The sequence below is a fragment of the Musa acuminata genome, chromosome BXJ3-4 (assembly GCF_036884655.1).
Source record: "Musa acuminata AAA Group cultivar baxijiao chromosome BXJ3-4, Cavendish_Baxijiao_AAA, whole genome shotgun sequence".
Taxonomy (NCBI): domain Eukaryota; kingdom Viridiplantae; phylum Streptophyta; class Magnoliopsida; order Zingiberales; family Musaceae; genus Musa; species Musa acuminata.
In genome coordinates this window covers 21,782,626-21,854,714 of record NC_088352.1, presented here as the reverse complement: position 1 = coordinate 21,854,714, position 72,089 = coordinate 21,782,626, and positions in this window count along the sequence as shown.

Below are 72,089 nucleotides of genomic sequence, written 5' to 3'. Positions count from 1 at the left end.
ACCGACGTCAACTAGAGGCCTTCCTTCAATAGGCAAAGGCCAACCACCCTTTTATAGTTTCACTCCTTTTGACGGGCTTAGGAGACAACCCTTATAGAAATTTTCTCTCCTCTCTTTACAACTCAAAACTTTGAAGAACAGAGGGAGGAGAACTTTTGGCCTTTACAACAATTTTGAGCTCTAAGAATCACAGAAAGATATCAAGATTTCGAGTGTAAGTTGCTACCTTTCAGTGCTGAATGGGTGGGGTATTTATAGGCCCTAACCCAGTTCAAATTGTTGAATCTCGGATTTTGATGATGAAGTCAATTGTCATTTGTTGTCTAATCTATGTGTTGAGATAAGTGTGCAGGATTAACTACGATGAAAGTTAGACAAGCAGCAGGAGTTGCGCCGGAGTCAAGATCATGATCACGTTGGGAGTTCGAGAGTTCGACGGAAGTTTGGACGGTCGTCGGAGGTTTTGCGAGAACAGATCCGAGAAGTCCAGAAGCTTGCCAAGCGAAGCTCGTCGGAACTCGCCAAGTGGATCGTCGTAAAGTCCAGGAGTTTGCCGGAAGTCCGCAGAAGAATCACCGAGGGTTCATCGGATGATCGACGGAAGTTCGCCGGAAACTCGCCGGAAGAAGCGATTGACGCATCGGAGCAAAGCTGCAGAAATTGTCTTAGATTTAATCGTAGTTAGCACGTTGATTAAGTTGGAAAATGGGAGGTGATCCCATTAGCTTAATCTTGGGGCAATTGGGCCCCTGAAAAGATTGAAATTGGGCCGAATGGAGCTAACCATTCGGACCCTGATTGCACCAGGAGGTGCAACCGCCTAGGCCAGGAGGTGGCACCGCCTGGGCTAAGTCTCCCAACGAGACTGGGTGGTGCAACCGCCCCAGCCAAGAGGTGCAACCGCCTGAGCTCAGTCTTCGAGCTAGACTGGGCGGTGCAACCTCCTTGACAGAGAGGTAGCACCGCCTGAGCTCGGTCTTCGAGCTCTGGCAGGGAGGTGCAACCGCCCCTGACAAAGAGGTGCAACCGCCTGGGCTCAGTCTCCGAGCTCTGCTAGGCAGTGCAACCTCTCCAGTCAGAAGGTGCAACCGCCTGATCCCGGAATTCCGGGATTTGATCGTTTTGAGCTCCAAATTTGAACTGGGTTGGGGCCTATAAATACCCCACCCATTTAGCACAGAAATGACATAGACCTACACCGAAATCTTGATTCTTTCTGTGATTCTAAGAGCTCAAAATTGTTGTAAAGCCTTTAAGTCTCCTCCTTCGGTTCTTTAAGCTTCTGAATTGTAAAAGTGAGGAGAGAAAGGTTCTGTAAGGGTTGTCTCTTGAGCCCATCAAAAGGAGTGAAACTGTAAAAGGGCAGTTGGCCTTCGCCCATTGAAGGAAGGCAGCTAGTTGACATCGGTGACCTCGTCGGAGGAGGAAGCCAAAAGTGGAGTAGGTCAAGACTGATCGAACCACTCTAAATCTCTGGTTTGCTTTTATTTCGAGTACCTTATCATTACTGCAAACCTCCTACAAAACTACTGCTCTCTGCGCCTTTACGAACAAGTTCTAAGTGCTGATCTTTTCGAATCTGCATTCAGACGTAAATCTGTGTTTTTCGTACGATCAGCTTACGTTTGTGTTTTGATTCTGCAAAACTGTCTTCTGTGTTTTTTATGAACTAGCTTCTAAGTTTAGATCTCTTTGAAACTGTTTTAGACGCAAACTACGTTTAGACGTAAAACTGCGTTTAGACGCAAACTGCGTTTAGATATAAAACTGTGTTTAAACGTAAACTACGTAAACTGTGTTTAAACATAAAACTGTGTTTTAGACGTAAACTTCTTTTAAACGTAAAACTACGTTTAGACGTAAAACTGTGTTTAGACGCAAACTGCGTTTAGACGTAAAACTGCGTTTAGACGTAAACTGAGTTTAGACGCAAAACTGTGTTTAGACGCAAACTGCGCAAACTGTGTTTAGACATAAAACTGTGTTTTAGACGTAAACTACTTTTAGACGCAAACTGCGTTTAGACGTAAAACTGCGTTTAGACGTAAACTGAGTTTAGACGCAAAACTGCGTTTAGACGTAAAATTGTGTTTAGACGCAAAACTGCATTTAGACGCAAACTATATTTAGACGCAAACTCAATTTAGACGTAAACTGTGCTTAGACGTAAACTGCGCTTAATCTTAAGTAATCTTAGAATCGGCTTTTACATCGAAATCGTTTTTATCGGATGAAAGCAGCTTTCATTTTTAAATCGCTGAAAGATTTCCGCTGCACTAATTCACCCCCCCCTCTTAGTGCTCTTGATCCTAACAATTGGTATCAGAGCAAGGTTAACTCTCTAACGGATTAAAACCCAAGAGAGATGGCATACGCCGGAAACCAAGAGGGGCATTCTATTACACGTCCACCCATGTTCAGTGGGACGGACTACACCTATTGGAAGACCCGAATGAGGATCTTTCTTATTTCTATGGATTTTGAACTGTGGAACCTTGTTGAAAACGGATTTTCAAAGTCTTCTCTTCCAATGATCGATTGGAATGAATTGGAAAAGAAGGCTTTCGCTCTTAATGCAAAGGCTATGAATGCCTTATTTTGCGCACTTGATAAAAACGAGTTTAATCGTGTTTCAACTTGCGAAACTGCATTTGATATTTGGCACACACTTGAAGTGACCCACGAGGGCACAAGTAGAGTGAAAGAGTCAAAAATCAATCTGTTGTTGCATTCTTTTGAACTTTTCCGAATGAAACCGAGTGAAACCATTGGCGACATGTTTACCCGTTTCACGGATGTCGTCAACGGTCTGAAAGGACTCGGAAAAAGTTTTTCGGATTTTGAACTCGTAAATAAGATACTAAGATCCCTTCCTAAGAGTTGGGATCCTAAAGTCACTGCTATTCAAGAGGCAAAAGATCTACGCAACTTCCCTCTTGAAGAACTAATCGGGTCATTAATGACCTACGAAATGACTTGTAAAGCTCATGAAGAGCAAGAAGACATCCTTCCAAAGAACAGGAAGGATATGGCACTCAAAACTTCTGAATGCCACTTGAGAGAAAACTCAAGTGATGAGGACTGTGATGATGACTTGGCACTTTTAACAAGAAAGTTTAAAAAGTTCTTTAAAAGAAACAAGTTTAAGAATGATGCGAAAAATAAACTTGAACCCAAGAAGGACCAAGTGATCTGCTACGAATGCAAAAAGCCGGGACACTACAAGAGTGATTGTCCCCAAGTCAAAAGAAGAACATCAAAGAAGAAGGCGCTTCAAGCAACATGGGATAACTCGAGCGCGTCCGAAGAAGAGGAGACCAACACCGAGCAAGTTGCTCATTACACCCTAATGGCCATCGAAAACGAGGTAACAAATTCATTAGATACAGATTTATCATTCGATGAATTATTAAATGCTTTCCATAAATTGTTTGATGAGTGTAAGACTATTAGTGGTAAATACAAATTGCTAAAAAAGGAGTATGATAGTCTTATTTACAAGTTTGATAAGTTAAATGCTGAACATAGTGATAGTTTAAACTCATGCATAAAATGCCTTGATCTAGAAACTTTTCAAAAAGAAAACTTGCTACTTAAGGACACCTTGAAGAAATTCGAGGTTGGTAGCAAGTCATTAAACATGATCCTTACAAACAAGGGTCATGTTCCCAAAAGAAGTGGGATTGGATTTGTGAGGAGTCCTCACCAAAATCCAACTACCTTCGTAAAAGGCCCCATCTTACATATTAGACATCAAAGCAAATGCAACTTTTGTTGCAAGTTTAGACACAGGAAGCATTATTGTCCATTCAGGAAAATTAGTCCAAACAAATTGATTTGGGTTCCTAAAGGAACCATGACAAATTCTATGCAACATGATAGAAAATGTAGATCTATTTGTGAGGAACCCAAAAGCAAATGGGTACCTAAACATCATCCTTTCTTGTAGAAAACTAAACCATCGCAAGCTAGGAGCAAGAGATGGTACCTTGATAGTGGATGCTCAAGGCATATGACCGGAGATCTATCCCAATTCTCTAAGCTCACTAGCATAGACGAAGGATATGTCACCTTCGGAGACAACAACAAGGGTAAAATCATTGGCAAAGGAACTATAGGTAACAAATCCAACTTCTCTATTGAAGATGTTTTGCTAGTTGATGGTCTAAAACATAACCTCTTGAGCATTAGTCAATTGTGTGATAAAGGATATATTATCATATTTGAATCTAATGCTTGCATCATTGAAAAACCACACAAAAACATATCTATGATTGCATTAAAACAAAATAACGTATACACTATTGACATCAATGATTTATGTAATGAAATATGTTTTTCTGCTTTAAATGAGAATGCTTGGATATGGCACAGAAGATTAGGTCATGCTAGCATGAAGCTAATCACTCAAATATCATCCAAAGAACTTGTAAGAGGAATTCCTCATATCAAGTTCATCAAAGATAATGTATGTGATGCTTGCCAATTAAGTAAACAAATTAAGAGTAGCTTCAAATCTAAAAATCAAATAAGCACCTCTAGGCCCTTACAATTGATCCATATGGACTTGTTCGGACCCATCTCCACATCAAGCCTAGGAGGTAGCAAATACGCTTTCGTCATCGTGGATGACTATAGTAGATACACATGGACTTACTTCTTAAAACAGAAAAGTGAATGCCTTAGATCTTTTACCAAGTTTTGCAAACTCGTTCAGAATGAGAAAGGTTCTATGATTTCGTCAATTAGAAGTGATCATGGTGGTGAATTTCAAAACCATGATTTCCAGGAATTTTGTGAACTCAATGGATACAACCATAATTTCTCTACTCCTAGAAACCCTCAACAAAATGGAGTTGTAGAAAGAAAAAATTGAAATTTACAAGAAATGGCAAGAACCATGTTGAATGAACACAACCTACCCAAATATTTATGGGCCGAAGCCGTAAATACTGCATGCTACATTTTAAATAGAGTTCTAGTGAGACCTCTACTAACCAAAACTCCCTATGAGTTATGGAACAATAAAAAACCCAACGTTTCATATTTTAAAGTCTTTGGGTGTAAGTGTTTTATCTTGAATGAAAAAGACAACTTAGGAAAATTTGATGCTAAATCCGATGAAGGAATCTTTCTTGGTTATTCTACAGGTTCTAAAGCCTTTCGTATCTTCAATAAAAGAACTCTAATTATTGAAGAATCCATTCATGTTGTTTTCAATGAGATTTCCGAAATCATGAAAAATGATCTTGATGAAGATGTTAATTTTGGTTCCTTGAATTTAAATGAAACCCCTTCTCCAACTAACAACTTGGATGCATCCACTTCCGAAATATCCTTACCCAAGGATTGTAAGTATGTAGATGCTCACCCTAAGGAGCTAATCCTAGGAGACACGTCAAAGGGGGTTCAAACACGATCTTCTCTTAAAACCTTTTGTGCGAATGCCGCCTTTCTCTCCCAAATTGAACCCAAATGCATTGATGAACCCATGAAAGATAATTCATGGATTATCGCAATGCAAGATGAATTAAATCAATTTGAGAGAAATGAAGTGTGGAAGCTTGTTCCTAGGCCAAATGACCATTTAGTTATTGGTACTAAATGGGTCTTTAGAAACAAGCAAAATGAAAATGGTATCGTGGTTAAAAACAAGGCTAGATTAGTGGCCAAAGGTTTCAACCAAGAAGAAGGTATCGATTACGAAGAAACCTTCGCTCCTGTGGCTCGATTGGAAGCCATAAGGATGCTCCTTGCCTACGCTAGCAGTAATAATTTTAAGTTGTTTCAAATGGATGTTAAAAGTGCTTTTCTAAATGGCTTTATCTCCGAAGAAGTTTATGTTGAACAACCTCTTGGTTTTGAAAATGATAGCCTCCCTAATCATGTGTTTAGATTAACTAAAGCTCTCTATGGTTTAAAACAAGCCCCAAGGGCTTGGTATGAGAGACTTAGTTCTTTTCTTATCGAAAATAATTTCACAAAAGGCAAGGTTGATACTACATTATTTATCAAGAATTTTGAAAATAATTTTCTCATTGTTCATATTTCTGTTGATGATATTATCTTTGGCTCTACAAATGAATCTCTCTGTGAATCTTTTGCTAGAACCATGAGTCTTGAATTCGAAATGAGCTTAATGGGAGAATTAACATTCTTCTTAGGTTTACAAATCAAACAATTAAGCAACGGGATCTTTATTAGTCAAACAAAATATGCTATGAATTTATTAAAAAAGTTTAATATGAACAACTCAAAGGCTATTAACACCCTTATGAGCACCTCCACTAAGTTAGAAATTGATGAAAGTGGAGAAAGCTTTAATCAAAAGACTTATAGGGGTATGATAGGAAGTTTACTTTACCTCACTACCACCAGACCAGACATCATGTTCAGTGTAGGACTTTGTGCTAGATTTCAATCAAACCCTAAGATATCTCATCTCAAAGCAGTCAAAAGAATACTTAGATATCTTAATGGAACCACAAATCTAGGATAATGGTACCCAAAATCAGAAAATTTTGAGTTAACAGCTTATGCTGATGCGGACTTCGCTGGCTGTAGACTAGATAGAAAAAGCACATCAGGATCATGTCAATTTTTAGGACATGCCCTTGTATCCTGGCCATCTAAGAAACAAAGCTCGGTTGCTCTATCAACAACCGAAGCTGAATATATTGCAGCAAGTGCATGCTGTGCACAAGTTGTATGGATGAAAAACACTTTAGAAGATTACAAAGTTAATCTTAAAGATATTCCCATTAAATGTGATAACACGAGTGCAATATGCTTAACTAAAAATCCTATACAACACTCAAGAACAAAACATATTGATATTAGACATCACTTTATACGAGATCATGTCACTAATCATGACGTAACCATAGAGTTCATTGATACCAAACATCAACTGGCTGACATTTTTACAAAACTTCTAAGTGAAGAACAATTTGATTTCATTAAAAAAGAATTAGGAATGTTGATGTGTCCGAATAAATAAACTTATTTTTTGGACTATATTGAATGATCAGATCACTTGATTGCCATCTGTAACAAAATCTTGTCCAAATGCATCTTATTTGTTCGAATGCTATAAAACAGATTTATTCGTACACTTTCATAAGTTTCTGAAATAAATCTGATATAGTGATTCCTGTGTATGTATTTCATCCTGTAATATCTTTGCAGGTAAAATGGATTATAACAAAAAGGGGAAGAAGTTTTCAAAGAAATCTATGTAAAATTCCTCTATAAGCTTGCTAATATTGTTTTCCTGGTATCACAATTACCATGCTTTTTGTTGATGACATAGGGGGAGAAACATATGAATTGATAAACACTGCCATGAACATGTCTATGTCATAGTTGCAAATACTTGAGTGATGCTATAAACAATGTTATGGTTATGCCATCCTTGCATCACCAAGAGATATATGAACATGTGCTATAGTTTGCATTATGTCTTGAGTTGATATCCTATCCTGTGAAGTAAATGCAAACTTGCTAGAAAATCTCAAATGTGTGCATCATGTAATAGTCCTTCGCAGCTTTATATGATAATATTCAATTACATGATGAATAGTTACAAACACAATCATACAAACTTGATGATGTATGTCAAGCCTTGACATCATTCTTGAAGAGATACATCATGATGGGTATCATGATGGGAGTATTGATAAGTTTAACTGATCTAACTTATCAATACGTCACTTGAATTCTTAGGTCTTGAATTCAAGGTTGACTTATCTCAACTATGGCATATAGATAGGGGGAGTTAAGGATAACTCCATTATCAATTGATTGTCATCATCAAAAAGGGGGAGATTGTTGAATCTTGGATTTTGATGATGAAGTCAATTGTCATTTGTTGTCTAATCTATGTGTTGAGATAAGTGTACAGGATTAACTACGATGAAAGTTAGACAAGCAGTAGGAGTTGCGCCGGAGTCAAGATCATGATCACGTTGGGAGTTCGAGAGTTCGACGGAAGTTCGGACGGTCGTCGGAGGTTCTGCGAGAACAGATCCGAGAAGTCCAGAAGCTTGCCAAGCGAAGCTCGTCGGAACTCGCCAAGTGGATCGTCGCAAAGTCCAGGAGTTTGCCGGAAGTCCGCAGAAGAATCACCGAGGGTTCATCGGATGATCGACGGAAGTTCGCCGGAAACTCGCCGGAAGAAGCGATTGACGCATCGGAGCAAAGCTGTAGAAATTGTCTTAGATTTAATCGTAGTTAGCACGTTAATTAAGTTGGAAAATGGGAGGTGATCCCATTAGCTTAATCTTGGGGCAATTGGGCCCCTGAAAAGATTGAAATTGGGCCGAATGGAGCTAACCATTCGGACCCTGATTGCACCAGGAGGTGCAACCGCCTAGGCCCGGAGGTGGCACCGCCTGGGCTAAGTCTCCCAGCGAGACTGGGCGATGCAACCACCCCAGCCAGGAGGTGCAACCGCCTGAGCTCAGTCATCGAGCTAGACTGGGCGGTGCAACCTCCCTGACAGAGAGGTAGCACCGCCTGAGCTCGGTCTTCGAGCTCTGGCAGGGAGGTGCAATCGCCCCTGATAGAGAGGTGCAACCGCCTGGGCTCAGTCTCCGAGCTCTGCCAGGCGGTGCAACCTCTCCAATCAGGAGGTGCAACCGCCTGATCCCGGAATTTCGGGATTTGATCGTTTTGAGCTCCAAATTTGAACTGGGTTGGGGCCTATAAATACCCCACCCATTCAGCACAGAAATGACATAGACCTACACCGAAATCTTGATTCTTTCTGTGATTCTAAGAGCTCAAAATTGTTGTAAAGCCTTTAAGTCTCCTCCTTCTGTTCTTTAAGCTTCTGAATTTTAAAAGTGAGGAGAGAAAGGAACTATAAGGGTTGTCTCCTGAGCCCATCAAAAGGAGTGAAACTGTAAAAGGGCAGTTGGCCTTCGCCCATTGAAGGAAGGCAGCTAGTTGACGTCGGTGACCTCGTCGGAGGAGGAAGCCAAAAGTGGAGTAGGTCAAGACTGACCGAACCACTCTAAATCTCTGGTTTGCTTTTATTTCGAGTACCTTATCATTACTGCAAATCTCCTACATAACTACTGCTCTCTGCGCCTTTACGAACAAGTTCTAAGTGCTGAACTTTTCGAATCTGCATTCAGATGTAAATCTGTGTTTTTCGTACGATCAGCTTACGTTTGTGTTTTGATTCTGCAAAACTGTCTTCTGCGTTTTTTATGAACTAGCTTCTAAGTTTAGATCTATTTGAAATTGTTTTAGATGCAAACTACGTTTAGACGTAAAACTGGGTTTAGACGCAAACTGCGTTTAGACGTAAAACTGCGTTTAAATGTAAACTGCGCAAATTGTGTTTAAATATAAAACTGTGTTTTAGACGTAAACTTCTTTTAAACGTAAAACTACGTTTAGACGTAAAACTGCGTTTAGACGCAAACTGCGTTTAGACGTAAAACTGCGTTTAGACGTAAACTGAGTTTAGACGCAAAACTGTTTTTAGACGCAAACTGTGCAAACTGTGTTTAGACATAAAACTATGTTTTAGACGTAAACTACTTTTAGACGCAAACTGCGTTTAGACGTAAAACTGCGTTTAGACGTAAACTGAGTTTAGACGCAAAACTGCGTTTAGACGTAAAACTGTGTTTAGACGCAAAATTACGTTTAGATGCAAACTGTATTTAGACGTAAACTCAGTTTAGACGTAAACTGTGCTTAGACGTAAACTGCACTTAATCTTAAGTAATCTTAGAATCGGCTTTTACATCGAAATCATTTTTATCGGACGAACGCAGCTTTCGTTTTTAAATCGCTGAAAGATTTCCGCTGCACTAATTCACCCCCCCCCCCCCCCCCTCTTATTGCTCTTGATCCTAACACAAATTTGGAGCTCAAAACTGTCAATTCCCGGAATTCCGGGATCAGGCGGTTGCACCTCCTGACTGGGGCTGTTGCACCGCCTGGCAGAGCTCGAAGACTAAGCCTCTGGGCGGTGCCACCTCTGTCAGGGGCGGTTGCACCTCTCTGCCAGAGCTCGAAGACCGAGCTCAGGCGGAGCTACCTCCTGTCAAGAGAGGTTGCACCGCCCAGTCTCACTTGGAGACTGAGCCCACGTGGTTGCACCTCTTGGCTGGGGTGGTTGCACCGCCCAGTCTCCCTGGGAGACTTAGCTCAGTCGGTTGTACCTCCCACAGCAATCAGGGTCCGAATGGGTAGATCCATTCGGCCCAAATTGGGTTTTTCAGGGGCCCAATTGCCCCAAGATTAAGCTAATGGGATCACCTCCCATTTCCAACTTAATCATTGGGCTAACTACGATAAATCCTAAGACGATTTCTACAGCTTGCTCCGGTGCGTCAATCGCTTCTTCCGACAAGTTTCCGGCGAACTTCCGTCGATCATCCGATGAACCCTCGGTGATTCTCCTGTGGACTTCCGGCAAACTCTTGGACTTGCGACGATACACTTGGCGAGTTCCGACGAGCTTCTTTGGCAAGCTTATGGACTTCTCGGATTTGTTCCCGCAGAACCTCCGACGATAGTCCGAACTTCCATCAAGCTCTCGAACTCCCAACGTGATCATTGTCATGACTCCGGCGCAACTCCTGCTGCATGTCTTACTTTCATCATAGTTAATCCTGCACATGTAAACAAAACTTTGATCGAGACAATTAATCCTAAGCAATTAACCAAGTTGTCCGGCATGTCATTGGTCCCTCGACGCTTCGTCCGATTCTTTGGTGCATCATCCTTTCTTGCGGCCTATTGCCCAATCGGCCAGTTGGCTCCGCAACTCCGATATCCTTGGCACAATACCCGCTTTTCTTGGCCCGATGCCCGAGTCCACGGCCGGAAGCCTTCTGTCGATACTGTTGAATCTCGGATTTTGATGATGAAGTCAATTGTCATTTGTTATCTAATCTATGTGTTGAGATAAGTGTGCAGGATTAACTACGATGAGAGTAAGACAAGCAGCAGGTGTTGCGCCGGAGTCAAGATCATGATCACGTTGGGAGTTCGAGAGTTCGACGGAAGTTCGGACGGTCGTCGGAGGTTCAGCGAGAACAGATCCGAGAAGTCCAGAAGCTTGCCAAGCGAAGCTCGTCGGAACTCGCCAAGTGGATCGTCGCTAAGTCCAGGAGTATGCCGGATGTCCGCAGAAGGATCACCGAGGGTTTATCGGATGATCGACGGAAGTTGGCCGGAAACTCGCCGGAAGAAGCGATTGACGCATCGGAGCAGAGCTGCAGAAGTTGTCTTAGAGTTAATCGTAGTTAGCATGATGATTAAGCATGAAAATGGGAGGTGATCCCATTAGCTTAATCTTGGGGCAATTGGGCCCCTGAAAAGATTCAAATTGGGCCGAATGGAGTGAACCATTCGGACCCTGATTGCACCAGGAGGTGCAACCGCCCCAGCCAGGAGGTGCAACCGCCTGGGCTGTGAGGTTGGGAGGTGCAACCGCCCCAGCCAGGAGGTGCAACCGCCAGGGCTGCGAGGCTGGGAGGTGCAACCGCCCCAGCCAAGAGGTGCAACCGCCCAGAGCTCAGTCTTCGAGCTAGACTGGGCGGTGCAACCTCCTCTGCCAAGAGGTAGCACCGCCAGAGCTCAAGTTTCGAGCTCTGCCAGGCGATGCAACCACCGAGCTCAGTCTTCGAGCTCTGGTAGAGAGGAGCATCAGCCTGAGCTCAGTCTCGAGCTCTGCCAGGTGATGCAATCACCGAGCTCAGTCTTCGAGCTCTGGCAGAGAGGTGCATCAGCCTGAGCTCAGTTTCGAGCTCTGGCAGGTGATGCAACCACCGAGCTCAGATTTCGAGCTCTGCCAGGTGATGCAACCACCAAGCTCAGTCTTCGAGCTCTGCCAGGTGATGCAACCATCGAGCTCAGTCTTCGAGCTCAGGCAGAGAGGAGCAATCGCCTGAGCTCAGTCTTCGAGCTCTGCCAGGCGGTGCCACCTCTCCAGTCAAGAGGTGCAACCGCCTGATCCCAGAATTCTGGGATTTGATCGATTTGATCGTTTTGAGCTCAAATTTTGAATTGGGTTGGGGGCCTATAAATACCCCACCCATTCAGCACTGAAAAGATACAGACCTACACCGAAATCTTGATCTTTTCTGTGATTCTAAGAGCTCAAAAGTGTTGTAAAGCCTTTAAGTCTCCTCCTTCTGTTCTTCAAGTTTTCAGTTGTAAAGTGAGGAGAGAAAGGTCTGTAAAGGTTGTCTCCTGAGCCTGTCAAAAGGAGAGAAATTGTAAAAGGGCAGTTTGGCCTTCGCCCATTGAAGAAAGGCACCTAGTTGACGTCGGCAACCTCATCGGTGGAGGAAGCCAAAAGTGGAGTAGGTCAAGGCTGACCGAACCACTCTAAATCTCTGGTTTGCGTTTATTTTCGAGCACTTTATCATTACTGCAAACCTCCCTCATTACTACTGCTCTCTGCGCTTTCACGAACAAGTTCTAAGTGCTGTTCTTCCGAATCTGCATTCAGACGTAAATTCGTATTTTCATACATTACAGTTTACGTTTACGTTTGATTCTGCAGAACTGTTTTCCGTGCTTTTACGAACGAGCTTCTTTGCAGTTTACACTTACATTTTAATCCTATTGATAACTGCAATCTGTCCTCTACGATTTTACGAACGAGTTTCAACATTTAGACGTAAAACTGCATTCAGACGTAAATCGGCTTTCCTCGCTCAATCATCAGATCTCAGTTCACGTTTATGTCTTGATTTCAACTGCATACTGCCTTCTGCGAGTATACAAACAAGTTTCAAAGTTTAGACGTAAATCTGCGTCTAGACGTAAAACTGCGTTTAGACGTAAATCTGCGTTTAGACGTAAATCTGAGTTTAAGACGTAAATCTGAGTTTAGACGTAAATCTGCGTTCAGACGTAAATCTGCGTTTAGACGTAAATCTGCGTTTAGACGCAAATCTACGTTTAGACGTAAAACTGTGTTTAGACGTAAATCTGAGTTTAGACGTAAACTGCGCTTAGACGCAAAACTGCGCTTAGACGCAATCTACGCTTAGACGCAAACTGCACTTAGATACAAACTGAGAATTTGCTTTTGCATCATAATAGTTTTTGAACGAACGCAGCTTTTGGTTTTTAATCGCTGTAAGATTTCCGCTGCACTAATTCACCCCCCCCCCCCCCCTCTTAGTGCTCTCGATCCTAACAGATACATCGACCGATCCACCGGCCCGACGTCCAATCTTCTGACATGTTCCTCCGGCACAACATGATTTTCCTGCTTTAATTATCTAATCCTGATCGAGGCATCCTGCGTCACTCAAAGCGCAGATTAAATCATAAACATATATCAAGTAGTTTCATCATCAAAATACGAGATTCAACAATCTCCCCATTTTTGATGATGACAACCACTTGATGACGGAGTTAACCTTAACTCCAGGAGTTTAAACAAACTCCCCCTATCAATATGCCATATTGATAGAATCTTGAATTCAAACTGAATTCAAGTCATTGCAATATTCATCATGAATACTTGCAACACGTCATTATGAACTTATGCATAACATGTCATGTCATCAACATACTTCTCCCCCTTTGTCATCAACAAAAAGGAGAAGTACCACAACCAAGTGTTTGTGATATTGGTTCAACTCATTGCATGAAAAACATAATATCAAGTTTTATCATCATGCAGTTTGCTATTATCAAATATCAACATGTAAAATTGCGATGTAAGCTTTTGATATCATAATGCAAACATTTCAAATGTTTATCAATTGTAGCATTTCATCACATGCTAAGATATCAACGCGTAAAATTACGATACAAGTTCTTGACATCTTAACACATGATGCAGACATGGCATAATGCAAATTTGGCAATCATAGCATCAGTGTTCATAGCATCAATTCATATATTTCTCCCCCTTTGTCGTCAACAAAAAGGAGAACGATATAAGCAAATTTTAAATATAAGTGCGATGCCATAAGCAGGTTCATGTTATTTTTCAATAAAAAGTGATAAGATACCAAATATTCAAACATTTCAAGGAAAACATGACATGGAGATAGCTTTGAAAACTTCTTCCATTTTATTTGTTATTTTCTTTTTGCATGATGGAGGAAAGCTATTTCTGAGCTTACTCGAATGAAGTTAAAATCGATAAGATATTAAGCACGCTTCATTTTTACAAGTATCAAGATATGTATCAAATCCTTGTACGTAAAAATGACTTCCTTTTTCAAGAAGGAATTTATAAGCAGGAATCATTTCATCAAATCCATTTCTCAAAACAAAATATTGTTCACATGATAAGTGTATAAGAGATGTATTTGCTGATTAATTCCATATGTCAAAAATTAATGATATGAATTAAACTTGATATGACATATGCTTATTAAGTCTAGAAAAGGATAATTCGAAAATCCAATTGTTAGGATGCCAATAGTTAAGAGAATCCGAAAATGAAATTAACACTTTCATGCATTCGGACAAGGCTGTGCTATTGATTTTCAAATACAATCATGAGGACAAAACATGCTTATTATCATGGAAATTTTTGTATCCAAAGCACATAATTTCCAACCTGTTATTAGGGCATGTAATTGTGTAAAATCATCATGGTAGTCGAGTGATTTGATCATTCAATCAAGGAAGTCCGAAAATTAATTTTAACAAGTTCAATCATTCTGACATATTTTTACCATAGTTTTTCAAATACAATTATGAAGATAAGACATGCTCATCATCATGATAGTACGATAGCAATTTACAATATACAAGCTAGCAAAAAAATTTTAACATTTTAAGACACGAAAGCTAGCAATTTTCTCTTTGAGATATGCACATTAGCAACTCTTTCTCCCCCTATGTCATTGGGAAAGAGAAGGGAAAACCCTTTACATTAATTTCTAAATCATGACAAGGGAAGGTTTCAATCTTATTTGTGCATTATTATATTTTCAAATTCGAACATGCACAATTTCAAAAACCTTATATTTCATTCATGCATGATACTGAATAAATCAATCAATATTATGAGCATATCATACATGATACTTAAATTTTTACTATTTATCAACATTTTGATCATGATACCAAACATTCATCATTTAGAGTATTCATGACATTAAATCAACATACATCATTTTAGTAACAACTCATAGCATTTTAAATCATGATTTACATCATATGCAATACATCACATTATAATTAAAAAGCTCAAGTATTGCATGCATCATTGCAAATCATAAATGCTTCATATCATGATGGTATCAATTTTGTCAAATTATATCTTACCATGCATGATCATAACTTTTCATTTGTATACATCAAAATAAATTAATGAATATTTCATGTATTCATATCATCAGATAATGAATATCAAGAAGAGTTGGTAATGAGATTTACGAATCATGTAGACAAATTATGAATATTAAGAGACATATTATGATTCTTTTTAGATAACTTAAATAGCAAAAAGAAAGAATCACAGTAAGTTATTTTGATTTATAAAAAGAATTCTCAAGTTATAATTCCAAGAAATCACGATTCATTTCAATAAATTTCAGTAAGAACACATCATTAAAATCTCAACATTACTTTCAAGAGATTCAAAATGGCATAGATAATTTTATTGATCTCTTAGTGAAAAAGTCAATACGGTAGAGAAAAATAAATTTTCAAGAAAATTACTTTTCTCTTTTTAGTTGTTTTAGTTCATATGATTTTATTTCATCTATGCCAAACATGTAGCATGTTTTAAAATCGAAAGTGCAAGTTTTATTACGATAAAGATCAATAAGGCACTTTCATTACCGTGAAAATCGAAAATCGCAAGATTCATCATCCATAATTATAAAACCAATAAACATGATTTTTAAAATCTCATGCATAGAATAAAATCATGGTATCAAAACATCATTATATCATCAAGCATGATTTCATATTTTCAATCAAAATCATTTTGTTTGTTTATCATAAAATATGTATTTTTCATGATTATTTTCAAAACTACTAGCATGATCATAAATTTTGCATTTTCATCATTTTTTTTTTTTAACATGTAATTTTCAAGAAAATTAATTCTATATTAAAAAGAAAATGTATTATGAAGAGCATCATGTAATTTCGAAATAATTCAAGAGAGTTGAGTTACTTACCTTGTAGTCGAAGCCCGTCAAAGCCCAATTCGCCGTTTCACCTTTGGAAGTATTTGATTTATCCTTGGTTGTCTTCCTCTTCTTTGGCCTCTTCCTTCGTTCAAGTTCATTATCTATTTTAGATTTTTGTTTAATAAACTTATTAAGATTTAGTGTTCGAAGTTCAAGTTCATCATTGTCCTCATCACTTGAGTCATCGCTCAAGTGGCATTCATTTGTCCGGAGTTCCAAATCCTTCCTGTTCTTTGGAAGGTGATTGTGTTCAACATGTTCATAATGTGCATTGTGCACCATTTCATATGTCATCAACGAACCAATTAGTTCTTCAAGTGGTAAGTTGTTTAGGTTTTTAGCTTCTTGTATTGCAGTTACTTTTGAATCCCACTTCTTAGAAAGAGAACGCAAAATCTTGTTTACGAGTTCAAAATCCGAAAAACATTTTTCAAGAGCTCTTAAACTATTGACGACATCCATGAAACGGGTGTACATGTCGCCTATAGTCTCGCTTGGTTGCATTCGAAAAAGCTCAAAATCATGCAATAAAAAGTTAACTTTCGAGTCTTTGACTCTACTAGTTCCTTCGTTCATGATTTCAAGTGTTCGCCAAATGTCAAAAGCCGTTTCGCACGTAGAAATACGATTGAACTCATTTTTGTCCAAAGCGCAAAATAAGGCATTCATAGCCTTTGCGTTTAAAGAAAAATACTTCTTCTCCAAATCCGACCATTTGTTCATCGGTTTAGAGGGAAGTTGAAAACCGTTTTCAATGATATTCCATAAATCCAGATTCATAGAAATCAAGAAAACTCTCATTCGAGTTTTCCAATAAGTGTAGTCCAATCCGTTAAACAACGGTGGACGAACAACCGATAAGCCCTCTTAAAGAGCCATTTCTCTCGGGTGTAAATCCGAAATGAGAAATACCGGGCTCTGATACCAATTGTTAGGATCGAGAGCACTAAGAGGGGGGGGGGTTGAATTAGTGCAACGGAAAACTTTCTGCGATTAAAACGAAACTACGTTCGAACGATAAAAACAATTTCTGTGTGAAAGTCGATTCTAAGAAAGATTAAAGTCAATCTATACAGGCAGTTTGCAGCTATGATAAAAACCAGAATATAGGCGCAAACTGAAATCCGACATTCGTACGAAGAAACTGATTTACGTCTAAATGCTGATTCGTAAATCACTTGATTAGGCAAGATGCAGTTTAAGCAAGAGTATAAAGGCAGTTTGCAGTTATGGTAAAAATCAAAACGTAAACGCAAACTGAAATATGATGATCGTACGAAAAAGCATATTTACGTCTAAACGCTGATTCGAAAAGTGAAAGGATTGAAACCCGATCGTAAAAGCGCAGAAGGCAGTAAGCTTCAGAGGAGGTTTGCAGTAAAGATAATATGCTCAAAGTAAATGCAAACCGAGATTTAGAGTGGTTCGGTCAATCTTGACCTACTCCACTTTTGGCTTCCTCCACCGACGAGGTCACCGACGTCAACTAGAGGCCTTCCTTCAATAGGCGAATGCCAACCACCCTTTTATAGTTTCACTCCTTTTGACGGGCTTAGGAGACAACCCTTACAGAAATTTTCTCTCCTCTCTTTACAACTCAAAACTTTGAAGAACAGAGGGAGGAGAACTTTTGGCCTTTACAACAATTTTGAGCTCTAAGAATCACAGAAAGATATCAAGATTTCGAGTGTAAGTTGCTACCTTTCAGTGCTGAATGGGTGGGGTATTTATAGGCCCCAACCCAGTTCAAATTTAGAGCTCAAAACTATCAATCCCCGGAATTCCGGGATCAGGCGGTTGCACCTCCTGACTGGGGCGGTTGCACCGCCTGGCAGAGCTCGAAGACTAAGCCTCTAGGCGGTGCCACCTCTGTCAGGGGCGGTTGCACCTCTCTGCCAGAGCTCGAAGACCGAGCTCAGGCGGTTGCACCTCTTGACTGGGGCGGTTGCATCACCTGCCAGAGCTCGAAGACCGAGCTCAGGCGGTGCTACCTCCTGTCAAGAGAGGTTGCACTGCCCAGTCTCGCTTGGAGACTAAGCCCAGGCGGTTGCACCTCTTGGCAGGGGCGGTTGCACCGCCTAGTCTCCCTGGGAGACTTAGCCCAGGCGGTTGCACCTCCTGGCTTGGGCGGTTGCACCTCCCACAGCAATCAGGGTCCGAATGGGTAGATCCATTTGGCCCAAATTGGGTTTTTCAAGGGCCCAAATTGGGTTTTTCAGGGGCCCAATTACCCCAAGATTAAGCTAATGGGATCACCTCCCATTTCCAACATAATTATTGTGCTAACTACGATAAATCCTAAGACAATTTCTGCAGCTTGCTCCGATGCGTCAATTGCTTCTTCCGGTGAGTTTCCGTCGAACTTCCGTCGATCATCCGATAAACCCTCGGTGATACTCCTGTGGACTTCCGGCAAACTCCTGGACTTGCGACGATACACTAGGCGAGTTCCGATGAGCTTCTTTGGCAAGCTTATGGACTTCTCGGATTTGTTCCCGCAGAACCTCCGACGATAGTCCGAACTTCCGTCAAGCTCTCGAACTCCCAACATGATCATTGTCATGACTCCGGCGCAACTCCTGCTACATGTCTTACTTTCATCGTAGTTAATCCTGCACATATAAACAAAACTTCGATCGAGACAATTAATCCTAAGCAATTAACCAAGTTGTCCGGCATGTCATTGGTCCCTCGACGCTTCGTCTGATTCTTCGGCGCATCGTCCTTTCCTGCGGCCTATTGCCCAATCGGCCAATTGGCTCCGCAACTCCGATATCCTTGGCACAATACCCGCTTTTCTTGGCTCGATGCCCGAGTCCACGGCCCGAAGCCTTCTATCGATACGTCGACCGATCCACCGGCCCGACGTCCAATCTTCTGACATGTTCCTCCGGCACAACATGATTTTCCTGCTTTAATTGTCTCATCCTGATCGAGGCATCCTGCGTCACTCAAAGCGCAGATTAAATCATAAACATATATCAAGTAGCTTCATCATCAAAATACGAGATTCAACAGTTCTCCTCCCTCTTTTCTTCCTAGTTTTGATCTTTCAAGAGAGGAGAGAAAAGTTTGTAAGGGTTGTCTCCTAAGCCCGTCAAAAAGAGTGAAACTATAAAAGGGTGGTTGGCCTTCGCCTATTGAAGGAAGGCCTCTAGTGGACGTCGGTGACCTCATCGGTGGAGGAAGCCAAAAGTGGATGTAGGTCAAGATTGACCGAACCACTCTAAATCTCGATTTGCATATACTTTGAGCATATTATCTTTACTACAAACCTCCTCAATAGCTTACTGCCTTCTGCGCATTTACGATCATGTTTCAAAGTTTAGTATTTTCCGAATCGGCGTTTAGACATAAATCGCTTTTATCGTATGAATGCAGTTTTAATCGTCAAAAGTTTTCCACTGCACTAATTCACCCCCCCCCCCCCCCCCCCCCCTCTTAGTGCTCCTGATCCTAACAATTAGTATCAGAGCGGGGTTAACTCTCAAACGGATTAAAACCCAAGAGAGATGGCATACGCCGGAAACCAAGAGGGTCATTCTATTACACGTCCACCCATGTTCAATGGGATGGACTACACTTATTGGAAGACCCGAATGAGGATCTTCCTTATTTCAATGGATTTTGAACTTTGGAATCTTGTCGAAAATGGATTTTCGAAGTCTTCTCTTCCAATGATCGATTGGAATGAATTGGAGAAGAAGACTTTCGCTCTTAATGCAAATGCTATGAATGCCTTAATTTGTGCGCTTGATAAAAATGAGTTTAATCGTGTTTCGGTTTGTGAAACCGCGTTTGATATTTGGCATACACTCGAAGTGACTCACGAAGGCACAAGTAGAGTGAAAGAGTCAAAAATCAATCTTTTGATACACTCTTTCGAACTTTTCCGAATGAAACTGAGCGAGACTATTGGCGACATGTACACCCGTTTCACGGATGTCGTCAATGGTCTAAAAGGACTCGGCAAAAGTTTTTCGAATTTTGAGCTCATAAATAAGATTCTAAGATCCCTTTCTAAGAGTTGGGACCCTAAAGTCATTGTCATTCAAGAGGCTAAAGATTTAAACAACTTCCCTCTTGAAGAACTAATCGGGTCATTAATGACCTATGAAATGACATGCAAGGCTCATGAAGAGCAAGAAGACATCTTCTAAAGAACAGGAAGGATATGACACTTAGAACTTTAGATGACCACTTGAGAGAAAACTCAAGTGATGAGGACTGTGACGATGACTTGGCACTTCTAACAAGGAAATTCAAAAAATTCATTAAGAGAAACAAGTTTAAAAATGACACAAAAAATAAACTTAAACCCAAAAAGGACCAAGTTATTTGCTACGAGTGCAAAAAGTCGGGACACTACAAAAGTGATTGTTCCCAAGCCAAGAAGAGAATATCAAAGAAGAAGGCGCTCAAAGCAACGTGGGATGACTCTAGCGCGTCTGAAAAAGAGGAGTCCAACACTGAGCAAGTTGCTCATTACGCCTTAATGGCCATCAGAGAGGAGGTAACAAATTTAATTGATGCAGATTTATCATTTGATGAGTTATTAAATGTCTTCCATGACTTATTTGATGAATGCAAGATTATTAGTAGAAAATAAAAATTACTAAAAAAGGAGCATGATAGTCTTACTTGTAATTTCAATAAGTTAAAAACTGAATATCATGATAGTTTAGGTTCTTGTATAAAATATCATGATCTAGAAACTATCCAAAAGGAAAACTTACTACTTAAGGACACCTTGAAGAAATTCGAGGTTGGTAGCAAGTCTTTGAACATGATCCTTACAAACAAGGGTCACGTTCCCAAAAGAAGTGGAATCGGATTTGTGAGAAATCCTCACCAAAATCCAACCACCTTCATAAAAGGCCCCATCCTACATATTCGACACCAAAGTAAATGCAACTTTTGTTGCAAACAATGGACACAAAACGCATTATTGTCCATTCAAGAAAATTAGTCCGAACAAATTAATTTGGGTTCCTAAAGGAACCATGATAAACTCTATGCAACATGGCAAACAATGTAGATCAGTGTTTTAGGCACCCAAAAGTAAATGGGTACCTAAAAATTATCCTGTCTTGTTGAAACGTAAACTATCCCAAGCTAGGAGAAAGAGACGGTACCTTGATAGTGGATGCTCAAGGCATATGACCGGAGATTCATCTCAATTCTCTAAGCTCACTAGCATAGACGAAGGCTATGTCACCTTCGGAGACAACAATAAGGGTAAAATCATTGGCAAAGGAACCATAGGTAACAAATCCAACTTCTTTATTGAAGATGTTTTGTTAGTTGATGGTTTAAAACATAACCTCTTGAGCATTAATCAATTATGTGATAAAGGATATATTGTCAAATTCGAATCTAATACTTGCATCATTGAAAAACCACACAACAACATATCTATGATTGCATTAAAATAAAATAACGTATACACCATTGACATCATTGATCTGTGTAATGAAATGTGTTTCTCGATTTTAAATGAGGATGCTTGGCTATGGCATAGAAGATTAGGTCATGCTAGCATGAAACTAATCACTCAAATATCATCCAAAGAACTTGTAAGAGGAATTCCTCATATCAAGTTCATTAAAGATAATGTATGTGATGCTTGTCAATTAGGTAAACAAATTAAGGGTAGTTTCAAATCTAAAAATTAAATAAGCACCTCTAGACCCTTGCAATTGATCCATATAGACTTGTTCGGACCAATCTCTACATCAAGCCTAGGAGGTAGCAAATACGTCTTCGTCATTGTAGATGACTATAGTAGATACACATGGACTTACTTCTTAAAACACAAAAATGAATGCTTTAGACATTTTAACAAGTTTTGTAAACTTGTTCAAAATGAAAAGGGTTCTATGATTTCATCAATTAGAAGTGATCACGGTGGTGAATTTCAAAACCATGATTTCCAAGAATTTTGTGAACTTAATGGATACAACCACAACTTCTCTACTCCAAGAAATCCTCAACAAAATGGAGTAGTAGAAAGAATAAATAGAAACTTACAAGAAATGGCAAGAACCATGTTGAATGAACATAGCCTACCCAAATATTTTTGGGCCGAAGCCGTAAACACTGCATGCTATATTTTGAATAGAGTTCTAGTAAGACCCCTACTCACCAAAACTCCCTATGAGTTGTGGAACAACAAAAAACCCAATGTTTCATATTTTAAAGTTTTTGGGTGTAAGTGTTTCATCTTGAATGAAAAAGATGCCTTAGGAAAAATTTGATGCTAAATCCGATGAAGGAATTTTTCTTGGTTATTCTTCAGTTTCTAAATCTTTTCATATCTTCAATAAAAGAACTTTAATTATTGAAGAATCCATTCATGTTGTTTTCAATGCGATTTTTGAAATCAAGAAAAATGATTTTAATGATGATGTTAACTTCGATTCTCCAACTAGCAACTTGGATGCATCCACTTCCGAAACATACTTACCCAAGGATTAGAAGTATGTAGATGCTCATCCTAAGGAGCTAATCTTAGGACACACATCAAAGGCGGTTCAAACACATTCTTCTCTTAAAAATTTTTGTGCCAACGCCGCTTTTCTCTTCCAAATTGAACCTAAATGTATTGACGAAGCCATGAAAGATGATTCATGGATTATCGCAATGCAAGATGAATTAAATTAATTTGAGAGAAATGAGGTATGGAAGCTTGTTCCTAGGCCAAATGACCATTTAGTTATTGGTACTAAATGGGTCTTTAGAAACAAACAAGATGAATATGGTATCGTGGTTAGAAACAATGCTAGATTAGTGGCCAAAGGTTTCAACCAAGAAGAAGGTATCGATTACGAAGAAACCTTCGCTCTTGTAGCTCGATTAGAAGTCATAAGGATGCTCCTTGCCTGTGCTAGTAGTAATAATTTTAAGTTATTTCAAATAGATATTAAAAGCGCTTTTCTTAACGGCTTTATTTCCGAAGAAGTTTATGTTGAACAACCTCCTGGATTTGAAAATAGTAGCCTCCCTAATCATGTGTTTAAATTTACTAAAGCTCTCTATGGTTTAAAACAAGCCCCTAGGGCTTGGCATGAGAGACTTAGTTCTTTTCTTATTGAAAATAATTTTACAAAAGACAAGGTTGATACTACATTGTTTATCAAGAATTTTGAAAATAATTTTCTCATTGTTCAGATTTATGTTAATGATATTATCTTCGGTTCTACGAATGAATCTCTTTGTGAATCTTTTGCTAAAACCATGAGTCTCGAATTTGAAATGAGTTTGATGGGAGAATTAACCTTTTTTAGGCTTACAAATTAAGCAACTAAGCAATGACATCTTTATTAGTCAAACTAAATATGCTTTAGATCTACTAAAAAGATTTAATATGGATAGCTCAAAAGCTATTAACACCCCTATGAGCATCTCCACTAAGTTAGAAGTTGATGAGAGTGGAGAAATCTTCGATCAAAAAACTTATAGGGGTATGATAGGAAGTTTACTTTACCTCACTGCAACTAGACCAGATATCATATTCAGTGTAAGACTTGTGTTAGGTTTCAATCGAACCCTAAGATATCTCATCTCAAAGCGGTTAAAAGAATACTTAGATATCTTAAAGGTATCACAAATCTAAGGATTATGGTATCCAAAATCCGAAAATTTTGAGTTAATTGCTTATGCTGGTGCGGATTTTGCTAGGTGTAGACTAGATAGAAAAAGCACATCAGGAACATATCAATTTTTGGGACATTCCCTTGTTTCCTTGTCATCTAAGAAATAAAACTCAGTTGCACTATCAACAACCGAAGTTGAATATATTGCAGCTAGTGCATGCTATGCACAAGTTGTGTGGATGAAAAACACCTTAGAAGATTATAAAGTCTATCTTAAAAACATTCCCATTAAATGTGATAACACAAGTGCAATATGTTTAACAAAGAATCCCATTCAACACTCAAGAACAAAACATATTGATATTAGACATCACTTTATATGAGATCATGTTACTAATCATGATGTAATCATAGAGTTCATAACCTCTAAGTGAAGAACAATTTGATTTCATAAGAAGAGAATTAGGAATGTTGATGTGTCCGAATGCATAAACTTGTTAAAATTATTATTCGGACTTTATTGATTGAATGATCAAATCACTTAATTGTCATTACATGCCTAAAATAATATGTTGGAAATTAATACAAAAATTTCCATAACAATGAGCATGTCTTCATGATTGTATAGTCTTGTCCGATTGCATAAAAGTATTAAATTAAATTTTCAGTTCCAATCGGATTTCATGAATACATTATTCTCTTTCGGACTTAATAAAAATATGTCACATATAGTTTGATTCACATCATTAATTTTTGACAAATAGAATCATCTAGCAAATGCATATCTTTTAGACTTATCATGTGAAAAATATTCTCTTTGAGAAATAGATTTGATGATTCCTTCTTATAAAAGGAAGATATTTTTATGTGCAAGGATTTGATTCACATAAATATCCTGATCCTTGTAAAGCATGCCTTAATATCCTATCGATTTGAACTACACAAATGACTTTCCTCCTTCATGCAAAAAGATAATAACAAATAAAAAGGAAGAAGTTTTCACTTTATAATCTTCATGTCATGTTTTTCTTGAGATGTTTGTATAATTTATATCTTATCACTCTATATAGATAAATGACATGAACCTACTTATGGCATCGCACATATATTTAAAAGTTGTTTATATCGTTCTCCTTTTTGTTGATGACAAAGGGGGAGAAAAATATAAATTGATACTATGAGTGCTATATTTGAATGAGAAATAGATGAAATGCTATGATTGCTAAATACTTGAAATGTTTGAATCATGTTAAGATATCAATAACTTGCATCGTAATTTTACTTGCTGATATCTTGCCATGTGATGAAATGCTATGATTTGTTGCTAAAATGATGCATGCAATACTTATGTTTTTTATTATGATGTATGTGATGTATTGCATATGATGTAAATGATGATTAAAATTGCCTTATTTTGAATTCAAGGTTTATCTCAATTATGGAATTTTGAAATAAGAATGATTACTCGCCTTTGTCATGATTTAGAAATTGACATAAAGGGTCTTCCCTTCTTTTTGACAATGACAAAGGGGGAGATAGCTAGCTTGCACAATTCAAGAAGAAAGCAAAAATTGCACTTCTCAAAAGAGAAGAAATTGCTATCTTGAACATCATCGAGAATTGCTAGCTTGAAATCTCAAGAAAATACAAAAATGTGATATCTTGCCTATCTCAAGATGCAAAACATGCTAACTTGCACTTTGTAACGGAAGCAAAATTGCTAACTCAAACTTTGCAAAGGAAGCAAGAAATTGCTCATCTCAAAAGAGAAGCAAAGATTGCTAACTTGCATATTTCTAGAAGCAAAAGTGTTATCTTACCTATCGCAAAGAAAAGCAAATATGCCAACTTGCATATCTTTGAATTTGCTAACTTGTATGTTGTACAACTTGCATATCTAAAACTTGATAGCTTGAATGTTCTAAGCATGATGTAACACTTACTAAATTTTCTAGCTTCAAAACTACATGATGATAAAACTTGATATTCTGTTTTTCATGCAATGAGTTAAACTTATATTCTAAATACAAGAATAGTTAGACATCTCCTTTTTGTTGATTACAAAGGGGGAGAAGTATGATGTTATACATAAGTTTATGCATAAGTTCATGATGACGTGTTGCAAGTATTCATGATGAATATTGCAATGACTTGAATTCAGTTTGAATTCAAAGTTCTATCAATATAGCATATTGATAGGGGGAGTTTGTTTAAACTCCGGGAGTTAAGGATAACTCCGTTATCAAGTAGTTGTCATCATCAAAAGGGGGGAGATTATTGAATCTCGTATTTTGATGATGAAACCACTTGATATGTGTTTATGTTTTAATCTGCATTTTGAGTGACGCAGGATGCTCCGATCAGGATGAGACAATTAAAGCAGGAAAAATCATGTTATGCCAGAGGAACATGTCAGAAGATTGGACGTCGGGCCGGTGGATCGGTCGACGTATCGACAGAAGGCTTCGGGTCGTGGACTCGGGCATTAGGCCAAGAAGAAAGGGTATTGTGCCAAGGATATCGGAGTTGCAGAGTCAACTGGCCGATTGGGCAATAGGCCGCAGGAGAGGACGATACGCCAAAGAATCGGACGAAGCGTCGAGGGACCAATGACATGCCGGACAACTTGGTTAATTGCTTAGGATTAATTGTCTTGATCGAAGTTTTGTTTTACATGTGCAGGATTAACTACGATGAAAGTAAGACATGCAGCAGGAGTTGCGTCGGAGTCAAGACTATGATCACGTTGGGAGTTCGAGAGTTCGACGGAAGTCCGGACGGTCGTCGGAGGTTCTGCGGGAACAAATCCAAGAAGTCCAGGAGCTTGCCAAAGAAGCTCGTCGGAACTCGCCAAGTGGATCATCGCAAGTCTAACAGTTGATATCAGAGCCTCATATTTCTCTTTTGGTTTAACACCCAAGAGAAATGGCTCATTTCAGTTGATTTAAATTTATAGAATTTGGTCGAAAACATATTTCAAAGGTCTTCTCTTCCAATGAACGATTGGAATGATTTGGAGAAGAAGACATTTTCACTAAATGCTAGAGCTATGAATGCTCTATTTTGTGCCTTAGTGTCACAGATTTAGTTGGTTTTGCCTAAGTCGTGCGGCACGCTTGCGTATCCGTCCGCAAAGGTCAGCCTCCCCGAAGCCTCCTATGGTCCCTTAGGACCCACAAAAGGTAAAACGGGTTAGAGAAAACGCCTCACTCGGGATCCACAAGCAAACATTTCCGAAAACACTTCATAAACAATGCAAATTACAAACAGACTTTACAAGCTCTGAACAGTTGCACAACATAGGGTCAAAATGATCCACTACAGACCGAAAATCTCTCACAAGTGTCCACATGACACAACCTTTATTTACAAGCCTAAAGCGACCACCAACCAAACTAAAATGGGACTATTAAGCCTTCACTCATCCCTCTACATATTGTGCAAAGTATGAACATACCAAAAGACACGGACATACATAAGCATTACATCAAACATTCTGTTTAGAAGTTTGTCCGTGACATTCTCCCCCATTTATTCCTTCGACGTCCTCGTCGAAGCCTTTGCCTTTGCTGAGTCTTCGATCTTCTGCTCCAGCTACAATACGCCTCCTGACTCCCAACTGCTTTCTGCTGCTGTTTTTGAGTAGTCGAACCTTTGATCTGCCATGCTGCTTCAACTCGCTAATGACTCTGACTCTAGTGTGGGGTTGTTTGAGTTGTGTTGATCCCTGTTGGTTCCTGCGGATCATCCAGATGAAGGAAAAGATCATCCTTACTATGTGCTAGTCTCTCAAATGCCTCATGCTGCTTGAACTGAGTGGATGCTTGTTGGAGATTTAACGAGCATCACCTCGCAAACTTCTGAAGTTTTAGGTCCTTCCTCCACAAAATTTGCCCATTGACTCTTCTTTCACTTAGTTGTCACTTCCAAGTAGATTCGCATCACTTCCACTTTCGTTTGGCATTTCATTGGGAAATGAAGCGGACAATCTACTCTTAGTAGCACTGATCACCGTTGGTGAGGATTTGATAACTATTGTTTTCTATTATCTTCGAAGGGTCTTTGAACTTGTGCAGAGCTCCTCTGCTGGATAGATAAGAGAATTGGGGTACTCAGTTTCGCCCATTCTCTTAAGAGTTGAGAAGGCAAAGGTTACTTGACTTCGCCCGCCTCCTCGAGGTTGTACTCCATGCATCGAGCTGGTTATTGGCCTTCGCCTGCTCTTTGCTCACACTTCTGAAGCACTTGAAGTGTTTGCACTCCTTGCATTGAGTTAGTTACTGTGATTCACCTTCTCAATGTCATTGAACTTCTGGAATGCAGGAAGTTTTCACTGGAGTAATTCTCTAATAGATTTGGTCGCCTCTGGGATTATATTGTCTTCTCCATCAACCCTACCGCCTACTCCACTGAGTAGCAAAGGTACAGCACCGCGTACTGCCTGCTTCGTTCCTTGGTCGTGCACTCTTGCATGACCCGAAGTCCTTCACTTTCGGCTTTCTTGATGAGAAGCTCGTTGACACCGGTCTTACGAAGTTCCTTGGCCTCTGCCCTTCAACCTTGTCTCGGTACTTGGAGTTTGCCTCTGCATGCTCCACCTCCTCGACCCCTTTCACGACCAAGCGCTCTCCCTCTATGAGAGCAAGGGATCAATGACTTTCACGGAAGTCCCGCCTCTGCGGTACCATGGCGCTGCCATGCCCATGGCCCTACTATCCATCGCCTCGCATATGCATCCCTTTTCTTCACGATCAGTAGATATGTCTCTGTGGCACTCCTCCGAGTCCACCTCCATTCTAACTAATGCTTGATTTTGGGCAGCTAAGTCCCTCTGGACTCGTCATCGCTTCCTCGCCCCTTTCGACCCCTTGCTTCAACACCTCTATGTTCTCCAAGCAAACTCCCTTTGGTCGATGGAAAGACAGACTGCAACTCACATGCATGGCCTCTGCCATCATGTTGTAGGATTTGCACCGATTCTATTTTTCTTAGCTTCCTTGGTAGCAACGTTCGCTTACTCGACCTTGTCCAATGACTTACCGGGCTCCCTTAAGCGAATATGGGTTCTGGAGCAGTCCAACTCTCCAGCTGCTTCGATCATATCTCTACATGATCAAGTCCCTCCCATGGGACTCACTGGTACTTGCATTCAAACTTTTTCCTTGGTGGAACACAGCCCCCATATGCTGATGACCAAGGCTTTCATCCGATGCAAAATTCGATACACGCACGGAAGACTCGCCTCTACGGTACCATGGCCTTCACTCCTTGAATTCATAGCCCTTCTTGTCGTCGTGTTGTTCACCGAAGTGGAGCTTCCAATAGCTCCCGATCATACCTCTGTATGATCTAGTCCCTCATGGGACTATGTCGTGTGTATCGCATTGCCACGAACTATTCCACCATGATCCGCTGCACCATGTTGCCTCCTGGTGATATCTCCATTGCATTATGATCCTTGTGGGATGAACTCGAATTTTGATCCCTCCATGTGTGGCCTCTGCCAATACATCGCAGTGTCTCTTCCACCTTCTATTTTGTTCGTTCCTTTGGCAATCGACCTTCATCCACCCGCTCTTGGGTCACACCTAGATGAAGCACCGCTCTAAAACAGTCCATCGCCTAGTAGCTCCCGAAGTCCATCGACTTCGCTGAAAGTGGTGCACCATTGTCTGGATCCTAGGCCTCTGCCCCTACCAGCACAATCTCCGCTGCACACCGCTTCCTTCATAGCAACTTAAATGGCAACACTATGGCATATTCTTCAAGAGTACCCGCCTTCGCGTCCTCTTGCCCCGTGCCAAGGCCTTCTGAACCCAACTTCGCCTTCGCAAGTTGAGTCGCCTTAGTTCCTCTATCAAATGCTTCTCCGAGATAAGGTGCATGTGCCCAGAAGCTCCCTTCGTCTTTGGCACCATGCAAGATGAGTCCGCTCCGTCAGAATAAATGACACATGGAACAACATGATCCTGCTCCTGCCTCTACAAAAGTTCATGTCCTTAACCTTGTTAGGATCGAGAGCACTAAGAGGGGGGGGGTGAATTAGTGCAGCGGAAATCTTATAATAATTTGTATCCCAAAAGCTGCGTTCGTTCAAAAACTATTATGATGCAAAAGCAAATTCTCAGTTTGTATCTAAGTGCAGTTTGCGTCTAAGCGCAGATTGCGTTTAAGCGCAGTTTTGCGTTTAAGCGCAGTTTTGCGTCTAAGCGCAGTTTTGCGTCTAAACTCAGATTTACGTCTAAATGCAGATTTACGTCTAAACGCAGTTTTACGTCTAAACGCAGTTTTACGTCTAAACGCAGATTTACGTCTAAACGTAGATTTACGTCTAAACACAAATTTACGTCTAAACGCAGTTTTACGTCTAAACGCAGTTTTACGTCTAAACGCAGTTTTACGTCTAAACGCAGATTTACGTCTAAACGCAGTTTTACGTCTAGACGCAGATTTACGTCTAAACTTTGAAACTTGTTTGTATACTCGCAGAAGGCAGTATGCAGTTGAAATCAAGACGTAAACGTGAACTGAAATTTGATGATTGAGCGAGGAAAGCCGATTTACGTCTGAATGCAGTTTTACGTCTAAATGTTGAAACTCGTTCGTAAAATCGTAGAGGACAGATTGCAGTTATTAATAGGATTAAAATGTAAGCGTAAACTGCAAAGAAGCTCGTTCGTAAAAGCACGGAAAACAGTTCTGCAGAATCAAACGTAAACGTAAACTATAATGTATGAAAATACGAGTTTACGTCTGAATGCAGATTTGGAAGAACAGCACTTAGAACTTGTTCGTGAAAGCGCAGAGAGCAGTAGTGATGAGGGAGGTTTGCAGTAATGATAAAGTGCTCGAAAATAAACGCAAACCAGAGATTTAGAGTGGTTCGGTCAGCCTTGACCTACTCCACTTTTGGCTTCCTCCACCGATGAGGTTGCCGACGTCAACTAGGTGCCTTCCTTCAATGGGCGAAGGCCAAACTTCCCTCTTACAGTTTCTCTCCTTTTGACAGGCTTAGGAGACAACCTTTACAGACCTTTCTCTCCTCACTTTACAATTGAAAACTTGAAGAACAGAAGGAGGAGACTTAAAGGCTTTACAACACTTTTGAGCTCTTAGAATCACAGAAAAGATCAAGATTTCGGTATAGGTCTGTATCTTTTCAGTGCTGAATGGGTGGGGTATTTATAGGCCTCAACCCAATTCAAAATTCGAGCTCAAAACGATCAAATCGATCAAATCCCAGAATTCTGGGATCAGGCGGTTGCACCTCTCGACTGGAGAGGTGGCACCGCCTGGCAGAGCTCGAAGACTGAGCTCAGCCGATTGCTCTTCTCTGCCAGAGCTCGAAGACTGAGCTCGATGGTTGCATCACCTGGCAGAGCTCGAAGACTGAGCTTGGTGGTTGCATCACCTGGCAGAGCTCGAAATCTGAGCTCGGTGGTTGCATCACCTGGCAGAGCTCGAAACTGAGCTCAGGCTGATGCACCTCTCTGCCAGAGCTCGAAGACTGAGCTTGGTGAATGCATCACCTGGCAGAGCTCGAGACTGAGCTCAGGCTGATGCACCTCTCTGCCAGAGCTCGAAGACTGAGCTCGGTGGTTGCATCGCCTGGCAGAGCTCGGAACTTGAGCTCTGGCGGTGCAACCTCTTGGCTGGGGCGGTTGCACCTCCCAACCCCACAGCCCAGGCGGTTGCACCTCCTGGCTGGGGCGGTTGCACCTCCTGGTGCAATCAGGGTCCGAATGGTTCACTCCATTCGGCCCACTTTGAATCTTTTCAGGGGCCCAATTGCCCCAAGATTAAGCTAATGGGATCACCTCCCATTTTCATGCTTAATCATCATGCTAACTACGATTAACTCTTAAGACAACTTCTGCAGCTTTGCTCCGATGCGTCAATCGCTTCTTCCGGCGAGTTTCCGGCCAACTTCCGTCGATCAACCGATAACCCTCGGTGATCCTTCTGCGGACATCCGGCATACTCCTGGACTTTGCGACGATCCACTTGGCGAGTTCCGACGAGCTTCGCTTGGCAAGCTTCTGGACTTCTCGGATCTGTTCTCGCTGAACCTCCGACGACCGTCCGAACTTCCGTCGAACTCTCGAACTCCCAACGTGATCCTGATCTTGACTCCGGCGCAACACCTGCTGCTTGTCTTACTCTTATCGTAGTTAATCCTGCACACTTATCTCAACACATATATTAGATAACAAATGACAATTGACTTCATCATCAAAATCCGAGATTCAACAATCTCCCCCTTTTTGATGATGACAATCAATTGATAAAGGAGTTGTCCTTAACTCCCCCTATCTATATGCCATGGTTGAGATAAGTCAACCTTGAATTCAAGACCTAAGAATTCAAGTGTCGTATTGATAAGTTAGATCAGTTAAACTTATCAATGCTCCCATCATGATGCCCATCATGATGTATCTCTTCAAGAATGATGTCAAGGCATGACATACATCATCAAGTTTGTATGATTGTGTTTGTAACCATTCATCATGTAATCATATAAAGCTACGAAGGACTTTTTACATGATGCACACATTTGACATTTTCTAGCAAGTTTGCATTTTCTTCACAATATAGAATATCAAATCAAGATTTGATGCAAACTATAGCACATGTTCACATATCTCTTGGTGATGCAAGGATGGCATAACATTGTTTATAGCATCACTCAAGTATTTGCAACTATGACATAGATATGATTATGGCAGTTCAGCTATGACATAGTGTTTATCAATTCATATGTTTATCAATTCATATGTTTCTCCCCCTTTGTCATCAACAAAAAGCATGATAGCATTATCAAGCATATAAAGGAAGTCATGACACATATATCTCTTTATTGTTTTTGCTTGACGGAGGAAAGTCATTTTCCAAAGAGTTTTCATAAGAGTGTACGGGAACATCCCATTTTTAGCATACAACCCGAAAAATGAACTTCTTACATGCATTTGGTTAAAAATATTTGTCACATAATTTGCAACATGTTATTTGATCAAGCGTTGTCAAGGCATGTAATAGTAATAACATTCGAAAAATAATTTTAACTAGTTTAAGTATTCGGACACATCAACATTCCTAATTCTCTTCTTATGTAATCAAATTGTTCTTCACATAGGGGTTTTGTGAAGATATCAGCTAGTTGATGTTTGGTATCAATAAACTCTATGGTTACATCATGATTAGTGACATGATCACATATAAAATGATGTCTAATATCAATGCATTTGATTCTTGAGTGTTAAGCTTTTGATGTAGTAACACAATTATTTCAAGTGCAGCATTATATCATATTGCATAGCAGGATTTTTATTTCAGCAAGTGTAGCATTGTATCACATGGTAAGATATCAGCTCGTATGATGCAAATGTTTGATACATGGCATGATAGCAATCATATTAGCAATAGCAACCATATCAATGTCAGACTGCTGACTTATCAACTTACATTGGTATGTTGCTTCATATTTTCAAGGCATAGGCCTTTAAACCTTTTTAGTTTCAGTGCAAAAACCGAGATAAACAACAAGAGATGTTTGCAAATATGCTTACACAGACAAAGATAACCATATCAGGGTAACATATGTACAGCATATCAGGTAACCATAAAGACAAAGTCCTTCATGAATAACATAAGGAGTTTACAACATCAAAAATCATCAGATGTTTATACAAGCTTATTCATGAGGTGGAAGATTAAAGTGCCTAAGTAAAGAGTCAAATTGTCGATGGATTTGTTGTAGCTCGGTTAGGATTTGATCTTGTCGAAGTTCAAGCCGTTCTTGTCGTTGTTCAAATCGGTCCATCCGAATCCCGATATCTTCGATGGATGATGTGTGAGTTTGCACAACCGGATATGTTTCCTCAAAGGGACAGATCGGAGGAGAGTGGGTACTCCTAAAGACTGGGGTTTCCGGCTCTGGTTCAGGTTCAGGTTCAGGCTGAGGGGGATCAGTTCTTCTAGGCATTCTAACCCAGTTACCGTTTCTATAGTGACATCTTAGTCGGTGAAGTAGATTTTTGTTTATTATGCTGAATCTATCTGATTTCATTACTTCTTCTTCTAGTGGTATTTGAATGTCGTAAGCTTTCATTATTCTAGTAATAATTCTACCATATGGGAGCATCATATCTTTCGTAGATAATTCCAACATGTTTTGTTGGATCAGATAGCCAAGACAAATGTCACGTTCTTTCATGATTAGGTACATAATTCCTAATTCTAATTGACTCACTTCATCATGATGGTATTGCTTAGGAAGAATTATACTAGTCATGATATGATGAAGTATCTTAGTGTTAAAGGGCATTAGATGTTCACAACTTTTAGGAATAGATTCTATGTTAGGATTGGCAAGGATTGTTCCTAAGGCTTCAACGTAGGATGTTTCAATAGTTTTTTCATCCCATGATCCTTTAAAGTAAAGTCCTATGCTTTTCATGGGAATACCTATCATATCACAAATGAATCTATCAGTGATTGAGATGTGTTGTCCTAAGAGATAGGTTGATATCCTTTCTTCATCATCTATTTGCATGTTGTTGTAAAACAATCTAACTAGTCTAGGATAAATGGGTTCGTTGATCTGCAAAATGGGAAGTAGATTTAGGTTTGCAAACCAATGGATAGTCTCTACATCTCTTAGTTCATTCAGATCTACGTATTTTCCCTTATTGATGCTTCTTAGTTCGAAGGAGAGAAATTTTTCAGCATGGTTTTTGGAATCAAAAAGAGTGAGATCAAACTCTTCTACTACTCTCCTCTTTCCCTTGTCCCTTGAGGATCTTCTAGATCCCATTACTACTGCTGTTTAGAGGGATGATGATGAGCTAAAGTAAATGAAGAACAAAACAGAATTTAAGAGCTTCTTAGAGAGTACCTTTGTGAAATCTTCAAGAGAAGGAAGGTTTCTTGATGTTTTGCTCCGAAATGGGAGGTATTTGGAAGGCTTAGAGGAGTGAAATGGGAATGGAGGAGACTTGGAAGAGTAGAGGAGGAAATGGGGGTGAGTTGGGGTCGGTTCCTTAGCCGGCCCTAGTGTGGTTTTAAAGGGCAGAGCTTGCTGGCGGTTGCACCTCTGGCTGGAGCGGTGCAACCTCTGGCAACCCGTGATGGCTGGAGGTGCCACCACCAGCTGGAGAGGTGCCACCGCCTGCAGCAGGTGAACACCTAAGATGATTTGATTAGGGAGTCTTTGCCTTGAGGAGAGTTTCAGAGCAATTAATGTTTGTTACATGATTTCGTATGAGTTTTTATTTAAGGAAGAAGCTCTTTGTACGATCAAGATAGATCTTTTAACGTGCATACGTATGTTTGTTTGGTATCCCTTTTAAGATCATGACATATTTAGTTTCTACAAGAATTAATTCGTAGATGAACGGGTTTTGAAGATCAGGGGGGTATGTGAATTTGGATATTATATGTTTCTAATAAGGTTGTATCGTTTTTGTGATTTCACAACTTCCACTTGTTACTTAAGCGTTGTGAGTTCCTTTTTGATTCTTGGTTTATGACCATTGAGAGTCAAGGAGCAGAAAATTATTTCTTGCTCCGGCCTAGACTTTTAATGTTTTTATAGGAAGGGATGATCTTTAGGAACCCATTTGCTTTTGGGTGCCTCATAAATAGATCTACATTTTTTATCATGTTGCATAGAGTTTATCATGGTTCCTTTAGGAACCCAAATTAATTTGTTTGGACTTATTTTCTTGAATGGACAACAATGTGTCTTGTGTCCAGATTTGCAACAAAAGTTGCACTTGGTTTGGTGTTGAACGTGTAAGATGGGGCCTTTTACAAAGGTAGTTGGATTTCGGTGAGGACTCCTCACAAATCCAATCCCACTTCTTTTGGGAGCATGACCCTTGTTTGTAAGGATCATGTTTAATGACTTGCTACCAACCTCGAATTTCTTCAAGGTGTCCTTAAGTAGCAAGTTTTCTTTTTGTATTGTTTCTAAATCATGACATTTGATACATGAATTTAAACTATCATGATGTTCGACTTTTAACTTATCAAACTCACAAGTAAGATTATCATGTACCTTTTTTAGCAACTTGTATTTTCTATTTATAACTTTGCATTCATCAAATAAATCATGGAAGGCATTTAATAATTCATCGAAAGATAAATCAGCATCTAATAAATCCGTTACCTCCTCTTCGATGGCCATAAAGGCATAATGAGCAACTTGCTCGGTGTTGGACTCCTCTTCCTCAGATGCGCTCGAATCATCCCATGTTGCTTGGAGCGCCTTCTTCTTTGTTGTTCTTTTCTTGACTTGGGGACAATCACTCTTGTAGTGTCCCGGCTTTTTACATTCGTAGCAGATTACTTGGTCCTTCTTGGGTTCAAGTTTATTTTTCACATCGTTTTTAAACTTGTTTCTTTTGAAGAATTTCTTAAACTTTCTTGTCAAAAGTGCCAAGTCATCGTCACAATCCTCATCACTTGAGTTTTCTCTCAAGTGGCATTCAGAAGTTTTAAGTGCCATATCCTTCCTGTTCTTTGGAAGGATGTCTTCTTGCTCTTCATGAGCTTTGCAAGTCATTTCGTAGGTCATTAATGACCCGATTAGTTCTTCAAGAGGGAAATTTCGCAGATCTTTTGCCTCTTGAATGGCGGTGACTTTAGGATCCCAACTCTTAGGAAGGGATCTTAGTATCTTATTAACAAGCTCAAAATCCGAAAAGCTCTTTCCGAGTCCTTTTAGACCGTTGACGACATCCGTGAAACGGGTAAACATGTCGCCAATGGTTTCACTCGGTTTCATTCGAAAAAGTTCAAAAGAATGCAGCAACAGATTGATTTTTGACTCTTTCACTCTACTTGTGCCCTCGTGGGTCACTTCAAGTGTGTGCCAAATATCAAAAGCAGTTTCGCAAGTTGAAACACAATTAAACTCGTTTTTATCAAGTGCGCAAAATAAGGCATTCATAGCCTTTGCATTAAGAGCGAAAGCCTTCTTCTCCAAATCGTTCCAATCGATCATTGGAAGAGAAGATTTTGAAAATCCATTTTCAACAAGGTTCCACAGTTCAAAATCCATAGAAATAAGAAAGATCCTCATTCGGGTCTTCCAGTAAGTGTAGTCCGTTCCACTGAACATGGGTGGACGTGTAATCGAATGCCCCTCTTGGTTTCCGGCGTATGCCATCTCTCTTGGGTTTTAATCCTTTAGAGAGTTAACCTTGCTCTGATACCAATTGTTAGGATCGAGAGCACTAAGAGGGGGGGGGTGAATTAGTGCAGCGGAAATCTTATAATAATTTGTATCCCAAAAGCTGCGTTCGTTCAAAAACTATTATGATGCAAAAGCAAATTCTCAGTTTGTATCTAGGTGCAGTTTGCGTCTAAGCGCAGATTGCGTTTAAGCGCAGTTTTGCGTTTAAGCGCAGTTTTGCGTCTAAGCGCAGTTTTGCGTCTAAACTCAGATTTACGTCTAAATGCAGATTTACGTCTAAACGCAGTTTTACGTCTAAACGCAGTTTTACGTCTAAACGCAGATTTACGTCTAAACGTAGATTTACGTCTAAACGCAGATTTACGTCTAAACGCAGTTTTACGTCTAAACGCAGATTTACGTCTAAACGCAGTTTTACGTCTAGACGCAGATTTACGTCTAAACTTTGAAACTTGTTTGTATACTCGCAGAAGGCAGTATGCAGTTGAAATCAAGACGTAAACGTGAACTGAAATCTGATGATTGAGCGAGGAAAGCCGATTTACGTCTGAATGCAGTTTTACGTCTAAATGTTGAAACTCGTTCGTAAAATCGTAGAGGACAGATTGCAGTTATTAATAGGATTAAAATGTAAGCGTAAACTGCAAAGAAGCTCGTTCGTAAAAGCACGGAAAACAGTTCTGCAGAATCAAACGTAAACGTAAACTGTAATGTATGAAAATACGAGTTTACGTCTGAATGCAGATTTGGAAGAACAGCACTTAGAACTTGTTCGTGAAAGCGCAGAGAGCAGTAGTGATGAGGGAGGTTTGCAGTAATGATAAAGTGCTCGAAAATAAACGCAAACCAGAGATTTAGAGTGGTTCGGTCAGCCTTGACCTACTCCACTTTTGGCTTCCTCCACCGATGAGGTTGCCGACGTCAACTAGGTGCCTTCCTTCAATGGGCGAAGGCCAAACTTCCCTCTTACAGTTTCTCTCCTTTTGACAGGCTTAGGAGACAACCTTTACAGACCTTTCTCTCCTCACTTTACAATTGAAAACTTGAAGAACAGAAGGAGGAGACTTAAAGGCTTTACAACACTTTTGAGCTCTTAGAATCACAGAAAAGATCAAGATTTCGGTATAGGTCTGTATCTTTTCAGTGCTGAATGGGTGGGGTATTTATAGGCCTCAACCCAATTCAAAATTCGAGCTCAAAACGATCAAATCGATCAAATCCCAGAATTCTGGGATCAGGCGGTTGCACCTCTCGACTGGAGAGGTGGCACCGCCTGGCAGAGCTCGAAGACTGAGCTCAGCCGATTGCTCTTCTCTGCCAGAGCTCGAAGACTGAGCTCGATGGTTGCATCACCTGGCAGAGCTCGAAGACTGAGCTTGGTGGTTGCATCACCTGGCAGAGCTCGAAATCTGAGCTCGGTGGTTGCATCACCTGGCAGAGCTCGAAACTGAGCTCAGGCTGATGCACCTCTCTGCCAGAGCTCGAAGACTGAGCTTGGTGAATGCATCACCTGGCAGAGCTCGAGACTGAGCTCAGGCTGATGCACCTCTCTGCCAGAGCTCGAAGACTGAGCTCGGTGGTTGCATCGCCTGGCAGAGCTCGGAACTTGAGCTCTGGCGGTGCAACCTCTTGGCTGGGGCGGTTGCACCTCCCAACCCCACAGCCCAGGCGGTTGCACCTCCTGGCTGGGGCGGTTGCACCTCCTGGTGCAATCAGGGTCCGAATGGTTCACTCCATTCGGCCCACTTTGAATCTTTTCAGGGGCCCAATTGCCCCAAGATTAAGCTAATGGGATCACCTCCCATTTTCATGCTTAATCATCATGCTAACTACGATTAACTCTTAAGACAACTTCTGCAGCTTTGCTCCGATGCGTCAATCGCTTCTTCCGGCGAGTTTCCGGCCAACTTCCGTCGATCAACCGATAACCCTTGGTGATCCTTCTGCGGACATCCGGCATACTCCTGGACTTTGCGACGATCCACTTGGCGAGTTCCGACGAGCTTCGCTTGGCAAGCTTCTGGACTTCTCGGATCTGTTCTCGCTGAACCTCCGACGACCGTCCGAACTTCCGTCGAACTCTCGAACTCCCAACGTGATCCTGATCTTGACTCCGGCGCAACACCTGCTGCTTGTCTTACTCTTATCGTAGTTAATCCTGCACACTTATCTCAACACATATATTAGATAACAAATGACAATTGACTTCATCATCAAAATCCGAGATTCAACAAACCTCTGTCCAAGGAAAGCATTGTGCCTCAGCTCCATGTTCTATCTTCTATGTTGGCTCCCTTTATGCGACTTGGGTACTTCGCCAAGTTACACCCAAGTTGCTCCGCTCCTCGTTTTTGCATTGAGTTGATTGTGGCCCTCGCGCCCACCATTCCACGAGTCAGCCCTCCCTTGAGTCTGATCTCCATATTGACTCCAAGTGTGCCTTCATTTGTGTTGCTTGGGGTCGCTCCCCCACTTAATCTCGCAATGCATCCACCAATGCATTCTCTCAAGCGAGATCATGCGACGACTCCTCGCTGCTCGCTCGGTCCATTGAGCTTCGTGGAGTTGTTGTTTGTTGAGATACTCCTCCTCAATATGTGCGGTCTGTTGCACATGATTATCCCTTTGGAGAAATCGGGATCTATCCCTCCTGGATAACTGTCCCGTTGGAGCAACATCTCTCTTCGTTTCTTTCTCTCTGAAAGTTTCGGAGACCACCATCCCCTTTGGACTACTCCAATTTGCTGAACAAACTGTGCATTGTTCTGCCTCCTGCAAACGCACTTGCTAGATTGCGACTCCACGTTAATACAGCCCCCGCTGCACCACTCAAGGCCTAGCAACATGCTGAACTCGCTACACACTTCAGCCTCCTACGGACGTATCCTTCACATGCCGAAGAGAAAGTTTCAATGCTCCATGGCACCGAGTTTCGGTCGCCTTGGGATGGTCGCGAACATTCCATCGTCCACATACAAGCCCATGCATGAGTATCAAATTCTTCGAGTTAGCAATTCCCCTCACCTCTGTGAGCTTTGCACAACTCTTTTGGTCGCTAAGCAACTCATTTCACCTTGCATGGTCTCATCCTTTACCAAGCACCTTGTTTGCCTTGAGCACCATCAAGTATGGTTGTCAACATTGAGCCATAGCTCAAACTCAGCCACCCCAACCTTTGTGTGCTCCACATTCTTCCAAGCTTGCTTGTTCTCGTGGTGCCTCTTGCGCGAAGGGTTGGCCATTCCTCTGAATGCCAATCTTAGATGCCCGCTCCTCCGAGCGACACATTTTTCCTACATCTCCATGCCTGTTTTCCCCCAAACGGTCGCGCGTGTGCTGACTGCCCTCAACGCAGCCCAGCTAGGTCCCCCACATTTGCATGCCAAGTGTTTCTATGAGTGTTTGTCCCACTCTGATACCATCTGTCACGGACTTAGCTGGTTTTGCCTAAGTCGTGCGGCACCCTTGCGTGTCCGTCCGCAAAGGTCAGCCTCCCCAAAGCCTCCCATGGTCCCTTAGGACCCACAAAAGAGAAAACGGGTTAGAGAAAACGCCATACTCGGGATCTACAAGTAAACATTTCCGAAAACACTTCATAGACAATGCAAATTACAAATAGACTTTACAAGCTCTGAACAGTTGCACAACAAAGGGTCAAAATGGTCCACTACAGACCAAAAATCTCTCACAAGTGTCCACATGACACAACCTTTATTTACAAGCCTAAAGCGGCCACCAACCCAACTAAAATGGGACTATTAAGCCTTCGGTTGTCCCTCTATATGTTGTGCAAAGTATGAACATACCAAAAGACACGGATATACATAAGCATTACATCAAACATCCTGTTTAGAAGTTTGTCCGTGAAATTAGACAAAAACGAATTCAATCAGGTTTCTTTGTGCGAAACGACTTTCGATATTTGGCACATTCTTGAAACCACACACGAAGGCACAAGTAGTGTTAAGGATTCTTAAAGTTAATTTTTCAATGCACGATTTTGAACCATTTCATATGAAACCAAGCGAAACCATTGGAGACATGTACACCCGTTTTACGGATATCGTCAATGGTTTAAAAGCTCTTGGTAAAAGTTTTTCGAATCTTGAACTTGTGAATAAAGTTTTGTGCTCACTTTCTAAAACTTGGGATTCAAAAGTAATCGTTGTTCAAGAATAAAAAAACTTGAACTATTTCCCTCTCGAAGAACTAATAGGGTCTTTGATGACTTATGAATTGACGTGCAATGCACGTGAAGAACTCAAGAACAACTTTCCAAAGAACAGGAAGAATTTGGGACTTAGAACAATTGAAGACCACTCGAGCATAAGCTCAAGTGATAGTGAACTTGAACTCCTTGTTAGGATCAAGAGCACTAAGAGCGGGGCGGTGAATTAGTGCAGCAGATTAAAACGTTGGTTTTTGAAATCGTTGGCACAAAAAAAAACTGAACTTGAAAAGTTTAACTTTGACGCGTGTTCGTAAAGAAGTGCAGCAAGATTATAAAGTACGTAAGAAAGTTTGCAATAAGATAAATTGCGATAAGTAAACGCAAACCAGAGATTACTCCAATTTTAGAGTGGTTCGGTCAAATGACCTACATCCACTTGCGAGGCCCCTCTTCGATGAGGCTCCCACCTTCCACTAGCAAATCTCTTGAAAGGGAAGGGTAAATACCCCTCTTACAACTCTTTACAAGCGGTTCACTCTCTTACAGATTTTTGAGAAGGAAGGAGGTGAACACTAGCAAATTGAAAACAAGACTTGCTAAGACTTTTCTAAGACCTTTCTCTCAATCAATTGCTGCTCAAAAAGTTGTGTTCTCAGCTGAGACTTGAGGGGTATTTATAGGCCTCAAGAGGATTCAAATTTGGGCTCCAAAAATTTGAATTCTCTTATGTTCCCGATGCTGGCGGTGCCACCACCCAACGCTCGGGTGCTGGTTGGGCTTTAAATTTAGCCCAAACCAAGTCTAATTTTGGGCCCAGTTGGCCCCTAACCCGGATATAGGATTATCTCTTAATCCTAATCCCAATTACAAGTGAACTACATAACTTAAAAACATCATAAGCATGTTTTCAACCGCGAATGTCGAATCTTGTTCCGGCGAGCTTTCCGAGGAACTTCTTCCGACGGACTCCCAGCAAGCTCCCAATCTTGTGATGACTTTAACGAGTAGCCGAGCCTTCTCGGTGATCTCCGCGAACCTCCGACGATTTCTTCGGCAAACTTCCAAAAATTCCGACACGTTCCCGATTTCTTCTCGGTTGGTTCCGGCAACATCTCCGATGATTCTTCGGTCTCTTAAACGTCCATCGAACTCGACTCCGGTATCCTTGCTTTATGTTTTCTGGTTATCGTAGTTAATCTTGCACACTTAACTCAATAATATGGATTAGATCAATTAACCCACCAATTGATTATATCTTCAAAATCCGAGATTCAACAATCTCCCCCTTTTTGATGATGACAATCAATTGATGACGGAGTTAAACATAACTCCCCCTATCTATATGTCATATTATGAGAAGATAAAAACACTTGAATTTCATCCCATTGGATTCAAGCATAACCCGATAAGTTCTAACCGTAGAGCTTATCGTAATCCTCATTAAACAATAGTAAGTACGAAACGTCGATGAAAATCATAAGTTAAATGATAAGGGACGAATTTTACTACGATAGAAGATAAAGATTTTCAATATAAATTTTATGATATAGATGTAAGGCATGCTTTCAATATGATCAATCAATCTTATGATATTTTCAAGGATTTTGCAAGGCATATAAGACATTCATATCACACAAGTTTTTGTAATTCATATAAGTCATGCTATCGATATGGTGTATGTAACACCCCTGATTAGTCCCACATTGAAAGTGGGCAAGATTAAGATTGGCTTATAAGGGTCTGATGAGTGTACTACTATCAACATCAGCTTAAGCATTTTGGTCAGTGGTTTAGACTAAACGAAGTTGATAGGCCAGTTAGCCCATCAGGCCCGAGTCATAATATTTGGTATCAGAGCATGGTCTAGGGCCTGTAGGTGTATTAGGTCCCTTGATTGATTCTAACCAATGATTATCTTTAACCTATTATAGGAGTAATGGAGCCAATTCCAGAGATTAGTGGTCCTATCACTCGGGGTGCTTATGGTCGCAATGCTATCGGTCTACACACTCGGAGAGATGTTCAAACAAATAATAAGCTCCACGCATCGTAGAGCAAACCCAATCCTCACGTACACCTGTCACTGATTATAGACCAGCTTCTCCGACTTCGCAGAATGCCCCTCATGCCCCAGCACCCGTCAATGCTCAAGATAATGTACACAGAGTCCTCAATGCTATTAGAGGATATTTTGAGCGTCAAAAGGAACGAGATGAAATTCCACGGGGTAGGAATAATACTTTAGATCACTTTAAGAGATTGGGACCACCAGTTTTTGAAGGCAAGCCAGATCCAATCTTTGCTGAACGTTGGATTCGTCAAGTGGAAAAGACATTCGAAGCTATCGAATGTAGGGAAAATCAGAAAGTGCCTTTTGCTTCTTTCATTTTGGAAGGGAAGGCAGACACTTGGTGGACCTCAAAAAGGAGGATGTTAGAGGCTGGAGGTAATGTGGTAACTTGGGAGCAGTTTAAAGATGCATTTTATGAGCAATTCTTTCCTGATTCAGTTCGCTTTGAGAAACAACAAGAGTTCCTTAGCATCCACCAAGGAAATAGAACTGTAATGGAATATGATCATCATTTCACTGAGTTGGCTCAGTTCTCTCCATATATTGCTTTTAATGAAAGTCAAAGAGCCCGTCATTTTGAGAGGGGACTTCGATCATCAATTAGAAAGTCTGTTGCAGTACTGATTTTACCAACATATGCTGAAGTATTAAATCGAGCTTTGGTGGTAGAGAAGTTAGATAATGAATTACAACAAATAAAGGATCGAAAGCGACCTTTTAGTGCTGCACCATTTACGTATGGGGGATCACATTCTGGACCCTCAAAGAAAGGAAAAGGCAAACAGTTCGGGCATCAACAAGGAGGAGCTCCTAGCAATCAAGTTGTTATAAGATGTTATTTCTGTGGGAAGACAGATCATGTTTCCACCTCATGCCCCATGGGACAACGCGTATGTTTTTATTGTCAACAACCCGGGCACATGTCGAAGGATTGCCCACAGAAGCAACATCAACGCCGAGCTCCACCCCAAACAACTGGACAACAACAACTACGACCGAGAGAGGAAGGACAGGCAAGAGTCTATGCACTGACTCACCAAGATGCTGAAGCCTCAGGATCTATTATTAAAGGTATCATCACACTCTATGGTATGCCAGCATCTGTGCTTATTGATTCTGGATCTACGCATTCTTTTATATCACCTTGTTTTGCTATGAAACTGCATAAGAATCGTGAGACAATGAATAATGCATTAATGGTAGTAACACCGGTTGGAAACTCTTTGATAGTTGATCAGATATATAGAAACTGTGTTATTACTATTGAAAGTCACGATTTGCTAGTAGATCTTATTCTACTAGAATTTCAAGATTTCGACGCTATCTTGGTATGGACTGGCTTTCCGCATACCATGCAAGTGTCGATTGTTTTCGGAAGACTGTTACTTTCTCACCTCTAGATCAACCACCTTTCAAGTTCATCGGGATTCAAGAAAAGTTCCCTTCTATTATTTCAGCCTTGAGTGCTACCCAACTATTACAGAAGGGATGTCAGGGATACTTGGCCTTTATTTCTGGAGAAGAATCTAAGAAGCCAGTATTAAAGGACATCCCCATTGTACGGGATTTTCCATATGTTTTTTCTGAAGATCTACTTGCACTGCCACCAAATAGACAGATTGTATTTACAATTGATCTTCTACCTGGTACTGCACCTATTTCTAAACCTCCATATAGAATGGCACCAATTGAGTTGGAGGAGTTAAAATAACAGATCCAAGAGCTTTTGGACAAGGGTTTTATTCGACCTAGTGTATCACCTTGGGGTGCCCCTGTCCTATTTGTGAAGAAGAAAGATGGATCTATGCGACTATGCATTGATTATAGACAACTCAACCAAGTGACCATAAAGAATAAATATCCTCTTCCTCGAATAGATGACTTGTTTGATCAACTTCAAGGTACTCAAGTATTCTCAAAGATTGATTTGAGATCCGGGTATCATCAACTAAAGATAAGGGAAGGAGACATACAAAAAACTGCCTTTAGAATAAGATATGGTCATTATGAATTCTTAGTAATGCCTTTTGGACTCACAAATGCACCAGCTGCCTTCATGAATCTCATGAATAGAGTGTTCCACCCTTATCTCGATAAATTTGTAATTGTGTTTATTGATGATATCTTGATCTACTCCAAAAGCATAGCAGAGCATGAACACCATCTTAAGACAGTTCTGGAAGTCCTAAGGCGAGAGAAACTATATGCCAAGTTAAGTAAGTGTAACTTTTGGCTCAATGAAATTATGTTTCTCGGTCATGTAATTTCGAGTGCTGGCATATCTGTTGACCCTCACAAGATTGAAGCTGTGATAAAATGGAAGCAGCCTTCTAATGTTTCAGAGATTAGAAGCTTCTTGGGTTTGGCTGGATACTATAGAAGATTCGTAGAAGGCTTTTCAAAAATAGCAGCACCATTGACCAAGTTTAGAACATAAAATTCATGTGGGATGATAAATGTCAACAAAGTTTTCAAGAATTAAAGAAGAAATTAACCAGTGCTCCTATCTTGGTGATTCCTTCAGGGGGAGAAGGTTTTGTAGTGTATAGTGATGCCTCACTACAAGGGCTTGGTCGCGTTTTAATGCAAAACTAGAGGGTAGTTGCTTATGCATCGAGGCAATTAAAGCCTCATGAAAAGAACTATCCTACTCATGACTTAGAGCTAGTAGCTATCATTTTTGCACTGAAATTTTGGAGGCATTATCTCTATGGACAGACTTTCGAAATCCTGACAGATCATAAGAGTCTCAAATATATTTTCACACAGAAAGATTTAAATATGAGACAAAGAAGGTGGTTGGACTTTCTAAAGGATTATGATTTTAATATCAACTACTATCCTAGGAAAGCTAATGTAGTTGCTGACGCCTTAAGCAGAAATACCTACAGTCTTGTAGCCTATGTGAATATTCAAAGGAATTCTATGATGACGGAGTTAGCAGACTTAAAACTTAAACTTTTATCGGAGACAAATAAAGGTTTTCTTGTGTGTTTGATGGCACAATCATTTTTGGTGGAAAAGGTTAAAGAAGGTCAAAAGGAAGATACATATCTTCAAATGATAGTTAAGGAAATAGCTCAAGGATCTAGACCTGAATTCCTCCAAGCCGAAGATGGTTCTATTACATTCCACAATCGACTTTGTGTTCCCGAAAGCCATCCAGTAAAGATGCAATTATTAGAAGAGGCACATAGATCAAAATTTAATATACATCCCGGGACTACTAAGATGTATCGAGATTTACGCCAAAACTATTGGTGGCGTGGTATGAAGAGAGATATAACAGAGTTTGTCTCTAAATGTCTGATATGTCAACAGGTGAAGATAGAACATCGAGTACCTGCGGGAAAGTTGCAAAGGATTTCGATTCCTGAATGGAAGTGGGAGCAAGTCACTATAGATTTCGTGACAGGATTACCCAAGACTGTGAAAGGATATGACGTAATTTGGGTAATAGTAGACAGACTTACTAAATCTGCTCACTTTCTTCCTATTAACAAGAAGTATTCATTGGATAAACTAGCAAGCTTATATATTAAGGAAATCATTCGATATCATGGGGTGCTAGTTAGCATTATCTTAGATAGAGATCCAAGATTCACCTCCAAATTTTGGGGAAGTCTACAAAAATCTTTGGGCACGCAGTTAAAGTTTAGTACAACCTTTCACCCCCAAACTGATGGTCAATCTGAAAGGACAATACAAACTCTTGAAGATCTCTTAAGAGCATGTGCTTTGGACTTTGGTGGGAGTTGGGATATGCACTTACATCTAATTCAGTTTTCTTATAATAATAGTTACCACTCTAGCATACATATGGCTCCATTTGAAGCTCTTTATGGAAGAAAGTGCAGATCACCTGTATATTAGGATGAGGTAGGAGAACGGAAGCTTTTGGGGCCTCAATTAATTCAAAAAGATGCTGATAATATTCGAATTATACGTCAAAGATTATTAACAGCTCAAAGTCGTCAGAAAAGTTATGCAGATCGAAGGCGAAGAGATCTAGAGTTTGAAGTTGGTGAGCACGTCTTCTTAAAGGTGTCGCCAACCAAGGGAGTTATGAGGTTTGGTCAAAGGGGAAAGTTAGCCCCAAGATTTATTGGCCCATTTGAGATCTTACAAAAGGTTGGGTCTGTAGCATACAGATTGGCATTGCCCCCGGCTTTGGCTAGCATCCATGATGTATTCCACATGTCAATGCTTCGAAGATATATCAGGCATCCATCACATGTCATATCTTACCAACCTCTACAATTACGAGATGATGCCACTTTTAGAGAACAACCAACCCAGATCTTGGAAAGAAAAGAACATGTTCTAAGGAACAAAATTATACCTTTGGTAAAGATTTGTTGGCAACACCATTCAGACCAAGAGGCAACATGGGAAAGAGAAGAAGATATGCGAGAGCAGTATCCTCATCTATTCTATTAAGGTAAGCTAAATTTGGGGACCAAATTTCCTATAGGAGGGGAGAAATGTAATCACATCAAATATTTAAGTTATGAATTTATTTTCTTTCCTTACTTGTTATTATAATTTAAGGAAATCTTAATCTACTTCCTTGATATGAATTAAGGAAATAACTAGTAAGTATTCCAAATATGATGATATCATATTTGTTAGTATATTAAATGGAAATAATTTATATTAAATAAATATGAAAATTAAAATTTATTTCCCTTAATAGAGGTTCACCTCCTCCTATTTAAAGGGAGGGATTTCTCTCCTTCGTTCCTCACCTAGTCGAGCCTGGCAGCGGGAGGAACGAGGAGTTACACCCTGTTGACAAGAGAACGAGGAGTTACACCCTGTTGACAAGAGGTAGGTTTCCCTACCTTTCTTAAATTTAAAAGTTTTAGTTTTTATTTTGATTCTTTGAATGTTGAAAGCTTGTAGTTTGAAAAATGTTTATCAATTCTTTAAATGTTAAATTTTTTTTATTATTACATTAAAGTAATCACTTGTATAATGTTGACCCATGATTAAGTTTTTATTGTAGATTTAATATTACTGTTTATCTTTAATCTTATCTGGATTAAAATATTATTAGATTAAAATATGTTATCTAAAATCTTTTGTGATATTCATTAATTTAAAATTTAGAATATGCTATTCTGAATGATTTAGAATTTGACTAGAATATGTTGAAATTTTATATGTATTGAAAGCATGATTTTTATGTGAATTTAGAAGGTTATTTCATTATATTAAAGTTTATGTCTTTTAATGTATTATGATTTCCATTTAAATTAGAATGTTATTTCCTTGTTTTAAAGTTTATCTCCTTGTCTATCATTCAATGTGTTATTATGTTTTTTGTTTATATTGCTAATGAATATATGTTGCGGTATGAAATTATATATTATTTGGATTGAAATTGCTCACAGGCCAGGCCCAACCCATAGGTCAGGCCACAGCCTATTGGCTAGGCCTAATCAGTAGACCAAGCCCAGCCCGTAGGCCAGGCCCAACCCACGGATCAGGCCTTGGCCCGTAGGCTAACCCAGCCTAACCATCATGGTCGATCACATGCGATGCACATGACCAGTCCATGGGCCAAGGTTGGGCCAACTTTGTGTGATGCATGCCCAGTCATATATAATGTGTTGAATCTCGGATTTTGATGATGAAGTCAATTGTCATTTGGTATCTAATCTATGTGTTGAGATAAGTGTGCAGGATTAACTACGATGAGAGTAAGACAAGCAGCAGGAGTTGCGCCGGAGTCAAGATCATGATCACGTTGGGAGTTCGAGAGTTCGACGGAAGTTCGGACGGTCGTCGGAGGTTCAGAGAGAACAGATCCGAGAAGTCCAGAAGCTTGCCAAGCGAAGCTCGTCGGAACTCGCCAAGTGGATCGTCGCAAAGTCCAGGAGTATGCCGGATGTCCGCAGAAGGATCACCGAGGGTTATCGGTTGATCGACGGAAGTTGGCCGGAAACTCGCCGGAAGAAGCGATTGACGCATCGGAGCAAAGCTGCAGAAGTTGTCTTAGAGTTAATCGTAGTTAGCATGATGATTAAGCATGAAAATGGGAGGTGATCCCATTAGCTTAATCTTGGGGCAATTGGGCCCCTGAAAAGATTCAAAGTGGGTCGAATGGAGTGAACCATTCGGACCCTGATTGCACCAGGAGGTGCAACCGCCCCAGCCAGGAGGTGCAACCGCCTGGGCTGTGGGGTTGGGAGGTGCAACCGCCCCAGCCAGGAGGTGCAACCGCCTGGGCTGTGGGGCTGGGAGGTGCAACCGCCCCAGCCAGGAGGTGCAACCGCCAGGGCTGCAAGGCTGGGAGGTGCAACCGCCCCAGCCAAGAGGTTGCACCGCCAGAGCTCAAGTTCCGAGCTCTGCCAGGCGATGCAACCACAGAGCTCAGTCTTCGAGCTCTGGCAGAGTGGTGCATCAGCCTGAGCTCAGTCTCGAGCTTTGCCAGGTGATGCATTCACCAAGCTCAGTCTTCGAGCTCTGGCAGAATGGTGCATCAGCTTGAGCTCAGTTTGGAGCTCTGCCAAGTGATGCAACCACCGAGCTCAGATTTCGAGCTCTGCCAGGTGATGCAACCACCAAGCTCAGTCTTCGAGCTCTGCCAGGTGATGCAACCATCGAGCTCAGTCTTCGAGCTCTGGCAGAGAGAAGCAATCGGCAGAGCTCAGTCTTCGAGCTCTGCCAGGCGGTGCCACCTCTCCAGTCGAGAGGTGCAACCGCCTGATCCCAGAAATCTGGGATTTGATCGATTTGATCGTTTTGAGCTCGAATTTTGAATTGGGTTGGGGCCTATAAATACCCCACCCATTCAGCACTGAAAAGACACAGACATATACCAAAATCGTGATCTTTTCTGTGATTCTAAAGAGCTCAAAAGTGTTGTAAAGCCTTTAAGTCTCCTCCTTCTGTTCTTCAAGTTTTTGATTGTAAAGTGAGGAGAGAAAGGTCTGTAAAGGTTGTCTCCTAAGCCTGCCAAAAGGAGAGAAACTGTAAGAGGGAAGTTTGGCCTTCGCCCATTGAAGGAAGGCACCTAGTTGACGTCGGCAACCTCATCGGTGGAGGAAGCCAAAAGTGGAGTAGGTCAAGGCTGACCGAACCACTCTAAATCTCTGGTTTGCGTTTAATTTCGAGCACTTTATCATTACTGCAAACCTCCCTCATCACTACTGCTCTCTGCGCTTTCACGAACAAGTTCTAAGAGCTGTTCTTCCAAATCTGCATTCAGACGTAACTTCGTATTTTCATACATTACAGTTTACGTTTACGTTTGATTCTGCAGAACTGTTTTCCGCGCTTTTACGAACGAGCTTCCTTGCAGTTTACGCTTACATTTTAATCCTATTAATAACTGCAATCTGTCCTCTACGATTTTACGAACGAGTTTCAACATTTAGACGTAAAACTGCATTCAGACGTAAATCGGCTTTCCTCGCTCAATCATCAGATTTCAGTTCACGTTTACGTCTTGATTTCAACTGCATACTGCCTTCTGCGAGTATACAAACTAGTTTCAAAGTTTAGACGTAAATCTGCGTCTAGACGTAAAACTGCGTTTAGACGTAAATCTGCGTTTAGACGTAAAACTGCGTTTGGACGTAAAACTGCGTTTGGACGTAAAACTGCGTTTAGACGTAAATCTGCGTTTAGACGTAAAACTGCGTTTAGACGTAAAACTGCGTTTAGACGTAAATCTGCATTTAGACGTAAATCTGCATTTAGACGTAAATCTGAGTTTAGACGCAAAACTGCGCTTAGACGCAAAACTGCGCTTAGACGCAAAACTGCGCTTAAACGCAATCTGCACTTAGACGCAAACTGCACTTAGATACAAACTGAGAATTTGCTTTTGCATCATAATAGTTTTTGAACGAACGCAGCTTTTGGTTTTTAAATTATTATAAGATTTCCGCTGCACTAATTCACCCCCCCCCTCTTAGTGCTCTTGATCCTAACAATTGGTATCAGAGCAAGGTTAACTCTCTAAAGGATTAAAACCCAAGAGAGATGGCATACGCCGGAAACCAAGAGGGGCATTCGATTACACGTCCACCCATGTTCAGTGGAACGGACTACACTTACTGGAAGACCCGAATGAGGATCTTTCTTATTTCTATGGATTTTGAACTATGGAACCTTGTTGAAAATGGATTTTCAAAATCTTCTCTTCCAATGATCGATTGGAACGATTTGGAGAAGAAGGCTTTCGCTCTTAATGCAAAGGCTATGAATGCCTTATTTTGCGCACTAGATAAAAATGAATTTAATCGTGTTTCAACTTGCGAAACTGCTTTTGATATTTGGCACACACTTGAAGTGACCCACGAGGGCACAAGTAGAGTGAAAGAGTCAAAAATCAATCTGTTGCTGCATTCTTTTGAACTTTTTCGAATGAAACCGAGTGAAACCATTGGCGACATGTTTACCCGTTTCACGGATGTCGTCAACGGTTTAAAAGGTCTCGGAAAGAGCTTTTCAGATTTTGAGCTTGTTAATAAGATACTAAGATCCCTTCCTAAGAGTTGGGATCCTAAAGTCACCGCCATTCAAGAGGCAAAAGATCTGCGAAATTTCCCTCTTGAAGAACTAATCGGGTCATTAATGACCTACGAAATGACTTGCAAAGCTCATGAAGAGCAAGAAGACATCCTTCCAAAGAACAGGAAGGATATGGCACTTAAAACTTCTGAATGCCACTTGAGAGAAAACTCAAGTGATGAGGACTGTGATGATGACTTGGCACTTTTGACAAGAAAGTTTAAAAAATTCTTCAAAAGAAACAAGTTTAAAAACGATGTGAAAAATAAACTTGAATCAAAGAAGGACCAAGTGATCTGCTACGAATGTAAAAAGCCGGGACATTACAAAAGTGATTGTCCCCAAGTCAAGAAAAGAACAACCAAGAAGAAGGCGCTCCAAGCAACATGGGATGATTCGAGCGCATCCGAGGAAGAAGAATCCAACACCGAGCAAGTTGCTCATTACGCCTTTATGGCCATCGAAGAGGAGGTAACGGATTTATTAGATGCTGATTTATCTTTCGATGAATTATTAAATGCCTTCCATGATTTATTTGATGAATGCAAAGTTATAAATAGAAAATACAAGTTGCTAAAAAGGGTACATGATAATCTTACTTGTGAGTTTGATAAGTTAAAAGTCGAACATCATGATAGTTTAAACTCATGTATCAAATGTCATGATTTAGAAACTATGCAAAAAGAAAACTTGCTGCTTAAGGACACCTTGAAGAAATTCGAGGTTGGTAGCAAGTCATTAAACATGATCCTTACAAACAAGGGTCATGCTCCCAAAAGAAGTGGGATTGGATTTGTGAGGAGTCCTCACCTAAATCCAACTACCTTTGTAAAAGGCCCCATCTTACACGTTCAACACCAAACCAAGTGCAACTTTTGTTGCAAATCTGGACACAAGACACATTGTTGTCCATTCAAGAAAATAAGTCCAAACAAATTGATTTGGGTTCCTAAAGGAACCATGATAAACTCTATGCAACATGATAGAAAATGTAGATCTATTTATGAGGCACCAAAAAGCAAATGGGTACCTAAACGTCATCCTTTCTTGTAGAAAACTAAACAATCGCAAGCTAGGAGCAAGAAATGGTACCTTGATAGTGGATGCTCAAGGCATATGACCGGAGATCCATCTCAATTCTCTAAGCTCTCTAGCATAGACGAAGGATATGTCACCTTCGGAGACAACAACAAGGGTAAAATCATTGGCAAAGGAACCATAGGTAACAAATCCAACCTCTCTATTGAAGATGTTTTACTAGTTGATGGTTTAAAACATAACCTCTTGAGCATTAGTCAATTATGTGATAAAGGATATATTATAAGATTTGAATCTAATGCCTGCATCATTGAAAAACCACACAAAAATGTATCTATGATTGCATTAAAACAAAACAACGTATACACTATTGACATCAATGACTTATGTGATGAAATGTGCTTTGCCGTTATGAATGAGGATGCTTGGCTATGGCATAGAAGATTAGGTCATGCTAGCATGAAACTAATCAATCAAGTATCATCTAGAGAACTTGTAAGAGGAATTCCTCATATCAAGTTCATCAAAGATAATGTATGTGATGCTTGCCAATTAGGTAAGCAAATTAGGGGTAGCTTCAAAGCTAAGAATCAAATAAGCACCTCTAGGCCCTTACAATTGATCCATATGGACTTGTTCGGACCAATCTCTACATCGAGTCTAGGAGGTAGCAAATACGCCTTTGTCATTATTGATGACTACAGCAGATATACATGGACCTACTTCTTAAAACAAAAAAATGAATGCTTTAGACATTTTACCAAGTTTTGTAAACTTGTTCAAAATGAGAAGGAATCTATGATTTCGTCAATTAGAAGTGATCACGGTGGAGAATTTCAAAACCAAGACTTCCAAGAATTCTGTGAACTCAACGGATACAACCATAACTTCTCTACTCCAAGAAATCCTCAACAAAATGGGGTAGTAGAAAGAAAAAATCGAAATTTGCAGGAAATGGCAAGAACCATGTTGAATGAACATAGCCTACCCAAATATTTTTGGGCCGAAGCTGTAAACACTGCATGTTATATTTTAAATAGAGTCCTAGTAAGACCCTTACTCACCAAAACTCCTTATGAGTTATGGAATAACAAAAAACCCAATGTCTCATATTTTAAAGTCTTTGGGTGTAAGTGTTTTATCTTGAATGAAAAGGATAACTTAGGAAAATTCAATGCTAAATCTGATGAAGGAATCTTTCTTGGTTATTCTTCGGTTTCTAAAGCTTTTCGCATCTTCAATAAAAGAACCTTAATTATTGAAGAATCCATCCATGTTGTTTTCAATGAGATTTCAGAAATTAAGAAAAATGATCTTGATGATGATATTAATTTTGATTCCTTGAATTTAAACGAAACCCCGTCTCCAACTAGCAACTTGGTTGCATCCACTTCCAAAACATCCTTACCCAAGGATTGGAAGTATATAGATGCTCATCCTAAGGAGCTAATCCTAGGAGACACATCAAAGGGGGTTCAAACACGATCTTCTTTTAAAAACTTTTGTGCCAACGCCGCTTTTCTCTCCCAAATTGAACCCAAATGTGTTGATGAAGCCATGAAAGATGATTCATGGATTATCGCAATGCAAGATGAATTAAATCAATTTGAGAGAAATGAGGTGTGGACGCTTGTTCCTAGACCAAATGACCATTTAGTAATTGGTACTAAATGGGTCTTTAGAAACAAGCAAGATGAAAATGGTATCGTGGTTAGAAACAAGGCTAGATTAGTGGCCAAAGGTTTCAACCAAGAAGAAGGTATCGATTACGAAGAAACCTTCGCACCTGTGGCTCGATTGGAAGCCATAAGGATGCTCCTTGCCTACGCTAGTTGCAATAATTTTAAGTTATTTCAAATGGATGTTAAAAGCGCTTTTCTAAATGGTTTCATTTCCGAAGAAGTTTATGTTAAACAACCTCCTGGATTTGAAAATAATGGCTACCCTAATCATGTGTTTAGATTAACTAAAGCTCTCTATGGTTTAAAACAAGCCCCAAGGGCTTGGTATGAGAGACTTAGCTCTTTTCTCATTGAAAATAATTTCATAAAAGGCAAGGTTGATACTACATTATTTATCAAGAATTTTGAAGATAATTTTCTCATTGTTCAGATTTATGTTGATGATATTATCTTTGGTTCTACAAATGAATCTCTTTGTGAATCCTTTTCGAAAACTATGAGTCATGAATTCGAAATGAGTCTAATGGGAGAGTTAACATTCTTCTTAGGTCTACAAATCAAACAACTAAGCAATGGCATCTTTATTAGTCAAACCAAATATGCTGTGAGTTTGCTAAAGAAGTTCAAAATGAATAATTCAAAAGCCATTGACACTCCTATGAGCACCTCCACTAAGTTAGAAATTGATCAGAATGGAGAAAGCTTCGATCAAAAAACCTATAGGGGTATGATAGGAAGTTTACTTTACCTCACTGCCACCAGACCAGACATCATGTTCAGTGTAGGACTTTGTGCTAGATTTCAATCAGACCCTAAGATATCTCATCTCAAAGCAGTCAAAAGAATACTCAGATATCTTAATGGAACTACCAATCTAGGATTATGGTACCCAAAATCAGAAAATTTTGAATTAACAGCTTATGCTGATGCGGACTTCGCTGGCTGTAAACTAGACAGAAAAAGCACATCAGGATCATGTCAATTTTTAGGACATGCCCTTGTATCCTGGTCATCTAAGAAACAAAACTCGGTTGCCCTATCAACAACCGAAGCTGAATACATTGCAGCAAGTGCATGCTGTGCACAAGTTGTATGGATGAAAAACACTTTAGAAGATTACAAAGTGAATCTTAAAGATATTCCCATTAAATGTGATAACACGAGTGCAATATGCTTAACTAAAAATCCTATACAACACTCAAGAACAAAACACATTGATATTAGACATCACTTTATACGTGATCATGTCACTAATCATGACGTGACCATAGAGTTTATTGATACCAAACATCAACTGGCTGATATCTTCACAAAACCCCTATGTGAAGAACAATTTGATTACATAAGAAGAGAATTAGGAATGTTGATGTGTCCAAATACTTAAACTAGTTAAAATTATCTTTCGGATGCTATTACTATTACATGCCTTGACAACGCTTGATCAAATAACATGTTGCAAATTATGTGACAAATATTTTTAACCAAATGCATGTAAGAAGTTCATTTTTCGGGTTGTATGCTAAAAATGGGATGTTCCCGTACACTCTTATGAAAACTCTTTGGAAAATGACTTTCCTCCGTCAAGCAAAAAAAAAAAAAAAAAGAGATATATGTGTCATGACTTTCTTTATATGCTTGATAATGCTATCATGCTTTTTGTTGATGACAAAGGGGGAGAAACATATGAATTGATAAACATATGAATTGATAAACACTATGTCATAGCTGAACTGCCATAATCATATCTATGTCATAGTTGCAAATACTTGAGTGATGCTATAAACAATGTTATGCCATCCTTGCATCACCAAGAGATATGTGAACATGTGCTATAGTTTGCATCATATCTTGATTTGATATTCTATAGAAAATGCAAACTTGCTAGACAATCTCAAATGTGAGCATCATGTAAAAAGTCCTTCGTTGCTTTATATGATTACATGATGAATGGTTACAAACACTATCATACAAACTTGATGATGTATGTCATGCCTTGACATAATTCGTGAAGAGATACATCATGATAGGCATCATGATGGGAGCATTGATAAGTTTAACTGATCTAACTTATCAATACGTCACTTGAATTCTTAGGTCTTGAATTCAAGGTTGACTTATCTCAACTATGGCATATAGATAGGGGGAGTTAAGGACAACTCCTTTATCAATTGATTGTCATCATCAAAAAGGGGGAGATTGTTGAATCTCGGATTTTGATGATGAAGTCAATTGTCATTTGTTATCTAATCTATGTGTTGAGATAAGTGTGCAGGATTAACTACGATGAGAGTAAGACAAGCAGAAGGAGTTGCGCCGGAGTCAAGATCATGATCACGTTGGGAGTTCGAGAGTTCGACGGAAGTTCGGACGGTCGTCGGAGGTTCAGAGAGAACAGATCCGAGAAGTCCAGAAGCTTGCCAAGCGAAGCTCGTCGGAACTCGCCAAGTGGATCGTCGCAAAGTCCAGAAGTATGCCGGATGTCCGCAGAAGGATCACCGAGGGTTATCGGTTGATCGACGGAAGTTGGCCGGAAACTCGCCGGAAGAAGCGATTGACGCATCGGAGCAAAGCTGCAGAAGTTGTCTTTGTTGAATCTCGTATTTTGATGATGAAACTACTTGATATATGTTTATGATTTAATCTGCGTTTTGAGTGACGCAGGATGCTTCGATCAGGATGAGACAATTAAAGCAGGAAAATCATATTGTGCCGAAGGAACATGTCAGAAGATTGGACGTCGGGCCAGTGGATCGGTCGACGTATCGACAGAAGGCTTCGGGCCGTGGACTCGGGCATCGGGCCAAGAAGAGCGGGTATTGTGCCAAGGATATCGGAGTTGCGGAGTCAACTGGCCGATTGGGCAATAGGCTGCACGAGAGGACGATGCGCCGAAGAATCGGACGAAGCGTCGAGGGACCAATGACATGTCGGACAACTTGGTTAATTGCTTAGGATTAATTGTCTCGATCGAAGTTTTGTTTTGTTGTGCAGGATTAACTACGATGAGAGTAAGACAAGCAGCAGGTGTTGCGCCGGAGTCAAGATCATGATCACGTTGGGAGTTCGAGAGTTCGACGGAAGTTCGGACGGTCGTCGGAGGTTCAGCGAGAACAGATCCGAGAAGTCCAGAAGCTTGCCAAGCGAAGCTCGTCGGAACTCGCCAAGTGGATCGTCGCAAAGTCCAGGAGTATGCCGGATGTCCGCAGAAGGATCACCGAGGGTTATCGGTTGATCGACGGAAGTTGGCCGGAAACTCGCCGGAAGAAGCGATTGACGCATCGAAGCAAGCTGCAGAAGTTGTCTTAGAGATAATCGTAGTTAGCACGATGATTAAGCATGAAAATGGGAGGTGATCCCATTAGCTTAATCTTGGGGCAATTGGGCCCCTGAAAAGATTCAAAGTGGGTCGAATGGAGTGAACCATTCGGACCCTGATTGCACCAGGAGGTGCAACCGCCCCAGCCAGGAGGTGCAACCGCCTGGGCTGTGGGGTTGAGAGGTGCAACCGCCCCAGCCAGGAGGTGCAACCGCCTGGGCTGTGGGGCTGGGAGGTGCAACCGCCCCAGCCAGGAGGTGCAACCGCCAGGGCTGCACGGCTGGGAGGTGCAACCGCCCCAGCCAAGAGGTTGCACCGCCAGAGCTCAAGTTCCGAGCTCTGCCAGGCGATGCAACCACCAAGCTCAGTCTTCGAGCTTTGGCAGAGAAGTGCATCAGCCTGAGCTCAGTCTCGAGCTCTGCCAGGTGATGCAACCACCAAGCTCAGTCTTCGAGCTCTGCCAGGTGATGCAACCATCGAGCTCAGTCTTCGAGCTCTGGCAGAGAGAAGCAATCGGCAGAGCTCAGTCTTCGAGCTCTGCCAGGCGGTGCCACCTCTCCAGTCGAGAGGTGCAACCGCCTGATCCCAGAAATTCTGGGATTTGATCGATTTGATCGTTTTGAGCTCGAATTTTGAATTGGGTTGGGGCCTATAAATACCCCACCCATTCAGCACTGAAAAGAAACAGACCCATACCGAAATTGTGATCTTTTCTGTGATTCTAAAAAGCGCAAAAGTGTTTAAGTCTCCTCCTTCTGTTCTTCAAGTTTTCAATTGTAAAGTGAGGAGAGAAAGGTCTGTAAAGGTTGTCTCCTAAGCCTGTCAAAAGGAGAGAAACTGTAAGAGGGAAGTTTGGCCTTCGCCCATTGAAGGAAGGCACCTAGTTGACGTCGGCAACCTCATCGGTGGAGGAAGCCAAAAGTGGAGTAGGTCAAGGCTGACCGAACCACTCTAAATCTCTGGTTTGCATTTACTTTCGAGCACTTTATCATTACTGCAAACCTCCCTCATCACTACTGCTCTCTGCGCTTTCACGAACAAGTTCTAAGTGTTGTTCTTCCAAATCTGCATTCAGACGTAAACTCGTATTTTCATACATTACAGTTTACGTTTACGTTTGATTCTGCAGAACTGTTTTCTGTGCTTCTACGAACGAGCTTCCTTGCAGTTTACGCTTACATTTTAATCCTATTGATAACTGCAATCTGTCCTCTACGATTTTACGAACGAGTTTCAACATTTAGACGTAAAACTGCATTCAGACGTAAATCGGCTTTCTTCGCTCAATCATCAGATTTCAGTTCACGTTTACGTCTTGGTTTGAACTGCATACTGCCTTCTGCGAGTATACAAACGAGTTTTAAAGTTTAGACGTAAATCTGCGTCTAACTGCGTTTAGACGTAAATCTGCGTTTAGACGTAAAACTGCGTTTAGACGTATAACTGCGTTTAGACGTAAAACTGCGTTTAGACGTAAAACTGCGTTTAGACGTAAATCTGCGTTTAGACGTAAAACTACGTTTAGACGTAAAACTGCATTAAGACGTAAATCTGCGTTTAGACGTAAATCTGCATTTAGACGTAAATCTGAGTTTAGACGCAAAACTGCGCTTAGACGCAAAACTGCGCTTAGACGCAAACTGCGCTTAGACGCAATCTGCGCTTAGTCGCAAACTGCACTTAGATACAAACTGAGAATTTGCTTTTGCATCATAATAGTTTTTGAACGAACGCAGCTTTTGGTTTTTAATTTATTATAAGATTTCCGCTGCACTAATTCACCCCCCCCCTCTTAGTGCTCTCGATCCTAACAATTGGTATCAGAGCGGGGTATTTCTCATTTCGGATTTACACCCGAGAGAAATGACTTTTCAAGAGGGCTGTTCGGTCTTTCGTCCACCGTTCTTTAACGGATTGGACTACACTTATTGGAAAACTCGAATGAGAGTTTTCTTAATTTCTCTAAATCTGGATTTATGGAATATCATTGAAAACGGTTTTCAACTTCCCTCCAAACCGATGAACGAATGGTCGGTTTTGGAGAAGAAGAATTTTTCTTTAAACGCAAAAGCTATGAATGCCTTATTTTGCGCATTGGACAAAAATGAGTTCAATCGGATTTCTACGTGTGAAACGGCTTTCGATATTTGGCGTACTCTTGAAATCACGCACGAGGGAACTAGTAGAGTCAAAGACTCGAAAGTTAATATTCTACTGCTTGATTTCGAGCTTTTTCATATGAAACCAAGCGAAACCGTTGTTGACATGTACACCCGTTTTACGGATGTCGTCAATGGTTTAAAATCACTTGGTAAAAGCCTTTCGGATTTTGAACTCGTTAACAAAGTTTTGCGCTCACTTTCTAAAACTTGGGATTCAAAAGTAACTGCTATTCAAGAATCGAAAAACTTGAACCATTTTCCACTTGAAGAACTAATTGGTTCATTGATCACATATGAAATGACGTGCAATGCACGTGAAGAACTTGAGAACCACCTTCCAAAGAACAGGAAGGATTTGGAACTCTGGACAAATGAATGCCACTTGAGCGATGACTCAAGTGATGAGGACAATGATGAACAAACCAACCTTCCAAAGAACAGGAAGGATTTGGGACATAGAACATTTGAAGACCACTCGAGCATAAGCTCAAGTGATGGTGAACTTAAAATGAAACGAAAATTAAAAAGCAAAAAGAATGGAACTACTTGCTTTAAACGCAAGAAGAAGAACAAAAATTGGGATGAATCGAGCTCCTTCGAAGAAGAGAAAGTCAACAAAAGCAAGGCGGCAAACTACGCCTTAACAGCCTACAATGATGAGGTAATTGAAATCCCCCTAATTTACTTCGAAATTACATGATGCTTTTCATGATGCATTTTTCTTTTTCTTTAAATTTTCTTGAAAATTATATTTCTAATAATTTAATAATGAAAATGCAAAAATATGATCATGCTTGTAATCTTGAAAATGATAATGAAAATTGCATGTCTTATGTTAATGCAAGATAGAAATCTAATGATTCTACACCTAGTGAGATTAATCTTATTTATGTGCTTGAGAAGCAAGAATGTATATTTTGATGATTTTCATATTGCTTTTCAATGACGATACATGGCTTTTGTCTGGAAGACTTGATATTTTTCATTGTCTTTGTTTATTAAATATAATGTATGGTTTTGACATAAAAATAAAGATTTGAGCATGCTATTATAAAGTCAATCATAAATTAAAACTAAAGAAGTTTTAGGCATTTATAAGAATCATTCAAAATTATGTTCAATGAAACCTTGCTTAATGTTGAAATGAAAATATTAAAGTTATACTTGATGATTTCAGATTTGACAAATGCTACACTTTAAATATGAATCATTCTTCAATCAGATTAAATGCTTCAATCATTTTCTAACTCTAGAGTTCTCGATTTTGGTGAAATACAAGTGATAAATTCATTTATGATATCTTGTAAATCACTTGAATTATGAATGAGTTTTTCTTTTTTATGATGTGTTAAAAGAATCACTTAAAAAGAAAATGTTTTTCCCATTTTATCGAGATTAATGATTTCATGATATTATGTGAATCTCGAAACTGATTTTGATGAAATAGTAATAACGTTATTCATGTTATGAATCTTAAAAATGATAATATGCTTCATGTGATAATATGAATACATGAAACACTTATGATATTCTGTGTATTCATAAAATACTTATCTCATCATCCAATAACTCTTCTTGATATTCCTTATGAGATGAAATGAAATAATGCATGTAATACAAATGAGGAATTCATGATCATGCATAATAGGATGTAATGAATTCTAGATACCATCGTTTGAATATCTATGATCATGCTGCCAAAATGATATATCATGAATGCTTGAATATCATGTTTGAAATGCTCATGATGAAGATTGATTTTTCAGTATCATGCATAAATTTTTGAAATGTAATGTTAATGAATTTGTGCATTGAAACTATAATGATGCACAAATAAGAATGATTACTTACCTTTGTCATGATTTAGAAATTGATGTAAAGGGTTTTTCCCTTGTTGACAATGACAAAGGGGGAGATAGCTAGCTTGTACAAGTCAAGAAGATGCAAAAACTTGATTTGCTAGCTTACCTATTTTAAGAAGCAAAGATTGCTAACTTGCTTATTTCAAGAAGAAAAATTGTCTTCTTGAACATCACTATCTTGAATATCTCAAGAAGCAAAACTTGCAATTTGCACATTGTAATAGGGAGCAAGAATCATGAGCTTACACAAGAAATTTATCTTGCATTTGCTTTCGAAATTTTTGCTAGCTTATATAAAGTGAAACTTGTATATCGTAAAAATTGCTAGCTTGTTGGTCTAAAGAGAAGCAAAAAGTTGCTATCTCAAAAGAAGCAAATGTGCTATCTTGCCTATCTCAAGAGGCAAAAATGCTAACTTGCGCATCTAGCAAAGTGAGCAAAATTTTCAAGAAGCAAGAGTTGCCTTCTTGAACATCTCTAATTTGCTAGCTTGCATGATGTAGAACTTGCTATCTTGAACATTACCAAAAGTGCTATCTTATATGCTATAAAACTTGCATATCTAAAACTTGATAGCATGAATGTTCTAAGCATGATGTAACACTTGCTAAATCTTCTAACTCCAAGATTGCATGATGATAAAACTTGATACTATGTTCTTCATGCAATGAGTTGAACCAATATCACACACACTTGATTGTAGTACTTCTCCTTTTTGTTGATGACAAAGGGGGAGAAGTATGTTGATGAAAGTATGTTGATGACATGACATGTGATGCATAAGTTTATGCATATGTTCATGTTGACGTGTTGCAAGTATTCATGATGAATATTGCAATGACTTGAATTCAGTTTGAATTCAAGGTTCTATCAATATGGCATATTGATAGGGGGAGTTTGTTTAAACTCCGGGAGTTAAGGTTAACTCCGTCATCAAGTGGTTGTCATCATCAAAAAGGGGGAGATTGTTGAATCTCGTATTTTGATGATGAAACTACTTGATATATGTTTATGATTTAATCTGCGTTTTGAGTGACGCAAGATGCTTCGATCAGGATGAGACAATTAAAGCAGGAAAATCATATTGTGCCGAAGGAACATGTCAGAAGATTGGACGTCGGGCCAGTGGATCGGTCGACGTATCGACAGAAGGCTTCGGGCCGTGGACTCGGGCATCGGGCCAAGAAGAGCGGGTATTGTGCCAAGGATATCGGAGTTGCGGAGTCAACTGGCCGATTGGGCAATAGGCTGCACGAGAGGACGATGCGCCGAAGAATCGGACGAAGCGTCGAGGGACCAATGACATGTCGGACAACTTGGTTAATTGCTTAGGATTAATTGTCTCGATCGAAGTTTTGTTTTGTTGTGCAGGATTAACTACGATGAGAGTAAGACAAGCAGCAGGTGTTGCGCCGGAGTCAAGATCATGATCACGTTGGGAGTTCGAGAGTTCGACGGAAGTTCGGACGGTCGTCGGAGGTTCAGCGAGAACAGATCCGAGAAGTCCAGAAGCTTGCCAAGCGAAGCTCGTCGGAACTCGCCAAGTGGATCGTCGCAAAGTCCAGGAGTATGCCGGATGTCCGCAGAAGGATCACCGAGGGTTATCGGTTGATCGACGGAAGTTGGCCGGAAACTCGCCGGAAGAAGCGATTGACGCATCGGAGCAAGCTGCAGAAGTTGTCTTAGAGATAATCGTAGTTAGCATGATGATTAAGCATGAAAATGGGAGGTGATCCCATTAGCTTAATCTTGGGGCAATTGGGCCCCTGAAAAGATTCAAAGTGGGTCGAATGGAGTGAACCATTCGGACCCTGATTGCACCAGGAGGTGCAACCGCCCCAGCCAGGAGGTGCAACCGCCTGGGCTGTGGGGTTGAGAGGTGCAACCGCCCCAGCCAGGAGGTGCAACCGCCTGGGCTGTGGGGCTGGGAGGTGCAACCGCCCCAGCCAGGAGGTGCAACCGCCAGGGCTGCACGGCTGGGAGGTGCAACCGCCCCAGCCAAGAGGTTGCACCGCCAGAGCTCAAGTTCCGAGCTCTGCCAGGCGATGCAACCACCAAGCTCAGTCTTCGAGCTTTGGCAGAGAAGTGCATCAGCCTGAGCTCAGTCTCGAGCTCTGCCAGGTGATGCAACCACCAAGCTCAGTCTTCGAGCTCTGCCAGGTGATGCAACCATCGAGCTCAGTCTTCGAGCTCTGGCAGAGAGAAGCAATCGGCAGAGCTCAGTCTTCGAGCTCTGCCAGGCGGTGCCACCTCTCCAGTCGAGAGGTGCAACCGCCTGATCCCAGAAATTCTGGGATTTGATCGATTTGATCGTTTTGAGCTCGAATTTTGAATTGGGTTGGGGCCTATAAATACCCCACCCATTCAGCACTGAAAAGAAACAGACCCATACCGAAATTGTGATCTTTTCTGTGATTCTAAAAAGCGCAAAAGTGTTTAAGTCTCCTCCTTCTGTTCTTCAAGTTTTCAATTGTAAAGTGAGGAGAGAAAGGTCTGTAAAGGTTGTCTCCTAAGCCTGTCAAAAGGAGAGAAACTGTAAGAGGGAAGTTTGGCCTTCGCCCATTGAAGGAAGGCACCTAGTTGACGTCGGCAACCTCATCGGTGGAGGAAGCCAAAAGTGGAGTAGGTCAAGGCTGACCGAACCACTCTAAATCTCTGGTTTGCATTTACTTTCGAGCACTTTATCATTACTGCAAACCTCCCTCATCACTACTGCTCTCTGCGCTTTCACGAACAAGTTCTAAGTGTTGTTCTTCCAAATCTGCATTCAGACGTAAACTCGTATTTTCATACATTACAGTTTACGTTTACGTTTGATTCTGCAGAACTGTTTTCTGTGCTTCTACGAACGAGCTTCCTTGCAGTTTACGCTTACATTTTAATCCTATTGATAACTGCAATCTGTCCTCTACGATTTTACGAACGAGTTTCAACATTTAGACGTAAAACTGCATTCAGACGTAAATCGGCTTTCTTCGCTCAATCATCAGATTTCAGTTCACGTTTACGTCTTGGTTTGAACTGCATACTGCCTTCTGCGAGTATACAAACGAGTTTTAAAGTTTAGACGTAAATCTGCGTCTAACTGCGTTTAGACGTAAATCTGCGTTTAGACGTAAAACTGCGTTTAGACGTATAACTGCGTTTAGACGTAAAACTGCGTTTAGACGTAAAACTGCGTTTAGACGTAAATCTGCGTTTAGACGTAAAACTACGTTTAGACGTAAAACTGCATTAAGACGTAAATCTGCGTTTAGACGTAAATCTGCATTTAGACGTAAATCTGAGTTTAGACGCAAAACTGCGCTTAGACGCAAAACTGCGCTTAGACGCAAACTGCGCTTAGACGCAATCTGCGCTTAGTCGCAAACTGCACTTAGATACAAACTGAGAATTTGCTTTTGCATCATAATAGTTTTTGAACGAACGCAGCTTTTGGTTTTTAATTTATTATAAGATTTCCGCTGCACTAATTCACCCCCCCCCTCTTAGTGCTCTCGATCCTAACAATTGGTATCAGAGCGGGGTATTTCTCATTTCGGATTTACACCCGAGAGAAATGACTTTTCAAGAGGGCTGTTCGGTCTTTCGTCCACCGTTCTTTAACGGATTGGACTACACTTATTGGAAAACTCGAATGAGAGTTTTCTTAATTTCTCTAAATCTGGATTTATGGAATATCATTGAAAACGGTTTTCAACTTCCCTCCAAACCGATGAACGAATGGTCGGTTTTAGAGAAGAAGAATTTTTCTTTAAACGCAAAAGCTATGAATGCCTTATTTTGCGCATTGGACAAAAATGAGTTCAATCGGATTTCTACGTGTGAAACGGCTTTCGATATTTGGCGCACTCTTGAAATCACGCACGAGGGAACTAGTAGAGTCAAAGACTCGAAAGTTAATATTCTACTGCTTGATTTCGAGCTTTTTCATATGAAACCAAGCGAAACCGTTGTTGACATGTACACCCGTTTTACGGATGTCGTCAATGGTTTAAAATCACTTGGTAAAAGCCTTTCGGATTTTGAACTCGTTAACAAAGTTTTGCGCTCACTTTCTAAAACTTGGGATTCAAAAGTAACTGCTATTCAAGAATCGAAAAACTTGAACCATTTTCCACTTGAAGAACTAATTGGTTCATTGATCACATATGAAATGACATGCAATGCACGTGAAGAACTTGAGAACCACCTTCCAAAGAACAGGAAGGATTTGGAACTCTGGACAAATGAATGCCACTTGAGCGATGACTCAAGTGATGAGGACAATGATGAACAAACCAACCTTCCAAAGAACAGGAAGGATTTGGGACATAGAACATTTGAAGACCACTCGAGCATAAGCTCAAGTGATGGTGAACTTAAAATGAAACGAAAATTAAAAAGCAAAAAGAATGGAACTACTTGCTTTAAACGCAAGAAGAAGAACAAAAATTGGGATGAATCGAGCTCCTTCGAAGAAGAGAAAGTCAACAAAAGCAAGGCGGCAAACTACGCCTTAACAGCCTACAATGATGAGGTAATTGAAATCCCCCTAATTTACTTCGAAATTACATGATGCTTTTCATGATGCATTTTTCTTTTTCTTTAAATTTTCTTGAAAATTATATTTCTAATAATTTAATAATGAAAATGCAAAAATATGATCATGCTTGTAATCTTGAAAATGATAATGAAAATTGCATGTCTTATGTTAATGCAAGATAGAAATCTAATGATTCTACACCTAGTGAGATTAATCTTATTTATGTGCTTGAGAAGCAAGAATGTATATTTTGATGATTTTCATATTGCTTTTCAATGACGATACATGGCTTTTGTCTGGAAGACTTGATATTTTTCATTGTCTTTGTTTATTAAATATAATGTATGGTTTTGACATAAAAATAAAGATTTGAGCATGCTATTATAAAGTCAATCATAAATTAAAACTAAAGAAGTTTTAGGCATTTATAAGAATCATTCAAAATTATGTTCAATGAAACCTTGCTTAATGTTGAAATGAAAATATTAAAGTTATACTTGATGATTTCAGATTTGACAAATGCTACACTTTAAATATGAATCATTCTTCAATCAGATTAAATGCTTCAATCATTTTCTAACTCTAGAGTTCTCGATTTTGGTGAAATACAAGTGATAAATTCATTTATGATATCTTGTAAATCACTTGAATTATGAATGAGTTTTTCTTTTTTATGATGTGTTAAAAGAATCACTTAAAAAGAAAATGTTTTTCCCATTTTATCGAGATTAATGATTTCATGATATTATGTGAATCTCGAAACTGATTTTGATGAAATAGTAATAACGTTATTCATGTTATGAATCTTAAAAATGATAATATGCTTCATGTGATAATATGAATACATGAAACACTTATGATATTCTGTGTATTCATAAAATACTTATCTCATCATCCAATAACTCTTCTTGATATTCCTTATGAGATGAAATGAAATAATGCATGTAATACAAATGAGGAATTCATGATCATGCATAATAGGATGTAATGAATTCTAGATACCATCGTTTGAATATCTATGATCATGCTGCCAAAATGATATATCATGAATGCTTGAATATCATGTTTGAAATGCTCATGATGAAGATTGATTTTTCAGTATCATGCATAAATTTTTGAAATGTAATGTTAATGAATTTGTGCATTGAAACTATAATGATGCACAAATAAGAATGATTACTTACCTTTGTCATGATTTAGAAATTGATGTAAAGGGTTTTTCCCTTGTTGACAATGACAAAGGGGGAGATAGCTAGCTTGTACAAGTCAAGAAGATGCAAAAACTTGATTTGCTAGCTTACCTATTTTAAGAAGCAAAGATTGCTAACTTGCTTATTTCAAGAAGAAAAATTGTCTTCTTGAACATCACTATCTTGAATATCTCAAGAAGCAAAACTTGCAATTTGCACATTGTAATAGGGAGCAAGAATCATGAGCTTACACAAGAAATTTATCTTGCATTTGCTTTCGAAATTTTTGCTAGCTTATATAAAGTGAAACTTGTATATCGTAAAAATTGCTAGCTTGTTGGTCTAAAGAGAAGCAAAAAGTTGCTATCTCAAAAGAAGCAAATGTGCTATCTTGCCTATCTCAAGAGGCAAAAATGCTAACTTGCGCATCTAGCAAAGTGAGCAAAATTTTCAAGAAGCAAGAGTTGCCTTCTTGAACATCTCTAATTTGCTAGCTTGCATGATGTAGAACTTGCTATCTTGAACATTACCAAAAGTGCTATCTTATATGCTATAAAACTTGCATATCTAAAACTTGATAGCATGAATGTTCTAAGCATGATGTAACACTTGCTAAATCTTCTAACTCCAAGATTGCATGATGATAAAACTTGATACTATGTTCTTCATGCAATGAGTTGAACCAATATCACACACACTTGATTGTAGTACTTCTCCTTTTTGTTGATGACAAAGGGGGAGAAGTATGTTGATGAAAGTATGTTGATGACATGACATGTGATGCATAAGTTTATGCATATGTTCATGTTGACGTGTTGCAAGTATTCATGATGAATATTGCAATGACTTGAATTCAGTTTGAATTCAAGGTTCTATCAATATGGCATATTGATAGGGGGAGTTTGTTTAAACTCCGGGAGTTAAGGTTAACTCCATCATCAAGTGGTTGTCATCATCAAAAAGGGGGAGATTGTTGAATCTCGTATTTTGATGATGAAACTACTTGATATATGTTTATGATTTAATCTGCGTTTTGAGTGACGCAGGATGCTTCGATCAGGATGAGACAATTAAAGCAGGAAAATCATATTGTGCCGAAGGAACATGTCAGAAGATTGGACGTCGGGCCAGTGGATCGGTCGACGTATCGACAGAAGGCTTCGGGTCGTGGACTCGGGCATCGGGCCAAGAAGAGCGGGTATTGTGCCAAGGATATCGGAGTTGCGGAGTCAACTGGCCGATTGGGCAATAGGCTGCACGAGAGGACGATGCGCCGAAGAATCGGACGAAGCGTCGAGGGACGTAAATCTGCATTAAGACGTAAATCTGCGCCGTAAAACTGCATTAAGACGTAAATCTGCATTAAGACGTAAATCTGCGTTTAGACGTAAATCTGAGTTTAGACGCAAAACTGCGCTTAGACGCAAAACTGCGCTTAGACGCAAACTGCGCTTAGACGCAATCTGTGCTTAGTCGCAAACTGCACTTAGATACAAACTGAGAATTTGCTTTTGCATCATAATAGTTTTTGAACGAACGCAGCTTTTGGTTTTTAATTTATTATAAGATTTCCGCTGCACTAATTCACCCCCCCCCTCTTAGTGCTCTCGATCCTAACAGTCTTAGAGTTAATCGTAGTTAGCATGATGATTAAGCATGAAAATGGGAGGTGATCCCATTAGCTTAATCTTGGGGCAATTGGGCCCCTGAAAAGATTCAAAGTGGGTCGAATGGAGTGAACCATTCGGACCCTGATTGCACCAGGAGGTGCAACCGCCCCAGCCAGGAGGTGCAACCGCCTGGGCTGTGGGGTTGGGAGGTGCAACCGCCCCAGCCAGGAGGTGCAACCGCCTGGGCTGTGGGGCTGGGAGGTGCAACCGCCCCAGCCAGGAGGTGCAACCGCCAAGGCTGCAAGGCTGGGAGGTGCAACCGCCCCAGCCAAGAGGTTGCACCGCCAGAGCTCAAGTTCCGAGCTCTGCCAGGCGATGCAACCACAGAGCTCAGTCTTCGAGCTCTGGCAGAGTGGTGCATCAGCCTGAGCTCAGTCTCGAGCTTTGCCAGGTGATGCATTCACCAAGCTCAGTCTTCGAGCTCTGGCAGAATGGTGCATCAGCTTGAGCTCAGTTTGGAGCTCTGCCAAGTGATGCAACCACCGAGCTCAGATTTCGAGCTCTGCCAGGTGATGCAACCACCAAGCTCAGTCTTCGAGCTCTGCCAGGTGATGCAACCATCGAGCTCAGTCTTCGAGCTCTGGCAGAGAGAAGCAATCGGCAGAGCTCAGTCTTCGAGCTCTGCCAGGCGGTGCCACCTCTCCAGTCGAGAGGTGCAACCGCCTGATCCCAGAAATCTGGGATTTGATCGATTTGATCGTTTTGAGCTCGAATTTTGAATTGGGTTGGGGCCTATAAATACCCCACCCATTCAGCACTGAAAAGACACAGACATATACCAAAATCGTGATCTTTTCTGTGATTCTAAAGAGCTCAAAAGTGTTGTAAAGCCTTTAAGTCTCCTCCTTCTGTTCTTCAAGTTTTTGATTGTAAAGTGAGGAGAGAAAGGTCTGTAAAGGTTGTCTCCTAAGCCTGCCAAAAGGAGAGAAACTGTAAGAGGGAAGTTTGGCCTTCGCCCATTGAAGGAAGGCACCTAGTTGACGTCGGCAACCTCATCGGTGGAGGAAGCCAAAAGTGGAGTAGGTCAAGGCTGACCGAACCACTCTAAATCTCTGGTTTGCGTTTAATTTCGAGCACTTTATCATTACTGCAAACCTCCCTCATCACTACTGCTCTCTGCGCTTTCACGAACAAGTTCTAAGAGCTGTTCTTCCAAATCTGCATTCAGACGTAACTTCGTATTTTCATACATTACAGTTTACGTTTACGTTTGATTCTGCAGAACTGTTTTCCGCGCTTTTACGAACGAGCTTCCTTGCAGTTTACGCTTACATTTTAATCCTATTAATAACTGCAATCTGTCCTCTACGATTTTACGAACGAGTTTCAACATTTAGACGTAAAACTGCATTCAGACGTAAATCGGCTTTCCTCGCTCAATCATCAGATTTCAGTTCACGTTTACGTCTTGATTTCAACTGCATACTGCCTTCTGCGAGTATACAAACTAGTTTCAAAGTTTAGATGTAAATCTGCGTCTAGACGTAAAACTGCGTTTAGACGTAAATCTGCGTTTAGACGTAAAACTGCGTTTGGACGTAAAACTGCGTTTAGACGTAAATCTGCGTTTAGACGTAAAACTGCGTTTAGACGTAAAACTGCGTTTAGACGTAAATCTGCGTTTAGACGTAAATCTGCGTTTAGACGTAAATCTGCGTTTAGACGTAAATCTGCATTTAGACGTAAATCTGAGTTTAGACGCAAAACTGCGCTTAGACGCAAAACTGCGCTTAAACGCAATCTGCACTTAGACGCAAACTGCACTTAGATACAAACTGAGAATTTGCTTTTGCATCATAATAGTTTTTGAACGAACGCAGCTTTTGGTTTTTAAATTATTATAAGATTTCCGCTGCACTAATTCACCCCCCCCCTCTTAGTGCTCTTGATCCTAACATAATGCACATGACTAGTAGATGAGCTGGCTTAATCTAGCTCAATATTATTGTTGGATTTGAGCCCAAGTATTGATTGAACTAAACTAGGCTTGATTAGTCTAAATCAATTCAGGGTGATTTCAAATTGATTGACTTATTCAAGTTAGTTTAACCTAAATTGAACCTAATCTAATCCAAATTATACTAGTCTAGGGTGGTTCCAGACCAGTTAAATAAGGATTAGAGATCAGTTCAGTTAGGTACTAGTAAATTGAGTTCAATTGGATCAATTGAATTAGAGTTCAAGTCAATTGAGGGCTAATTTGTATTATTTAGTATTGATGATATTTGAAAGAAATGTTTAAATGTGTTATTTCATCCCTATATGGACATGACTAGTGTGAGATTATGTTATTTCCCTGCCAAGGGCAGGTAGGGCGATTCCCTTCGAGGATTAGCGGGCCGTCAGACGTGGCGGCTGGACGGTTCCTCCATCCGCTGTTGGGAGGAACGTGTCCCCACTTTGGCGGGTGTGGGACACCACTCCATCCGCTGTTGGGAGTGTGATATGAGTTTGCCTCCATCCGCTGTTGGGAGAACACAAACTCATCCCGTAGGATAAAGCCTCTCCATCCGCTGTTGGGGGAGTGCTCCTTCGGGTATTTGATATACGCCAATGGGATGATTGATTGAATTTTGATCATGTATTCATCTTGATTTGACTTTTGGGGTTCCTACTCAGCGTTGCTGAATTTTCTTTGTTTTTTATTTTCAGAGCAGCCTCCCTCTAGTACTAAATCGGATTCCATTGGAGAGCGGACCTTCCTCTACCGCTAGGTAGAGCCACTTGGATGACTCTTGAAGTTAACATCACTATGTTTACTTTTCTATTTGTAATTTGATGAATAAATGAATTGTAATAAATGGTTATAGATGATGAATAAAGTGATGTTTATCTATTTGGCCTGTATGGAAAGATATATATATATATATATAATAAAAAAATAAAAAAAATTCAGGATGTGACATCTTTTTATTGTAACATCTCATTAGCCCAC